The 60948-nt window shown below is 35.9% G+C and overlaps 2 protein-coding genes across 2 annotated transcripts; both read right to left on the bottom strand.

Moving 5' to 3' along the window:
• Positions 1 to 22241: 22241 nt before the first annotated feature.
• Positions 22242 to 23747, bottom strand: LOC132281541 ((S)-N-methylcoclaurine 3'-hydroxylase-like protein). Its single transcript, XM_059783237.1, has 2 exons — positions 22848 to 23747; positions 22242 to 22298 (listed from the first exon to the last, which is right to left on the bottom strand). The coding sequence occupies exons 1-2, from the start codon at positions 23745 to 23747 to the stop codon at positions 22242 to 22244; spliced, it is 957 nt and encodes a 318-aa protein (XP_059639220.1).
• Positions 23748 to 24598: 851 nt separating this feature from the next.
• LOC132281542 (probable (S)-N-methylcoclaurine 3'-hydroxylase isozyme 2) lies at positions 24599 to 52874 on the bottom strand. The gene is made up of 4 exons (XM_059783238.1): positions 52638 to 52874; positions 25298 to 25672; positions 25085 to 25198; positions 24599 to 24796 (listed from the first exon to the last, which is right to left on the bottom strand). The coding sequence occupies exons 1-4, from the start codon at positions 52872 to 52874 to the stop codon at positions 24599 to 24601; spliced, it is 924 nt and encodes a 307-aa protein (XP_059639221.1).
• Positions 52875 to 60948: the final 8074 nt, after the last annotated feature.

A 60948-nucleotide genomic window follows, 5' to 3' on the forward strand; every position in this document is an offset into this window, starting at 1 on the left:
CAAAAAAGTCATTCTCTCTTAAATGTTTATGAGTTTTTTCTCATACCTCGTTGATTGTCACACGATGTATTTATTGTCATCCTCGGGATCAAGTTAGTTATGTAAACTATAATTAATTCGTGTTAAGCCATTCATCACAAATAAACATGAATCTCACAATCTTAGAACTTCATTATTCTCACATATCTATAATGCATAAATAAGTATAGTTAGATATAAATACCTCGATCTGTGATTGCAAATATCGTAGAGATCAAGTCCAACGTCGAAATCATTTATGCAGAAGGAACAACGTGCTAAACTGTAATAGTCAAAACGTGGAAACCGATTTCTCTCTCTTGACCTTTTGTACACATAAATATTATACGTGTTGTTTTCATTAGCATACATAATTGATGTGATATATGCATTTTTATAAAGGCAATTAGGGGACCATTTTTCCTTTTTAATAACCTTAATTTCACTTACCATCAAAGTAAGGAATAAATAGGAAAACACTTCTACAATAATTAATTACCATAAAGATAATTTATAAGTTGACCAAATAATATAATATTAATCCGATACCTATTTACTTAACCACTAATTAATGAAATATATCACATGTCCAAAACATATAGGCCACATAATTAATAAATAATCTTACATTCTCCCACTTGGCCCATATAATAACTTCAGTAGTGGTTTAGTAAAATAGTCATTAGTGTGCACCATAAATCAGATTGAGTCCTTAAGTTGGTAATTATAAATACCATGGTAAATAAATTACCAATGCGAGTCATGGCGGTTATATATTACTAAATGACACAGTCCCTTCCATGTACCACAATACTAGTAACCTATTTAGCATAGTCTATAAATGAGAAGTATCAATAATGATCTAACAATAATTTCTTTTCCAAAACTGTTCCTATTACCACTTATTAAAGCAATACGTACATGTATATTAATTAATATGAAATATTATAAACACATTTAATGTGCGCAAAATGTCAAATATATATAAGCACGGTTAAGCAATCCACAATTCAAAAATAATCATCATTGACTACATTTAAGACCCATTCTTTCAATATGAGACATTCGTTATTTCTAAATATCTTCTTTAATGATAAATTATTTCAACTTTAGAATACCCTATCATTTTTCATACAAGAAGATCAACAATTGCAGCATAAATTTTCAGCAATCTGAAAATGGTACCCATAACTCCAAGTCCTGAAATAAATTCTGCAACCATAAATTGTAGCCTTAAAGCATGCTACAAATTAAAAATTCACAATAGGCAAAGTAATAATAAATTACTTTACATTTTTTTTTTATAATATTATTCATCTAGCCAAAAGAAACAGATAACCAATTAAAAAATATTTTCTTAAGTGTGAGCATATAATCTTTTATCCCATACCAATTTGTATATACATCAAACCCCACAATATATACATAAGGAATATTTTTCATTTATTTACCTTCTAACTAACTCATTCTTTGGAATTGCATTAAGCTAAATTTATCCCCTTTTATGTATAGAACAATACCGGTTGAATAATGTTTCATACTAAATCTTTCTAAAACTCTTTCAATATATGCTTTCTGAGACAATCCTAAAAATCTACATGATCTATCATGAAATATTTTTATTCCTATCACGTAGGATGCCTCATCCATACCTTTCATTTCAAAGTTCTTAGAGATAACTTTTAGTTTCATATAATAAACTAAGATCACTACTAGCAAATAAAATATCATCAATATATAGCATCAGAAATATAAACTTACTCCCACTAACCTTCTAATATATACACTAATCAATAGTGTTTTCCTTAAAACCAAAAGAAATAATGGTATCATTAAACTTAATATACCATTGTTAGGAAGCTTGTTTAAATCTATATATTGACATCTTAAGTTTACAGACCATGAATTATTTACCCTTTAATGTGAAGCCTTCAGGTTGTTCCATATGGACTTCCTCTTATAAACTCTCATTCATAAAAGTTGTATTCACATCCATTTGATGTAACTCTAAATCATAATAAGTTACTAATACCATGATATTTTAAAAGATTCCTTCTTAGATACTGGAGAGAAGGTTTCTTTATAATGTAATAACCCGGTCATTTTCTTCCTTTCCTTTTTTTTTTTCCTCAGAATTTTTTCGGATGAATTTTTTTCGTTGAAATTTCTTTTCTGAGTTCAGTTTCTCGTCAATTAGTGTCATCTCAAGTGCTCGAAAATGGTTTATAACACTCTTTCCTTTGGATTAACAACTTCCTTTGAGGACCGAGTCATTTTCACATTTTTCGTTTTTCGACACTATTCACTTTTCGTCTTTTTCCTTCTTTTGTCATTTTTCCTATTTTGTCTTTTCCCCGTTTGTCACTTTGTTGGCATAATCTCACTCTTTGTGTTCGGAGTTGGTTTTTGACTTCACGTATCATCATTCTAAGTATTTTCCACAAAATACGTATCTTTACTTTTGCAGAAAAGTACCTTAGTTGTTCCCGGTGTCCATAGGGGCATGAATGCATAGTTTTTCAGAATCTTTTTTTTTTCTTGGGATGTTTTTCGTAAATATCTTTTGAAAATATTTTATTTCGGGGGTATCTAAGAAAATATCTTTTGGAAGATATTTTCATTTTTGGGCAGTTTTACAGGTGACCTTTTTTGTAAGAGGCCATTGTGTAATTAACGAAAGTTATTGCAAAATGCCTTGTTTTGAGCCTAGATCCTTGTACTGGATTCATTTTCACATTTCGTTGAGTCACATACCCATAGGATTTCCTTCTGGTCATTTTTCTCCAGTTTCAGGGTTTCTGGCCCTAGTTGCCACCGAACTTGTTTAGGGCATATCTCTCTTCTCGGGACTCAGTTTTTGACGCCGTTTCTTCCGTTGTTCGTATTTTCTCATTTAAAATCTTTTTTTTTTTTTTTTATAGAGTTTTGTCGTTTGAGCTCGTTTGCTCAAAATCTACTTTTTCGGACCTAACGGGACCCTTTCGGGGCACTTTTTGAGATTTTCTATAAATAGGGGACTTAAAGAGAAAATATTAAATTTTCTTCTCTCTCTCATCTCTCTTGGCCGGCAGCCATGGCTGCCAAGGGGCTGCCACCCTTCTTCTTCTTTTTCCGGCCACTTCCCTTGAGTGAAATGTTATCGTGCCTTAATGTTTTATGTTCGCCTTGGCGAGGCCTTCTATTCCACCGATTGGAATCTCGTTTTGACCATTTCTTGTGTTTGGATTTGAAGTCAAGTTGTGATTTTGATGGGGCTTTTGGGGGGTTCATGTAGATCGTGTTGTCCCCGATAAAACTCCAAAGTCTCGTTGAATTCGGAGTGGTTTCATTTTGGTGGCTTTTGAGATTTTCATCTCAAATTGAGGTAGGTGATGTCTTAGGTTTATATTATTGTCATATTGATTATTTTATAAACATATACAACTTGTGAGCATGCCTTGTTCAAGTTTTTAGAATTTAATTTATTTATTTTCTTTGTTTAGGATTTAATTCTAATGATGGTATATAGTTTAGAATTAAATTGTGGCATGCTAGTTAATTAGACATTGGTGAGTTGTGTAACATTTATTAAATTTGGAGCATTTGAATGAGAATTGCAAAACTTATTTAATATTTATCTTTTGTGAAAGATTAAATTACATAGTTGAAACAAGTATGAAATCAACTTATATTATAATATTAAAGTAGGCATTGGTGAGTTCTTTAACATATGTTAAATTGAGGTTATTTGGAGTTACTTGAAAATCTAGAAAAAAAAGTAATTAATTAGCTTAATTAATTTTATTTTAAGTGTTGTAGTCACTTAAATTGATTTAGGGTAGAATATATGTGAAGACCATGTTATGTTTCTTTACATATATTAATATGAGTCTAATTAGAATTTATTGGAAAACTAGAGACTTTTCATGTTAGGGTTGTAATCTCATGAAATGTAGTGCCATAAATTACCTTGTGAGCATATTACTAATTAGATGTAGAATTAGTACTTGGGGTGTCTTAAAATGGTAATTGGACTTAGCATGATATGTGACATCATTGTCTTGAATAGCTTGTTTAAATATATCTTGTGTAGGTATATAGCTTGTTAGAATATTACAATTGTTTACCTTGAAAGCTTGTTGCTAAATTGAAGCTTATTTAGTACTTGTGGTTTAGAATGGTAATGTGGTTCAATTGTTGTAAAATATTCTTACTTTATATATAAATTGCATGTTGAGGATATGACATGTCATATGCTATTTAGACTTGAATTCTAGGACATGGTTTGTGTGGATTCAACCTTATTTGTGTATGGAATGTGATAACTTGCATTTGATTTTGTATAAGTTTTGAACTTATTGATTTTTGGAAAGTTTGTGAGGACATAATTTATGTGATGGCTAGGGTTTGGCTCTAGTACGTGGACAAGTGTTCTCTAAGTCATAAGTGCACACTAGGTGGTACCTTGTGGGTCGTAATTACCCGAAAATACTTGATTGGTCTAGCGACCACATGTCTTAGTCTTTCTACTATTTGATTTCGCATTTACTTTCAAGTTGTTAATCATGGATTACTTGTAACTTGAGAATTAATACTTGCCTTGGATATTTGATTCCTATTTAGTATACTTGAATTTGTATACTTGCTCTGTGAGTTTAAATTTTATTTAGTATGTTTGTGCCATGTATACTTGTTTTAGGCGTATCTCTTTTAGCTTAGTATACTTGATTTACGAGATTTCCATATAAAATGTATACTTGGGTAATATGCTTAGACATTGTGTGACTTGTCTTGATATGGTTTAGTATACTTAAAAATGTATGCTTGTATGTTGTATAACATGTTTTAACATTGTTTAGTATACTTGAGCATGTATACTTGTATGCCCTTGTTCACTTTAAATTGCATGAATAGCTTAGGATACTCCCTGAGTCTCACTCTGACATAGACGTTAGGTGGCATGAGCCCATTTAACATGTTTCACCTTAAGGTGATGAATTTGTAAAATGCTAGGTCGATGCATACTCATCTCCTACGAGTACCTTTATGTTACTCACCCACGTAGTGAGGACATTTTTCAGGTACAGGAATCAAGATTCAAGATTCTCATATTGCTTGGATGATTTATAGCCTTGAAGGTTTCAATTCTTGTAAAAGTTGGCATGAAATGCCATTTTGTAGCCTTATTTGTCTAAATTCGTATTCTTTGATTCGAATATGTAAGTGTACATACACTTGTTTTGATGTATTTGACATGTATAAGATGAGGCCGGAAGCCAATGACATGTATTTGTATCCTATGCAACTTTTAACCTCATAAAGTAATATGGAAATATTGAGAAATGCGAAGTCATTGCTTCATAAATTTTGCATCGGGTGTGGGAATTTCATTCTGTTTCTTTCATAGGGTTGTGATCATGTATGAGGTGTAGCCAAGGACCAAATACCATTTCGTTCTAGGTTTTGCATTATAGTTCCATTTATGGCATTTTAAGGTATTTTTGGCCGTTTAGAGGTCATATTTTGCATTGGGGTTATTTTGAGGCCGCGGACCATTGAGACGGATTCTAAATGTCTTTTTACGTTTGCGTGCATGTCCTCATTTCACAAAACTCTTAAGTTTCAACTTTGGAACTATTTTTGGGTGATTTAACGCATTTTCATGGGAAATTCATGCATTAAGGTGTCATTTGAATTCATCTAGACATGTTTTAGATGCTTGAATGAGGCTAGGAAATGTTTTGGAACATGTAGAAAGCATGTAGAACCTTGGAAATGGACCAAGCACCATTTCTACACATTGCAGCAGCTTTTCATAGCTGCAGTAGATGTGTCGGTCGGCTAGTGAAGCTCCATCAGCCGGCTGACAAAGCCCTCGAGACTATTCCAGTAGCCTTTTTGGGATTTTTGGCGTTTTGGTCGGCTGACTATGGGGGTTCAGCCGGCTGACAATGGGGTTTCGGCCGGCTGGTGATGTAGTTTCGGTCGACCAATACTCCCTGGAACTTTCCCTTTTCAGTTTTCCTTGAATAGCTTTGTTGTTCCAACTTTGGGAGATCATAGCTCATTAGTTTTAGATCCAAATTGGGTCATTTTTGAGTCCAAGTTCAAGAGCTTGAAGTTAACTTCTCAATGGTACCAACCATTCATCAAAACTCCATCAGTAGTGTGAGTTATTTCAGTTTTAGTTTGATAGGTTCGTGGTAACTCCTAAACGGAGAAGGCCACTTGGTTTTAATTTCATATATTTTCCGTCCGGACTCGGAATCAGGCGATTCTTGAGTCTAACTTCATTCATTTTTTGTTGTCTTTCCAATGGTGTGCACGATGGCACCCATTTCAGTGTGAAATGACCATTTTGCCATTGGATCATTTCTTTTTGCGTTAGGCATTCTTGCTTCATTGTTTGGCACATTTAAGTTCCATGGCTTCATGGGGAGTCATCTTGGTGCTTTAGGGATGATGTATATCTCTTGAGGCCATTTTACTTCTTTAGCTTCCGTATTTCTGGATCCGTTTCGGGTCATCATAGGACACATTGGGTTGTAAAAAAATCCAGGGTCGTTACATATAATCTGTTCATTCATGGCACTAATCTATTTAGTAAAATCATTACTGTTAAAGGTTTGTGAATATGTAACCGGATCCTTATATATCTCACTATCAAAATCAGATTCTTGCAGATATATCACATAGTCATCCGGAATACCAAATCTTTTTTTTTTTTTTTTTTTTTTGAGATCCTCTTAATGTTATTCCTTGTGGTTCTTTTACAATCTATTCATTGATGATAATCTCATCATGGAGTTGTTGATCATTCAATTGTTCTTCGTTGTTATACGGTTCAACAACTGAAGGAACAATTATTTCCTTATAAGTTATCGATAAATGAATTTATACCCTAACTTCTTGAATTATCACATTCTTATTTTTTTATCACTCCCACTGACTTCACCATTATCAATGAATCTGACATTACCGGTTTCAATAATTATTGTACTATGTTTAGGATAGTAAAACTTATACCCTTTAGATTACTTAACATCCATAACATTATGGATAACGAGGAATTACTTAACATACTCCTAACCAATTCCATAAGAGTATGATTACGCTTTACAGCTATATGCTTCTGCTGTGGCATGTATAACAAAGTGTATTGAGCATAAATGCCATATATTTCAAGGAGTTTAGCAAACGGTTAGAGTATTAACTCATTTCATCATACTTTCCATAATATTAACCACCTCTATATGACCTTATGATTTTCACTTTCTATCTAGTTGTTTTTCAACCTCATTTATGTATACTTCAAGAGTACCCACTGAATGAGATTTTTCATACAACAAATAGATATATCCATAATGTGAAAAATCAACTATAAAGGCGATAAAATACTTTTCTCCTCCAAAAGATGGAACATCAAAAGGTCTACAAATGTCTGTATGAATAATTTCAAGAAGCTATGTACTTATTGTAGCTCATTTCTTTGTGTGTTTGGTTTATTTACCCTTAATACAATCCACACACACACCAAAATCAGTAAAGTTTAGATTCAGAAGAATCACATCCTTTACTAATTTTCATAACCTTTCACTAGATATTGACCTAGTCTTTTATGCCACAAGAAAGATAATTTTTTTTATTAATTGAGTTACGCTTAATTATAACATTATGATACAAGATCAAAAGGTTTTTAATAAATAAACAATCAAGTTTGAATTTACAGAAATCATTAACAATAATACCATAATTCAGAAATTAGAATTTCTTAAATAAACATCATTATCAAATTTAAATGAAAACCTATTAACATAAAGTTTTGAAATAAAATCAAATCATAGGAAATTGAATAAACATAAAAAGTTTTAAATAATTTAAATAAAATTCACTGTCTAACATTAAACATAATGTCACAATGGTTTCAACAAAACTTTTTCCCAATTATCATAAATAAAAAATTCTTATTTGAATTTGTGGTTTAGGCCATAAGAAATTCTTGCATTTATTAGAAATATAAACATTAGTACTTAAGTCAACCTATCATGTATTAGAAAGAATTTCAAATAAGTAATTCGAAATATACAAAAGCTAAAAGCTTACCATTCTTTTCCGAATCATTCTTTATATTTCATGTAATTTTTCTAAAAGTGTTCAATACATTAATGACACTTTTTCATTATTACATTCCTTTCTTTTAGTAAATTGACCTAAATCTTTTAATTTTGGATGTTGCTCACTTAATACCTTTTTCAGGCTTATTCCCAAAATTTATTTATAACTTCTTGAATCATCAGATGAACATAATGATTACCATACTACTTAAGTCTTATCTCCTCCTAAATAAACATAATGGTCAATTAAATCACTTTCCACTTGTCTTAATAGTGTTAATTCGAAATGACCCATACTGAATAGATAAGAAATTAAGAATAAATTGAATAAGAAAATTCTCATTCACAATCATCCATAAGGTTCTTAATTTTGCAGCAACATTAGTCATCTAAAAATACGTTCATACATGGTACAAATACCAACAAAAAATGCATAGTAGTTATATCAATTAATAATTTTCATTTTAGATATTTTTCTACAATACGAAAATATTTTTATAATCAAATATTCCTTAGCACTATCACTATGGGGAACAATTATTCACATAACCATAATGCTTAATCTGTTCGATCTTTCCCAAGCTTTATGGAGAATTTTTTCTTCCTCACTGTTTTTATCAGTAATAACACTAGGTTTCTCAATTTAAAATACTAAATCGATTTAGCACACTTAAATTTTGAACTTAACTTACTCATTCCATTATGAAAAGTTAGTCCTATTGAGAACCAAAACAGATGTAGCATGCGTATTAAAGGATGTAATAAAACAAACATAATAAGATAAAATACTCACAACAATAATGCTTTGAGTTAACAACACGTATATATAACTTAAAAATATAAATACAATGTATAACTATAATAACCCTTTGGGTGACAACTATAAAATACTAATAATGATGCTTACATGTATTTATATATATCCCTTCATTGGTGATGCATTATTTAATTAAACAAATAAGTTACCTTTGAATATCCTATATTTACCTAATTAAAAAATACATACAACCCCTTAATTTTTATTTAATCACTTGAGAATCAATTCCCTTTGGAAAATTATTTCTCATGGTCAAATAAACCCAATATTTATGAATATCACAAAAAATTATAAGCATCATAATTCATGAAATATTGCAATTATTTTTTTTTTCCTAATTAGTACTCACACACACATGCCTCCACGGAAGCTCGAACCCCTGACCTCTATTTGAGAAGTAGGAGCTTGATACCGCTAGGCCACAGGCTTGTTGGTAAATATATTGCAATTATGTTTACCACTAAAATTAATATTCATCAACCATTATGATTAGGCCACTTTGGTAACTACCAACCTTTACATAATATGAATATTAAATTAGATAGTAACTAATTTATGATTAATTATGTTTATTACAAAAATTAATATTCATCAATCATTATGATTGGGCCACTTTGGTAGCTACCAATCTTCACATAATATGAATATTAAATTAGACAGTGATTAATTCATCATTAAGTTATATTTACTTCTAAAATTAATATTCATTGACTATTATGATTAGGCCACTTTGATAGCTACTAACCCTCACATAATATGAATATTAAATTAGATAGTAACTAATTAATTATTAATTTACCTATTTAACATTATACACACATACTCATATTGATCAATCCAAATTTAGGTAAGTTCGATCCCAAAAACTTAATAGTCCGAAAATATAACAAAAATATGCTTTTATTTTATATATATAATAAAAAATTATTTTTTATTTCTGAACTTGAAGATAATAATTGAATCAATTTAAAATTGATTCTCCATCATGTATGTATGTTTGGGTACTAAAGAATAATTTATTTGCATGTCCAATAAAGTTAAATTTCTAGACTCACACATTATTCTAGAAATTCTAAATTTTAATAAAATAAATAAAAATATATATTTTATATATTTAATTATTTCTTATTTATTATTTTAAAAATAATTAAAAATAAAATCGTTCATATCATCGGACAATAATTGGTAAAACAGTGAGCTTTTTTTTTTTCAAATAGCTACAAGCTGCCATTAAAACTTTCAGCAATTAAATCAGGCTCGGAAATCAAGATACCCAAGTTATTTTGGTGTCTATAAAAGTCATCCATAATTATATTAGAATTATTATATAATAATACACATATTCCTTTCTAAATCATGTACGAAAAGGAAACTTCTTCATCTTATTATACATGTGCATACATGCATCATTAAGTAATTAAGTTTCATACTATTACATAAAATTCAAAAATCTATATATGGAAACCAAAATCAGCGCACAAAACTTGATCCAAACAAACTCACGAAAAATACTGATCAAAATATATCCACAGTGCCGATTTAAAACAACACATTATTCAATTATGCAATCATCATTATATATTAAATATTATTTATGCAACGTTAAAGAAAAATAATGAGTTCATAAACTATAAGCTCTGATACCACATGTAAACTATAATTAATTCGTGTTAAGCCATTCATCACAAATAAACATGAATCCCATAATCTTAGAACTTCATTATTCTCACATATCTATAATGCATAAATGAGTATAGTTAGATATAAATAACTCAATCTGTGATTGCAAATATCGTAGAGATTAAGTCCAATGTCGAAATCCTTTATGCAGAACGAATAACGTGCTAAATTGCAATAGTCAAAACCTGGAAACCGATTTCTCTCTCTTGGCCTTTTGCGCACATAAATATTATACATGTTATTTTTATTAGCGTACATAATTGATGGGATATATACATTTTTATAAAGACAGAGAGAGGACCAGTTTTCTTTTTTAGTGACCTTAATTTCACTTTCCATCAAAGTAAGGAATAAATAGGAAAACACTTCTCCAATAATTAATTACCATAAAGGTAATTTATAAATTGACCAAATAATATAATATTAATCCGATACCTATTTACTTAACCACTAATTAATGAAATATATCACATGTCCAAAACATGTGGGCCACATAATTAATAAATAATCTTACAGGTTACACAAATGTTGAATAGGAATATTTGAATGAGATGAATCGTGATTTTCATTCACCAATTGAATGACAGAGTCGTCGTCATATTTACCTCGTGCATTCTAAAATTTGAAAAACGGACTCCGCGATTATCTTGGTTAATCAATTTCAAATTATTTTATCCCCATCAACTATAAAAGACCGTTATCTAAAAACATGCATTTTTATAACTAAATTTTCAAAAAATTGTTTTCATAAAATTGAATCAAGAAAAATTTCTATATAATTTTTTGCTTTTAGTTCTTTAAAAATAAAAAAATTATTTTCTGAATTACAAACCATGTGAAAATTCCCATATTTTTCACATGCAATGGAGTTGTCAAATCTTCACTAAACTAAGAAATTAAGAATCATTAATTTGACAAAAATACTTATCTTAGTAGTAGCTCATAGCATGGGATTATGCAAGACTCCAATTATCAAAGAATGTGGGTCTTAATACATGACCAGAGAATGGGCGCAAATCCTCTGCTGTAGATTCCCAAGCTGTCCCTTGCTGTAAGTTCTTATGTGGTTTTTGTTTGGCCACGTCATTCACCACCATTTGACAATTGAGATTGTGTTTGGCAATCACACCACCATTTATAAGTAACATTTCACCACCATTTATAAGTAACATCACAAGATCTAAAAAGTAACATCACAGGAGTCTAAAAGTAACATCATCATTTATGTGCATACCTTTGGCCACGTCATTCACCACCATTTGATAATTGAGACCGTGTTTGGTAATTACACCACCATTTATAAGTAATATCACAGAATCTAAAAAGTAACATCACAGGAGTCTAAAAGTAACATCACCATTTATGTACATACCTTAATTTAAGGGTGAAGATACTTATAAATGGTAGTAAAATGTTACTTATAAATGGTGGTGTAATTGCCAAACATAGTATGTTGAATTGAGTTAAGTTTGTATGTGACATTACTTAGTTTGTATTATGTGCATAACTTATTTTGTGTGTGAAGATACTTATAAATGGTGGTGAAGAAGGATCCAAACGCTACCTCAATTCCACTTAAATGCTGCCTTAAGAGCTATTAAATGAAGAATGATGTGGCAAAATGTAGGCCACTTAAAACTCACAGCAGGAATTGCATAGGAATCTCACAGCAGAGGATTTGTGCCCCCAGAGAATAGTTTTCCTGGTAAACAAACAAATTCCTAGGTTCCGAAAGCAACTTGTACTTCATTGTGGACTCTATAATTACAAATTTGATGGTAGTAATCTCTGAGGCCCATAAATTCCTAGGAGTTTCCAAAAGCAAACTTCTTGTATTTACTGTGGATTGTGGACTCAGAATTACAAATTTGACAGTAATCTATGAGCTCCTCAAACATGAATGATACAAAAGGAACAGAGAATTCTTTATTCACTTCACCTACTCTGCAAGGCAACAAGTAATATGGACCCTTCCTTGGGCTTTGTCAATCGACTTTGTGTTAAGCATTTGTTTTTTTTTTTTTTTTTCTACACATTCATCAATTTTAATGTATGTGATAAAGTTGAACAAGAGAGAGATAGGAATCAGAAAATTTTTTGTATTTTAATAATGGGTAAAGTACAGTCACACCCCCTGAGGTTTGGCAAAAGGACACTTAGAGGAAATTTACCTATTTTTTGGACAAAGACACCCCCTGAAGGTTCAAAAATGGACAAAGACACCCCTCTACATGAAAAATTAACCAAATTACCCTTTAATCGTTTAGGAGACTTTTTTAACTTTACAATTTAATAAATTGGACCAATATGCCCTCATGAATAATTTATGCATAAAAAAAACTTGGGTAAAGTATAATGACACCCCCTGAGGCTTGCTATAATGACAACCAGATACAAGTTCGCTTCTTTTTGGACAATGACACCCCCTATAAAAAAAAATCAGCCAAACAGCTCCTAAAAAGTTGGTAAAAGACGAAGTTGCCCTTCAACATTTAAATAATTTTTTAATATAAAAAACCTGAAGACTTAAATGACAGAATTGCTGCCCCCCCCCCCCCCTCCTCTCTCTCTCATATCTCGTTGCAGACAAATTTTCAATCCAATACCCATAACTTCATCTATCCTCCCTCCTTCCCCTCCTTTTATCCTCCCTCCTCTCCTTCTTGTCTTCATCCGCTATTCTCGTCCACCATCACACACCTTTGCAGTAAATCTAAAACCCATAGTTTGGGTGAGTCTTAGAAATTGCCCATCTCAATCAAAACCCCACCCATCCTCAAACTTACCTATCGAAATCAAATGCTCTGGCGGTCAATCCAGTCTTGAATCTCAGACTTGATAGAGCCAGCGATGTGGGATATCTCATGGGTGGTGATGTGAGGTAAGGATCGTTGGAAAGGATTTTGTCACTCTCGGTTTCGAGCTCGAGCATAGCTTTGTGGCAGAGGAGTAGGTGTTTAGGTTGGTCTGTAACAAATTCGAAGCTCGTAGTGCATATTCCAATGCCTTGCTCGGGCGATCACCGGCGGTGATTATATCACGTGCGAGTTTCAGAATGAACGAGGTTGAGATCGAGGTCGAGAGAGGACTTTGTCGATAATTGGCTTCTTCGATAACTTCTTCTTGACGGAGCTCCTATCCATCGATAGCTTGGCCTATGAAGTCAACAGCAAAGGCGAAGAAGGGACCGACGGTGCTCTACGCTGGCTGGTTGAGCGGCGACTAAGTATTGCGATTGCGGTTGTGGTTGCTGAAGCTACTGCAGTTGAGCATTGAAACTGGTTGGGGAGAATTTTTATGATTAATTTGGGGAAGGTTAGGGCTAGTGTAGGAGTAGATTGGATTGTAATTGCATATGTAATTGTATGTGTATATATGTGTAGTATTTTATGTGTATGTATATATATATAAGAGAATGAAGAAATGAAAGAAGAGGTGGTGGTGGTGGTGGCGGCGGTGCTAAGAGGCGGTGGCGGCTTTGTGGGTATATGATTTAGATGAAGAGGTTATTTTGGACATTTTAGAATGGGTAAACTGGTAATTTTACTATATAAAGGGTCACTTGACAAGTTAAAGGGTATTTAGGTCATTTTATCACATGTCAGAGTATTAAGGGGTGTCTTTGTCAAAGAAAACAAATTTGAGGGGGTGTCATTTTTCAAAAATAGACTAACTTGTATATGAGTGTCTTTATGGCAAACCTGAAGGGGTGTCATTGTACTTTACCCAAAAAACTTTATATTGTTCACTTTTTTTTTTTTTTTTGTTATTTATTTTATAAACGTCCCAACTTCTTAAAAATGTAGACGTTTAAAATAATTTTTTGATTTAATACTTATATTTCAAATATATTATATTTTGTTATTACTTCTTTTCTTTTTCTTTTTTAATTTTTAAATTAAGATGCTTAATTCTTTCATCTAAAAAAATTAAACCAATATCTTTTCCTAAAAAATAAAAAATATGGTACCAGTATAACTTTATGCATCTTAAATTATATATCAAATATTATACATTTCCCAACATAAAAAAAAATAGGTACTAGTATAACTTTATGCATGCCTTTGTTTGTTTTTTTTTTTTTTTTCCCTTTGTTTTATTAATTTTTTTCCCTTTGTTTTATTATTATTATTTTTTCGCTTTTATGTTGGGAAATGCATAATATTTGATATATAATTTAAGATGCTTAAAATTATACTGGTACCATATTTTTTATTTTTAAGGAAAAGAGATTAGTTTAATTTTTTTAGATGAAAAAATTAAGCATCTTAATTTAAAAATAAAAAAGAAAAAGAAAAGAAATAATAACAAAATATAATTTATTTGAAATATATGTATTAGATAAAAAAATCGTCTACATTTTTAAGAAGTTGGGACATTTATAAAGTAAAAAATATATTTTTTTTTTTGTTACTTTTTTTTATGCATAAATTGTTCATGAGGGTAGATTGGTCCAATTTATTAAATTGTAAAGTTAAAAAAGTCTCTTAAACGGTCAAAGGGTAATTTGGTCAATTTTTCATGTAAACGGGTGTCTTTGTCCATTTTTGAACCTTTAGGGAGTGTCTTTGTCCAAAAAACAGGTAAGTTTCATCTAAGTGTCATTTTGCTAAACCTCAGGTGTGGCTGTACTTTACCCTTTAATATATTATAATAAGTTGTACAAAAGGTCTATTAAGTGAAAAAAAAAAAAAAAAAAAAATTTAAAAAAATAACATTATTTAGGAGGGAAAAGAAAAGAAAAGAAAAGAGAGGAGATGATGGTGTTAATTGTTTGTCATGTTTGATTGATTAATAAAGGAAAAGAAAAAAAAATTGATAATGACCATGTTTTGGGAAAAAAATAAAAGGAAACTATTTTAATGAATTTGCAACTACACCCATTTTTATAGTTATACACCCTTTTTCATAGTTTTTCTTTTCTAATAAAAAATGGTAAATTTAGTATTAACAAAGTTTTATAAAAAATATTAGTCTTTCCTTTCCTTTCATCTTTGGGAGGATAACAAAAGTTACTGTTTATTTCTTATTCTCTCTCTCCAAATTTTTCATTTTCCTTTCCTTTCCATCTAACATTTCCTACCAAACACATTTTTTTATTTCCTTCCATTAATATTCTTTTCTCTTTCTTTCATTTCCATTCTATAGAACTGGCCCTAAAGAATGAGTGCTGTAACGACCCGGTCATTTTCCATCTTTTCCTTTTCTCAGATTTTACAGATATTTTTTTCCGTTGTTTTTCCTTTTCTGAGTTCGGTTTTTCATCGCTTAGTGTCATCTTGATTGCTCGGGAATTGTTTCCAAGACTCTTTTCCATGGATTGACGACTTCCTTTGAGGACCGAGTCATTTTCACTTTTGTGACACTATTCACCTTTCGTCTTTTTCTCGGTTGTCACTTTGTTGGCATAACCCCACTTTTCGTGTTCGGATTTTATTCCTGTTTTGCATACATCCGCGATATTTAAATTTCATGCTATGTGTATTTTCACTTTTATAGAAAAATATGCTAAGTGTTTACTTTTCTTGTAAAGGGTATAGGTGCATAACTTTTTTGTAATTTTTTAAACTTTTGGGGTTTTTGTGTAATTACTGTAAAGTAATTATTTTTCGTCTTAGGGACCATTTTGTAATTTAATTTGGAAGATATTTTCAAAAAGGACCATTTTACAATTTTCGAAAAGTGTGATAAGTGTCACACTCTCATTGGTCCACTTGTTGACATGTGTGTGGAAACACTTTAAGGCCTTGGATGAGGACATGTGGAGGGTGGAGATTTAACCACTTGTTGGCCTAAGATTGGTGCACTTGTTGGCTTGGATGGTTGACAAGTGTAGGTTTGAGATTAAGCCTAGGATGGAGCCTAGGATTTGTGACAAGTGTATGCACCAAATTTTGTCTTGCAATCATTTTTGGGCCACTTTGGGATTATGGTTTTAAAGAAGAGTTTTTGTGCAATTGACCATAGTTGTGTGTGTTGACCATGGTGTAGGAACACATAGTGAGTAGAGGATTTCTATTTCCTCCACTCACCCATTTTTCACCTTATGTCATTTTCTTTCTCATCACAAACCCTAGCCTCCATGGATGGAGCTTGATGCTTAAGTCTTGACCTGATTTTTGAGGGCCTTCCACTCACCTTAGACCATGAGGCTTGGAACACTTTTTGTTCCCCTCATCTTCCTCTGTATAAACCTTGAAGGATTTGCCATTTTGTGTTGATTTGCCTTGGATTCTAGAGAGACACTTCTCTAGTGAGGTAGGGGATGTTATAGGGTTATATTTTTGTTTCTTGCATGCTATTGATGCTTATATAAGTTATATGCATGTCTTTTGCTAATTTGAGAAATTAGTGATTTATCATATCTTACATATAAATCATTTTAGACTTGGTAAATGGCATGACCATGAGTTGATCTTTGATATATATTAATTTGGTATGATCTAGATGAGTTTTCAAATCTAGAGATTAAATGGATTTAATTTGATTTAAATTCTAGTAAATTGTATTTTACTTATATTCTATTTTAGACTTGAGATATGATATAACCATGATTTGGTACTTGATATATATTAATGTGAGGTTATTAAGGATTGGATTCAAATCTATAGACTTTTCATGTTAGGTTGAAAATCCCTTGAAATGTAGTGAAATTAATTAACTTGTGAGCATATTACTAATTAGATGTAGAATTAGTACTTGTGGTCTCTTGAAATGGTAATTGGACTTAGCATGATATAGAATATCATTGACTTGTATAACTTGTTTATATATATCTTGTGTAGGTATATAACTTGTTAGAATATTACAATTGATTTCCTTGAAAGCTTGATACTAAATTGAAGCTTATTTAGTACTTGTGGCTTAGGATGGTAATGTGGGTCAATTGTTGTAAAATATTCTTGCTTTGTGTATAAATTGCATATTGAGGACATGACTTGTCATATGCTATTTAGACTTGAATTCTAGGACATGGTTTGTGTGGATTCAACCTTACTTGTGTATTATGCATTATTGGATTTGATATAAGTTTGGCCTAACTTATTGATTTTGGTATAAGTTTTGAACTTATTGATTTTGGTAAGCTTGTAAGGACATATTTCATGTGATGGCTAGGGTTTGGCTCTAGTACGGAGATAAGAGTCTTCTAAGTTATAAGTGTGCACTAGGTAGTACCTTGTGGGTCGTAATTACCCGGAATAACTTATACATGTGCGCACTAGGTAGTGCCTTGTGGGTCGTAATTACCCGAAAACACTTGCTTGGTCTAGTGACCGCATGTCCTAGTCTTTCCACTTTTGATTTCGCATTCCATTCCAAGTTGTTAATCATGGATTACTTGTAGCTTGTGGATTGGTGCTTGCCTTATGTATTTGGATCTCATTTAGTATACTTGAGACTGTATACTTGCTTCATATATTTTGATCTCATGTAGTATACTTGTGCTATGTATACTTGTTTTATGTACAACTCATCTTGTTTAGTATGCTTGTGTTTGTATACTTGATTCATGAGTTTTCCGTATTAATTGTATACTTGTGTAGGTATGTTTAGACATTGCATAAGTTGTTTTAATAGGATTTAGTATACTTGGAGATGTATGCTTGATATTGCTTACCTTGTTTAGCATGACCTAGTGTACTTGTAATTATATGCTTATATGTTGTATAACATGTTTTAACTTTGCTTAGTATACTTGAGCATGTATACTTGTATGCCGTTGTTCATTTCAATTGCATGAGTAGCTTAGGATGATCCCTGAGTCTTACTTTGACATAGACGTTAGGTGGCATGAGCCCCTTTAACATGTTTCACCTTAAGGCGATATAATTGTAAAATGCTAGGTCGATGCATGTTCATTTCCTACGAGTAGCTTTATGTTACTCACTCACGTAGTGGGGACATTTTTCAGGTACAGGAATCAAGGTTCGAGATTCTCATTATGCTTGGATGATTCTAGACTTGAAGGTTTTTAACTCTTGTAAAGGTTGGCTTGGAATGCCAATTATAGTCTTTTATGTCAAAATGTATATATTTGATTCCATATATGTAATGTGTACATGAGTACACTCTTTACAATATATTTGACATGTGTGAGATGAGGCCAGAGGTCAATACCATGTATTTCATATACTATGTAATTTTTAACTTCATGGAATATTATGAAAATATTGAAGATTATTGAGTTTTTGTTTCACCATGTTTGCATTGATTGTGGAAATTCCATTTTGATTCTTTCATAGGATCTCATTAGTCATGTATGAAGTGTAGTCAAGGGCCAAATGGTCATTTGAAGTCATTTGTTGATTTTAGTTTTCAAAGTTTCCATTTTAGGTTCATTTTCGTAATTTTGGCCGTTGGGGGGTCGGATTTTGACTCGACCATTTCCGGGAGCCATGGACCATTCCCGCACGCTCAAAATCACTTATTACGTGTGTGTGCATATTCGTTTCAACTTAAAAGTGCATTTGGGGTCAAATGTATACTTGGTGCAAAGTTGCATTTTCGCCGTTTTGAGCCTAAACTGATCTAAGGGCATTTTGGGGATTTTCTTTCAGAAATAAATTCCATTCTTGACTCTGTCACATAGGAAATATGATTTTAGGGGGAGTTTCTTCTTCGTGTTTTTCCGAAAAATGTCATCTTGACCTCTTAAACCGCCCTCTAAGTCCAATTTTCTGCTAAAATCATTGTTCCTGCATTTTTTGAGGTTCCAGACCATGCCACTACCCCATTTGGTGGGTGCCCGTGACTTTTTGCCGCAATTGGCTGGCCCCCGCCGATTTTGGGCAGGCCCCCGCGGATACTGTTCCTGCACTGGATACTCTTCTTCAACGGGTCATATCTCACTCGTTTGAACTCTGAATTGGTCTGTTCTTAAGTCGAAACTGACCGTGTTGAGCTTTCCAATGGTACCAATTAAAGCTTCAGATTTCATTTGCAGCTCAAGTTATTTATGTTTTAGTGAAGTAGTGTTAGAATTTGGTTCGAACCGGGATAGAGTTTCCCTTCCTTCGACTACGAGACTTGATATCTTTGCCATCCAGACTCTGAATTAGGTTATTCTTGAGTTTAAATTCATTAATTTTTCGTTGTCTTTCCTATGGTATGCTTGGTAGCATCCATTTCTCTATGAAATGACTATTTTGCCCCTGGGGCTTAATTGTTACTTTTCTGATCTCTTGCTTCCACACTTTATCCCTTTGGGTTCTGTGTGTGTCTTAGAGGTGTGTTGTATCTCTAAAGACCATTGTTTGATCTTTCACTTTCGCATCTTGGATCTAGTTCCGGCCATCACAGGACACACTGGTTTGAAAAATCTAGGGTCGTTACAAGTGTAATACAAGGTAGATGTTAGGTCAGAGAAATATAAGAAAGGTGGTAAGTGAATGCAATACAATAAATAAACAGGTGTATCGTATGAATTATATACGTACATTAACAGTGTGTATTAAAATAATGATCGAATAATATTTTTTCGTCTTCTAAATTATATGGTCAAGAGTTTAAGTCTCGTATTCTAAGTAAAACAAATAATAATATTATAAATAATTGTTGTAGTAATGAAATTGTAAAAACAACTCAATTTGGCACTCTCACTAAAAATTATATTGGTTGATCTCAATTTCTAAGTTTGTATCAAGTCATTAGTATGCCTAACCAATCAAGATGCACCTTGATCTCAACCAGTTTAAATGGTATGGTACATTTTAATTAATTGAGCAGCCGCCTACATTATATGTGTTATGTCATTAGGCATGACGGATCCATGAAGGGCCCAGTGGGGGTAACCGCCCCCACTGAAAAAAAATTTATTTACAAAATTATCAATAATTTTGTAAAAAAACTTTAAAATGTTTCTACTTTTTGATAAAAAATTTGAATATGTCCCCACTCAATATCTAATAATACTCCACTATACATTATTGTTGTTCAAAGTTGCCCCATACAAGTTTCTAAGTCCGTCACTGTATATCATAGTTATGAATATTATCAAGACATCAAAATTCTTTAAAAAATAATAACTTAATTTACCTAGAAAAGTAATATTCTAATATTATTGAGAACATAACAATTAACAATAACAACGTAAGAATAATATACCATATAAAATTATCGAACATAGTGTCACTAGTCACTACTGGTGTCACAAGAAAAACATTACACTTGTACTTTTATTTCTTTTAATAAATATGGTGCCAGACCTCTAAAAATATGTTTTGTATAATTTGTATGAGAAAATTGGAAATCTACCGTAATAAATATTATGATTATCTCACTAGATCAATCTGTTGACTGAACTTTTCTTGAACTAAACATTATATCATATTCAAATAGAATTTGGTTAAAACCCTCTCTATTTTTGGGTAAATAATTAACTGAAACCCTCTTGTTAACATATGTAGCATACAAATTAATTGTTTACAATGATCATGCAACACATTTATCAAATAACTAACCTTAATATAATATAAAGTGCAACTTTCTTAGCACATAATTAATGAACTAATTATAAAACTGAGCCCACATCATGAACTTATCCACTAAGAATATCAGTGACGTTTAGGACTCCAAATAATTCCAACAATAATGTTGCGAAATATGTCATGAACACGTGGTTTACTTACGACTAGAAATGTAGTGATAGTTCTTTTTATGCGCTTGTAAATATATACACCACAGTCAACCCTGAATCACTCTAGTCTTATTAATTTGTGAGTGCAATTTTCAATTTTTACAATTTGGTATGTCACGCTAAGTGCATTAGGAGTGAGTTTGAAAAGTGAGTAAAAATCCAAATTAGTCTCGGTTAGTTTTTTTTCATTTTAATTATGCTAATTTAAAATAAAATTCGTTAAGTATTTGTTTATACTTAGATTTGCTAAAAAACTTATTCAAAATATATTTTTTTTTCCTGACAATGCATCATGTGAATGATTGATTTTTAGATTATATGCCAAGCAATTGAAACTGAACCCTCAACAGAACGAAAAACTAATGCAATGCTAATTTTCTCCGTACCAGTGTAATTTGTGGAATCACTGACCATACCACAGCTAAGAATAGTATGGAAAAACTTGAGTCTGAATCAAGCCAAACTAGTCCTGTTCAAGCTTGACAAGGCTAGTTGTGCCTTATTCTAATTAATTGATCTGTATTCTATTCATGTCAAAGACTTAAAATTTGACTCTCATTACATAGTTCTCTAACCTGGCACCAGTCAGTTTACAATTTAGTATTACCTTCTTGCTTTTGACAGCAAAGATGGTTTCCATATGATTTCAGTTGAAAGAAAATTACTTCAAAAATGCCAAACTAACCTCTACTTTTTTATTATTTCTACATTAGAGTTCAAAGCTTGAACATTTCCCTTATGGTGATTTTCTTAGAGGGTTATGTTATCTCAACTGCATCAGCTGATCATGAACAAAAAAAATTGACCTCAAATTTCACAGAATAAGCCCTGATAAAAAGATCGATCAAATGTACTGACCACGCTTTCCTTATGTACTCTAGCTAGTATCTACCCCCAAACTAGGAGCCTTCTGTGGTGGTTTTTTAAGTGTACAAAAAGGATTTGCTAGTTTTGCCAATAGAGTATATAGGTGATGTAGAACTGATTGCTGAAACCTTTATGATCCGTTTGGACAGCCAAGGAGCCAATCGGGCATACTGACAGATTTTCTGGACTGATACAGAAGTGAACCCGAAAAAGAGCCCAGTTTTATCAGAAACGGCCTAACTCGCATATATCTGCAGCTTCGATGCTGTGGTAGGGCGTCTTTCGGTCAAATTCAATAGTTTAGGACTCGGGAATGACGTTTTCTCATTTTTGAATATTTCGAAATTTTTGTTAGAAAACTAAACGGATTCGATTTGCTTTCTTTTTTGGTATTTAGTAGTTTTTAGTAATTAAGTTTCTTTCCTTATTTTTTAAGAACATTCAGAGCAAGTTTGTTTTTGAGCTAGTTTCCTTATGTTTTAGGATTTCCTTTATGCTGTTAGGGTTTTATTTATAAATACATGTATTGCATAGCAGATCAATCATTCAATTATCAAATAATATATCAGATTTCTCTTAATTCTTTTTCTGTTTTGTGGATTCAAAACACCCACCTTGTGGATTCAAAGTAACTTGTACCTCGTGAACAAATTTATTGATTCCGCTTACGTCAATAGGCTTGTATTAATTTGTATATATATATATATATATGCATAGAGAGGAGAGAGAAGCAAACGAGGAGCAGATAGTTGATTTGATCATTGCTACAAGAATTGTCCAAGAGGGCGTCCAAGAAGTCCTCTTGGCTCGAAGCATTGCCTCTTCTTCCTTCTCTTCTGTCTTTGATAATGGGCTCCCACGTAGCACAGATCCTCATAAACGCTTCCTTTGCCTTCTTTTTCAAGCCCTGAAGATCTAATGCACCTAAAATTGGATAAAAATCAGACAGATTTGAAGCTGAAATCAACTCGATATATTTTCTTATAAGACTCTTCATCCCTCCATCCACACCCTCTTTCTCCAAGCTAATTAAATCTCTTGATATCGAAGCATTACTCAACATGTTAAACACAGTTGCAAAAACCAATTCTGCAACTTTCACTTCCTTTCCTTCCTTTGCACACACAAACTTCACCATGTCCGTTGCCTTTGTCTCTCTCAAACATGCTTGACACTCCATTGCCTTGCCCGAGAACAGCTCACTTCTGCATATTGTTCTTAAATTCTTCCATCCATCATTGCACTCCAGTGCCCATCCAAGTGACAAGTGATTGAATTTTGAGCTTTTAGCTGGTACTGCACTAGGAACATACCGCGCAGATAAGCTCCGATCATGGGTCTTGAGAATTTCCTCTGCAGCAGTTGTGGATGATCCGATGATCATGATTTGAGTTCCTAGTCTCAGCGACATGAGAGGGCCATACGACCGAGCAAAGTTTGTTAGAGTGATGTGAGGCTTTTTTCCCATCTGAGGAATATTGCCCAATATTGGCCATGGACTTGGTCCTGGTGGAAGTGGTAGACTAGTTTTTGATAAGAAATAAGATTTGAAATGCTTCAGGATGAAGAAGATGATAGGTAAGAGGAGTATAGGAAAGAAGAGATAGGTTGCTTCTCTTGCAATAGTCTCAGTCATGACTTGCAGTATCAAGATCTGGCTTTTTGCAGTGTGATTGTATTTGTTGTCAACTGATGTATTTCTCTCGAGAGATAACCATGTAAAGAAAATCTAGGTTACGTACCCTATCATCTCTCCCTATGTATATGTTTGTTAAGCCGGCAATCTTGATTGCAATGTTGACTTGCCCAATTTACAAATTGCCCCAACGGCCCCATTTCTTTTTTTTTTTTTTGACAATAAACTCACGCAAGCACCTATTTGTCCGTACGAAGATTTGAAGCACTTTGAGATCGTCATATAGATTCCTCAACATTAATGGTATTGAATTTAAATTGTAGCACACTTAGAATAAAGAATAAATTTAATCGCGCATGTAAGAATTATGATTATTTATTTATTTATTTTTTACTTTTTGAGTCCAATCTTGAGTAAAGAGACCAAATGCGCTTTTGACTATCCAAGCTTGAGTAGAGTTGAGCCCATACAGTTATAGCCGTAAAAATAATGTCGTAAATCACACTAATATTCCAAGTAATTAAAGATGTAAACATCCAATGGATTGGTCACTTTACATCATTTGAGGATTGAGGAGGGAATTAGATCAACCAAGTGCATTCAAATTGACCTTCTAAGACATGATTTTTTTAAACTCACCACTTGAAATTTGAACTAACATATTTGCGCAAAAATATATATGCATTGACACATCTTTTATTGATACGAGTATGAGTTGAAATATAAACGTATGCTTTCATAGTTGAAAACCGATATAATGAGCCATATCCTAAATAAACACAAACAAGTGTGATTATTGTAATAGTAGTATATATGGTAGCTAGGAAGATAAGGTAGCAATAATCCGTTGCTTATTTCTTCTTAAGTGTGGGAATGAGGACCAAGGGTATTTCCTTCATCAATGTTATAGAAGCCTTCTCGTTCATGTCTAGCTCATCGGGATCATTTCCATGTGGAAGTGACCAATCAAAATTATGAATCAATGGAGCAAGTACGAAAGGAACAAACTTTGCTGCCAAGGGTACGTAGGGCAGGGCAGATTCTTCTTCCTGCACCAAAATGTAAGAACTCAAAATTATGCCCTTTGAAATCCAAAGTCGAGTTGAGGAACCTCTTTGGCTTAAATTTCAATGGATCTTCCCAATTAATGGGGTCTCGCCCAATCGCCCAAACATTTACTACTACTTGAGAATTCTTAGGATTGGAGTAATTCATCACTTTGTACGAGTCAGGTGCATGGCAAGGAACCAGAAGTGGTGCTGGAGGGTGCAGCCTCAGAGTTTCTTTGAAAACAGCTTGAGGTAATGTAGCTGAGGTAGATGGGATTCTTTTAGCACATCTTGTTTGATTTCTCTCGTCATTTGTTCGCGGACTTCCTTCATGGATTCTGTACTTTCTATCAGTTCTGCCATCGCCCACTCAATCGTATTGGCACTAGAAGCGAATATCTCCTGTGACAATGACGCATCATACGTGTGAATGATCGATTGTGTATAAATAAATGCATAAATATACAGAGAGAGAGAGAGAAAGGAGAGAAGATAGCAAACCAGGAGCAGATAATTGATTTGTTCATCGGTGCAAGAAATGTCAATGAGGGCGCCCAAGAAGTCCGTTTGGCTTGAAGCATTGCCTCTACTTCCTTGTCTTTTGTCTTTGATAATGGGCTCCCACATGGCACAGATGCTCATAAACACTTCCATTGTCTTCTTGTTTATACCCTGAAGATCTAATGCACCTAAAATTGGATACAAGTCGGATACATTTAGAGCTCCAATCACCTCAACATATTTGTCCAAAAGAGCCTTCATCCCTCCATCCACAATCTCCTTCTCAAAGCTCATAAAATCACTCGATAATAGAAGATTACTCAATATGTTATACACAGTGGCAAAAGCCACTTCGCCAACTTTCACTTCATTTCCCTATTTTGCACTCAAAAACTGCACCATGTCCAACACCTTTTTTTCTCTCGAACATGCTTGAGATTCCATTGTCTTGGCCGAGAAGAGCTCAGTTCAGCATATTGTTCTTAGATTCTTCCATCTAACATTGCACTCCAGTGCCCACCTAACAGATGCATCATTGAATTTTGGGAACGTAGCCGGTACTGAATGAGGAACATGTCGTGCAGACAAGATATGTACGATCATGGGTCTTGAGAATTTCCTCTATAGCAGTTATTGTAATACCCCTAATTTTAAAAAGGATATTCCTGTTATTTAATGGTATTTAATTTATTATTTAAGTGCATTTTATTTAATTATGTGTCATTACTTTTTTATTAGGTGCTTAATTGTTTTCTTTTGGGGTGATTTAATATATTTAAATGATATTTATTTTTAGTTATTTGATTGGAATTACTTGTTAGTGTTTTAATTATTTAATTGGCATTAATGGTTTAAGTGTAATTGATTTAGTTATTTGATTGGAATTACTTGTTAGTGTTTTAATTATTTAATTGGCATTAATGGTTTAAGTGTAATTGGTTTAATTATTCTATGTGTGTTTTATTTTATGTGTGTCTTATTTGATTTAATTGGGTTTACTAATTATTATTTTGTTCAATTAGATTATTTGTTAAGTATTTAATGGTGAATAGGGTAATTAGGTAAATACATCTAACTAGGGTTTTAATTACAGTTTAAATTAGGGTTTTATACTATAGCCGTCGTAGGTTTCTACGTTAATTAGATGTGCCGGTTAGGATTGTGAGTTGGACTTAAATGAATCTAGGGTTTAGGAAAACTCTATAAGTATAAGGTAGATGTCTGTGTAAGGTTTTTTTAAAACAAAGCACACGTTTTGTGGAAGTGGAGAAGGAAAAACGCAGTTTTTCACATTCTGCCAAGGTTTGATCAAAGCTCCGATCCCGCTTCGTCTGTGGTCCGATCGAGCTGAATTTTGGAGGAGAGGTTCACGACTCAGTGACACACAATCTGAACGGTGAAGATCAGAATTTGACCTCGGGAACAGTGATTCGTACTCGTGAACAGTAACCGGGTCGCACAGGTTTTTTCCATACTGCCCAGATTTCATCAAACATCTGATCCCGCTTCGTCCGTGGTCCGATCGAGCTGAATTTTGGAAGAGAGGTTCACAACTCAGTGACACACAATCTGAACGGTGGAGATCAGAGTTTCACCTCGGGAACAGTGATTCGTACTCGTGAACAGTAACCGGGTCTCACAGGTTTTTTCCATTCTGCCCAGATTTCATCAAACATCTGATCCCGCTTCGTCCGTGGTCCGATCGAGCTGAAATTTGGAGGATAGGTTCATGACTCAGTGTCACACAATCTGAACCGTGAAGATCAGATTTTGAGTTCAGGAATAGTGTTTCGTACCCGTGAACAGTAACCGGGTTTTGGAACTCGCCGGGATTTTTTTTAAGAAGACGACGTTGAAACTTTGAACAAAAGTTTCTGAGGCAAGATTCTATCCTTACTCTTTCCCTTAGGCTTCATACTCTTTGCACTCTTAAATGATTTCCAGGATTAATGAAGATTAAACCAAACAAAAATGATATCTGTTTTGCAATGAAACTGGTAGTTACAGTAGTGTTTTATACTTGTTCAACCTAGACTAAGCATGTTTGTGGATGATTGTGGTTCTGTGGTTCACGTTTTTCCTTACCACTGCTAGTATAAATTATTGGAAGGATGGGTTTAGATGATAGCTATCTTAACTTCTGTAATAGCAACTGTTGGAACTTAAATATTAGGAGGATTTGAGTTTAACACTAGATCGGTTTTGTGGAACACTATAATTTGAGCATGTCTACATACATACTGTGAATATTGTTTTGATGCTTACATTATCACAGTTAGTATCAACTGTGGAGGTTAAGATTTTGTGATACATACCCTACATATCTGTATGTCATTTGTAAGGTGTTAAATAGAAGTTTTAATTAATTCTATCTTTATATCAGACTAAAGAGAACAACTTAAACTGGGCAAGTATATGTTGTTGTTGTGACCCTGTTTATCAATGCTTATTTTATCACTGCTAACATTGAATATTGGATGTTGGAATTTAGTTGATATATACTTGATTTATTGGTATTATTGACTACTGGAGGATTGGAAAGTAGGCACCAGTATGGGACGGTGGCATACTAAGGATGGGTTTGGTTTTTAAAACAATACCATTACCCACCTACTTGGAATAAGGATAGGATTAACTAAAAGTTAAGTCCCGTGGATTTGTATTGTCATGGCAACTACTTGTTGAGCGGCAATACCAGGGATTTTGGATGGATTTTATATATGTCCTGTTATGGTGCCTCGGTATGAGCTTGAGCCTCAGGACCGATGGCTAGGGAGCGGATATGCATCGGGATGTGTAGCTGGCTACGATGGTTGGAGGTGTACCCTGTTTAGGTATAGGTACATATGCCCACTTCGTGTGCGTTTTAGCATGTTACCTCTATTCAGGTTGAAACAGGCCTGTAGTCCAATGAGAGTCCTTTAGTGTGACTATATATATATATTTACGGACTATTAGCTATTGTTGAATTGTTTAGGATGTACATGCGTATCGGGCCTCTGTTTGGATTGTAGTATTATAGAACTTGCGCGTGGGCCTGACCCACTTCTATTTTTCAGGTACACGACAGTTCCAGGCTTAGACGTGTTCGTGCTGAGCAGAGGTCTCTATTCACTCTTCCGACGATGTAGGACTCTCTCTATAGTTTTATTTCTGGACGTTTATTACAGTTGTTCTATCTTCCGTATGGATGTTTAATAGGGGTCCACTAGAGATGGATTCCCAAGTTGTAAACTAATGGAGTTTTGGAGTTTGGGTTTGATGGATTTTAATAATTATAATATTTTGCGGATTCTATTTTTAGTTTCTTCCAGCTTTAATTTCATTTCTTAATTTATTTTGTATTCCGTGTTCATTATAAAATATTAATTGTTTGATATTCCCTCGAGTTTGGGTCTGGGCCTGATCAACCCGTGTCTCGGATCCGAGGGGTATCACAGTTGGTATCAGAACACTCCAGGTTCAAGTGTCTCTAGGATGTTTTCGTATTAAGTCTTCCGCGTAGCATTTTCTCTTGAATAGAGCTTAAGTTAGGATTCATTGTATTCCTTATGGTTCGTATAGAAAGGGTACTGACGTCTGTCTTTTCGTGTTAACAGATGGTTAACGCTAGAAATGGACAGAACATGTAAGGAACTGGGTAGGAAAGGAGAACGGCACGTAGGCAACAATATCTCCTACGGCGTCAGCAAATGGAGGAAGAGCAGCAAAGGCTTGGGTTTCAAGATGACATGGATCAGTTTCAGGAGGAACAGGAGAATGTTCAACAGACTCTGGACCAGGTCAGAGATCCAGAGATTCCTCCTCACCTCAATGACCTCGTTGCTCGGGCTATAGAGGCTGGGGTAACAGCTACACTTCGGAATCAGCCTCAGGTACAGCCGGCACCTGTACCAGCACCAGTGGTTCAGACGGATTCTTGGGGGAAAGGCTAGGAGCTCTTTCACAAAGGGGAGTCCACCTGTGTTCTTAGGATCAACCGATGCGAGAGCAGCTCACCAGTGGAAACAGGACATTGAGCGTCATCTTCGTTTGGTTCAGTGCACGGAGGTTCAGAAGCAGATGCTTGCTACTTTCAAGCTAGTTGGGGATGCACTACAGTGGTGGGAGTCAGTTACCAGCTCAGAGGAGAGGATGACATTGTCTTATGATGAGTTCAGTGCTCGCTTTGATGAGAAATATTTTCCCTATGCAGTCAGGGCAGCTATGAAGACCGAGTTTCTAAGTCTGCAGCAGGGAAACATGACAGTGGCGGAGTATGAGCAGCAGTTCACTCGCTTGTCTCTCTTTGCACCGGAGGAGGTGGACACAGAGGAGAAGAAGCGCAACAGTTTTGTCAAGGGACTGATGTGTCTATCAAGAGAGCTATTACTGGTAGTCCAGCCTATACTGCCTACGCTCAGGTGGTAGACGCCGCTCTACAACATTATCAGTTGACTATGGACATCAGACAGGCTCGTGGGGAGAAGCGGGGAGATAAAGACTCTACTAATCAGTCAGCTGAAAAGGGGAATGGCAATGGTCACCGGTAGAATGACAAAGGCAAGTTCCAAGGACAACAGCCTTGGAAGAAGCACAAAGGTGGTTCAGATGCTCACCGGAATGGGGCACCTATTCAGAGGCAACAGAATGGGGGACCACAGGCAAGACAGGGTCAGCCACAGGCTAACCGACAGAGGAGGCCATTTGGTACTTTTCAGGGTAGTTGTTACACTTGTGGAGAGTATGGTCATACCACCAGGCAGTGTCCTAAAGCAGGACAAGGACAGGGACAGAGACAGTATGTGCAGCAGGGACAGAGGGCGCCAGTGCCTCTACCAGCTCCACAGGTTCCACGGATTCAGGGATAGACACATCTGGCTTTACCGGCACCACCGCAGACTCAGGGACAGACACCACAACAGTTGCACTATGGCAGGGTGTATAACCCCATGCCACAGGATGTTCAGGCACCTCAGACTATTGAGGGTAAGTTTCTTATTCATGATTTGCATGGACGTGTTTTATTTGATACGGGTGCTACACACTCATTTGTAGCTAGGACTTTTGTTACTTTGTCTGGGATGAGGACGAGGGTATGCACTAGACCTTAGGGTATTTCTACACCATTGGGTGATACAGCTATTATACATGAGAGTGATGGGCCTGTGACACTAGATATTGGCAGACTCAGATTTCTAGCCAATCTATTGGTCCTGAACATGCACACTTATGATGTGATGCTTGGGATGGATTGGTTGTCTCACTACCATGCCCAAGTTGTTTGTTTTGATAGATCTATTATTTTTACCATACCTGGTCAGGATATGTATGTAGTAGCTATGCCACGTTCTAAAGGGGGCGGTAGTACCTATTTGTTCCATGTGGAGGAGGAAAATGAGGAGGGGATTACTGTGTCATTGGATAACATACCGATTGTACAGGATTTCCCGGATGTATTTCAGGAGATTCCAGGGTTGCCACCTAGTCGCGAGATCGATTTTGTGATAGACTTAGCTCCAGGCACTGCGCATATTGCTAGGGCACCCTATAGGATGGCACCGGTAGAGATGAGAGAGTTGAGGGATCAGATTCAGCAGTTACTCAGCAAGGGTTTTATTCGTAGGAGTACATCACCTTGGGGAGCACCGGTTCTATTTGTGAAGAAGAAGGATGGTTCGCTTCGTCTGTGTATAGATTACAAGGAGTTGAACAAGGTTACGATTCGTACCAAGTATCCTTTGCCCAGGATTGATGACTTGTTTGATCAGTTAAGGGGAGCCACATATTTCTCCAAGATTGATCTGCGTTCTGGGTATCATCAGCTGAGGGTCAGGGAGCAGGATGTTCCTAAGACAGCATTTCTCACGCGATATGGTTCTTATGAGTTTCGAGTTATGCCGTTTGGGACGACTAATGCACCGACAGTATTCATGGACTTAATGAATAGAGTATTCTGGGCTTATTTGGATCAGTTTGTTATTGTCTTTATTGATGACATCTTGATCTATTCTCGGTCGGAGGACGATCATGCTAGACATCTTCGCATAGTCTTGCAGACGCTTCGTGAGCACCAATTATATGCCAAGTTCGAGAAGTGTGAATTTTGGCAGCGGGAGGTGAAATTTCTGGGTCACGTGGTGTCAGAAAAGGGGATAGCAGTGGATCCGGCCAAGGTTTCAACAGTGGTTGAGTGGGGACAGCCTACATCACCTACTGAGATTCGGAGTTTTCTCGGTCTGGCAGGATATTACAGGAGATTCATCCAGGGGTTCTCCAAGATAGCAGGACCACTCACTCATCTGACCAAGAAGGGTGTACAGTTCGTGAGGGATGAACACTGTCAGCGAGCTTTTGATGAGCTGAAAAGGAAGCTGACTTCTGCACCGGTTCTGGCTACTCCGCAGAGCGGGATAGAGTATCTTGTTTACACGGATGCTTCGTTACAGGGTCTTGGATGTGTATTGATGCAGGAGGAGCGACTGATTTCTTATGGATCTCGGAAACTTAAGCCTCATGAGCTTAATTATCCAACACATGATTTGGAGTTGGCAGCAGTGGTCTTTGCCTTGCGTATTTAAAGGCATTATCTGTTGGGTGAGTCTTTCAGATTATTCAGTGATCACAAGAGTCTGCAGTACTTGTTCACTCAGCGGGAGCTAAATATGAGACAGCGCAGGTGGTTGGAGTTTGTAAAAGACTATCATTTTTCTATACAGTACCATCTAGGGAAAGCGAATGTAGTGGCGGATGCACTCAGTCGCTGACCTGTTAGTAATCTTTCTGCTCTATTCACTACTGAGTGGAATGCTTTAAAGAGTGTGGATGAGTTATCGGATGCTTTTATGGCTTGCATGGTGGTTACACCTTCCATCATTCGCAAGGTTTTACAAGCACAACTCACCGATCAGCAGTGTGTCGACAAGGTCGCAGAGATAGCTTCCGGAGAGGTTCCATTCTACTATGTTGGGGCTGATGGAGGTTTAAGGTACAAGGGACGGTTAGTGGTACCTTCTGCTGATAATTTGAGGAAGGATGTGATGACTGAGACTCATCACTCTGAGTTCTCTGTTCATCCAGGAGGCGATAAGATGTATCAAGATATGAAGCGGCAGTTTTGGTTGGCAGGTATGAAGAGGGACATTGCTCTTTTTGTTTCTCAATGTAGTACTTGTCAGATGGTTAAGATTGATCATCAGAGGCCGCCAGGAGCTCTACAGCCACTACCAATTTCAGAGTGGAAATGGGAGAGCATATCTATGGATTTTGTGGAAAGGTTGCCAAATTCTTTCAAGGGGCATAATTCCATATGGGTCATTGAGGATAGGTTGACCAAGTCAGCTCATTTCTTGCCTATTTGCACTGACTACACTTCGGAGCAGTTGGCGAGGCTTTACATTTCAAAGATTGTGAAGCTACATGGCATTCCATTGTCTATTATATCGGACAGGGATTCGAGCTTTGTATCTGGATTTTGGAAGAGTTTTCAGCAGGCTTTAGGTATGGAGTTACACCTTAGTACTGCTTCTCATCCTCAGACTGACGGACAGACTGAGAGGGTGAATCAGATTATGGAAGATATGCTTCGGTCGTGTGTTCTGGATTTCAAAGGCGACTGGGAGGAATATTTGCCACTTGTGGAGTTTGCTTATAACAATAGTTTCCAGAAGACTATTGGTATGGCACCATTTGAGGCATTGTATGGTCGACCGTGTCGATCACCTGTTTGTTGGATGGAGGTTGGAGAGAATCGATTCTTAGGTCCTGAGTTTATCAAGGATACCTCTGAAAAGATTGCTCTTATTCGAGATCGCATGCGTACTGCCCAAAGTAGGCAGAAGAGCTATGCTGATCGTCGTACTCGAGCTTTGGAGTTTCAGGTTGGGGATCAGGTTCTACTCAAAGTGTCTCCTATGAAGGGTGTTATGCGCTTTGGGAAGAAAAGGAAGTTGTCACCACGATTTGTTGGTCCATTCATGATTACGGATCGCATTGGAGCTGTTGCTTATCGGTTGGCACTTCCGGATACTTTGGATCACGTCCACAACGTGTTTCATGTTTCCATGTTGCGGAAATTTCTTCGAGATGAGGATCGGTATCAGCATATCGATGTTGGGGAGATTGAGTTGCAGCCGGATGCAACTTATTTAGAGCCACCGTGTCGTATTGTCAACCGACGAGATCAGATTCTTCGTAATAAGGTTATTCCTTTGGTTCGTGTTCAGTGGAGTCATCACAATGAGTCTGAGTCCACTTGGGAACGAGAGGATGTCATTCGCTCACGGTTTCCTGAAATATTGGAAGAAGGTAAGAGTGAATTCCGAGGACGGAATTCCTTTTGTTAGGGGGGAAGAATGTAATACCCCTAATTTTAAAAAGGATATTCCTGGTATTTAATGGTATTTAATTTATTATTTAAGTGCATTTTATTTGATTATGTATCATTATTTTTTTATTAGGTGCTTAATTGTTTTCTTTTGTGGTGATTTAATATATTTAAATGATATTTATTTTTAGTTATTTGATTGGAATTACTTGTTAGTGTTTTAATTATTTAATTGACATTAATGGTTTAAGTGTAATTAGTTTAGTTATTTGATTAGAATTACTTGTTAGTGTTTTAATTATTTAATTGGCATTAATGGTTTAAGTGTAATTGGTTTAATTATTCTATGTATGTCTTATTTTATGTGTGTCTTATTTGGTTTAATTGGGTTTACTAATTATTATTTTGTTCAATTAGATTATTTGTAAAGTATTTAATGGTGAATAGGGTAATTAGGTAAATACATCTAACTAGGGTTTTAATTACAGTTTAAATTAGGGTTTTATATTATAGCCGTCGGAAATTTCTACGTTAATTGGATGGGCCGGTTAGGATTGTGAGTTGGACTTAAATGAACCTAGGGTTTAGGAAAACTCTATAAGTATAAGGTAGATGTCTGTGTAAGGTTTTTTTAAAACAAAGCACACGTTTTGTGGAAGTGGAGAAGGAAAAACGCAGTTTTTCCCATTCTGCCAAGGTTTGATCAAAGCTCCGATCCTGCTTCGTCCGTGGTCCGATCGAGCTGAATTTTGGAAGAGAGGTTCATGACTTAGTGACACACAATCTGAACGGTGGAGATCAGAGTTTGACCTCGGGAACAGTGATTCGTACTCGTGAACAGTAACCTGGTCGCACAGGTTTTTTCCATACTGTCCAGATTTCATCAAACATCCGATCCCGTTTTGTCCGTGGTCCGATCGAGCTGAATTTTGGAGGAGAGGTTCATGACTCAGTGACGCACAATCTAAACGGTGAAGATCAGAGGTTGACCTCAGGAACAGTGATTCGTACTCGTGAACAGTAACCGGGTCGCATAGGTTTTTTCCATTCTGCCCAGATTTCATCAAACATCCGATTCCGCTTCTTCCGTGGTCCGATCGAGCTGAAATTTGGAGGATAGATTCATGACTCAGTGTCGCACAATCTGAACGGTGAAGATCAGATTTTAAGTTCAGGAATAGTGTTTCGTACCCGTGAACAGTAACCGGGTTTTGGAACTCGCCGGAATTTTTTTTAAGAAGACGACGTTGAAACTTTGAACAAAAGTTTCTGAGGCAAGATTCTATCCTTACTCTTTCCCTTAGGTTTCATACTCTTTGCACTCTTAAATGATTTCCAGGATTAATGAAGATTAAACCAAACAAAAATGATATCTGTTTTGCTATGAAACTGGTAGTTACAGTAGTGTTGTATACTTGTTCAACCTAGACTAAGCATGTTTGTGGATGATTGTGGTTCTGTGGTTCACGTTTTTCCTTACCACTGCTAGTATAAATTATTGGAAGGATGGGTCTAGATTATAGCTATCTTAACTTCTGTAATATCAACTGTTGGAACTTAAATACTAGGAGGATTTGAGTTTAACACTAGATCGGTTTTGTGGAACACTATAATTTGAGCATGTCTACATACATACTGTGAATATTATTTTGATGCTTACATTATCACAGTTAGTATCAACTGTGGAGGTTAAGATTTTGTGATACATACCCTACATATCTGTATGTCATTTGTAAGGTGTTAAATGGAAGTTTTAATTAATTCAGTCTTTATATCAGACTAAAGGGAACAACTTAAACTGGGCAAGTATATGTTGTTGTTGTGACCCTGTTTATCAATGCTTATTTTATCACTGCTAACATTGAATGTTGGATGTTGGAATTTAGTTGATATATACTTGATTTATTGGTATTATTGACTACTGGGGGATTGGAAAGTAGGCACCGGTATGGGACGGTGGCATACTAAGGATGGGTTTGGTTTTTAAAACAATACCATTACCCACTTACTTGGAATAAGGATGGGATTAACTAAAAGTTAAGTCCCGTGGATTTGTATTGTCATGGCAACTACTTGTTGAGCGGTAATACCAGGGATTTTGGATAGATTTTATATATGTCCTGTTATGGTGCCTCGGTATGAGCTTGAGCCTCAGGACCGATGGCTAGGGAGCATATATGCATCGGGATGTGTAGCTAGCTACGATGGTTGGAGGTGTACCCTGTTTAGGTATAGGTACATATGCCCACTTCGTGTGCGTTTTAGCATGTTACCTCTATTCAGGTTGAGACCGGCCTCTAGTCCAGTGAGAGTCCTTTAGTGTGACTATATATATATATTTACGGACTATTAGCTATTGTTGAATTGTTTAGGATGTACATGCGTATCAGGCCTCTATTTGGATTGTAGTAGGATAGAACTTGCGCATGGGCCTGACCCACTTCTATTTTTCAGGTACACGACAGTTCCAGGCTTAGACGTGTTCGTGCTAAGCAGAGGTCTCTATTCACTCTTCCGATGATGTAGGGCTCTCTCTATAGTTTTATTTCTGGACGTTTATTACAGTTGTTCTATCTTCCGTATGGATGTTTAATAGGGGTCCACTAGAGATGGATTCCCAAGTTGTAAACTGATGGAGTTTTGGAGTTTGGGTTTGATAGATTTTAATAATTATAATATTTTGCGGATTCTATTTTTAGTTTCTTCCAGCTTTAATTTCATTTCTTAATTTATTTTGTATTCCGTGTTCATTATAAAATATTAATTGTTTGATATTCCCTCGGGTTTGGGTCTTGGCCTGATCAACCCGTGTCTCGGATCCGACTGGTATCACAGTTATCGATGATCCGATGATCATGGTTTCAGTTCCTAGTCTTAGTGACATGATTGAACCATATGACTAAGCAAGGTTTACTAGAGACATGTGATCGGTTGAGAATTCGATCTATAATAAATCAACCTTCGCAATAGCACGAATCATTGTAAAATAGGGCTATTGGTCGGGTAAGTCGAACTATTGGGACTGCGCTAATCTATGGCAACCTAAGTGTCTAGAGTCTTTTTAGAATGATACGGGGTGTTCATAGAGGATTTGTTGGTTGTCACTTAAGCTATGAAATTAAGATGCATAAAATAAAAGCTTGCAAGGATTTAAAGGAGATGAAATACAAGTAAAGAAGACTAGGGAAGTGAATCCGCCTCCATCCCTATACACATGCTAGATTAGAGCTAAATTGGGGGAAAACAATATATGATGGTCAAGAAACATAGCAACACTTAGTTGCTATAATATCCTCAAGAAGTTCATTAAATCTCAAGCAAGCATGATCCATCAAAGGTGAACATGTTTAGACTACCTAACTAAGGTGTAACTTAACCACATTTACTTGAATGAGAGATTATCTAGCCCTAGATAAAATGATGAAGCACATGAAGGTAAGAAATAAGCATAAACCATCAAAGGCTTCACCTAAGCAATGATCTATCAAAGAACTTATCAACATGCCATTAAACCATTTCATAACCTTGTCTCCATTCTCACCATGAAAACTCAAGTAATATGATTAATATAAGACATCATCTAAGACAAGATAATCAACTTACAGAAATCATCCATACATATATCAACATTCATTACAACAAATGAAGTGCTCTTGGTTATGAAAAGACTATAGGATATACATTGTAATCCCCAAAATATAGCCTAAATTAGAACATGCTTACAAGGGAGGGGCCTCATCACCTCCCTAGATGGAGGTTTAGTTACCCATAGGAGCCTTAGAAGAAGGAAGAAGCTTGGAAGATCCCTCCATTTTCTAGCTCCTTTGTTGTAGCTTCAAGAACTCAATCTTTTCCTCCTCATTCTCTCTCTAGAAATCTTGCAAGATTGAGATATGATATATTGTGTGTGGTTCCCCTCACCTTCTAGACATCCTCTCCACCAAACCCTACCAAACAAGGCTCAACTCCCACCAAAAGACATCTCCAACCAACCCATAAAGATGGAAATCAGAAATGAGGGATTCAAGGAGCAAGTGGGCTGAAGTGATGGAATTTCGAAGAGCATTCTGCCTAAAGTTCGAGCGCTCGAAGTAAGCCCTTTGAGCGCTCGAAGTTCCATCAGAATGCTCCTTTCTCTTGACCTGCTTTGCACTACTTTGGTACAACGGCCATAACTTTCTGCTCCGAACTCCAAATGATGAACCGTTTCAAGATTTGGAAAGCTAATTCAAAGCTCTAAGTATGCCATGTTTTAATGGAAGTCTAGTTCTCAAGTTTGGTAGGTCAAAAATGAAAAGCAAGGTCAAACTCCACTGCTGCCAGAACTTCAGTCTTGAGCACATTGATATTCAAAGAATCAACAAAACGTCATTTTTGCTCCTTTTTGGCCAATGAACCTGAAAATATATAAAAAAATGCAAATGAAGTTAATCTACATAAAATAATCAAATAATGGACTTAACTAATGCAACTAAGGGCGCTTGAATATGCAATATTCGGCGCTTATCAACATGTGAAGCTTTTTTCCCATTTCGAGAATATTGCCTAATATTGGCCATGGACTTGGTCCTGGTGGAAGTGGTAGAGTAGTTTTTGATAGGAAATAAGATTTAAAATGCTTTAGGATGAGAAAGATGATGGGTAAGAGGAGTACTATAGGAAAAAAGATAGAGGTTGCTTCACTTGCAATAGTTTCAGCCATAACTTGCAATACTAACAAGAACTAGCTTTTTGCAGTGTAATTGTATTGTTATGCATTACCTTAATTTCACTGAGTATATATAGAGGATGCATGCATGTTTACAGTCAGCAATTCCTGCTAGGATAGTTGTTACCGCTTGGTGGATCATTTAAAGTACTATTAGAGGGGTCTTGTCGTCCAATCCGAATGGAAAAGTAATTGGGTATATATGGGTTGGTAGTTCGCACTACTTAATAGCTTAACTCTATCATTGATTCGACGTCACGCACCAAGCATCTAGCCTATGAGGTGTTTAGGTTTGTCCGCCCCAAGTAAACAAAGTGGCCTTACTGCAACGTGCCTGGAGGTATTCAAGCATCCCGTCTTAGGTAGGCAAGATAGTCCGACCATAACGAGAGAGTTGCGAGTTCGGTTAGAGAAAGTAATAGGTATAACTGCAAATGAGCAAACTATTTATCAACCGACACGTATTAACGTGTATGATATGGTTTACTTTGTCTACCCAGTTCTGCTCACTGCAAATAGTAAGAAAAGAAAGGAAATGGAAAATGAAAAGAAAAGTGAAGTGAATGACTAAAAAATTGATTTTCTAGTATGTGTTTGGTTAAGATGAAAAATTATCCAAGAAAATTGAAGGAAAATATCATGTTATAGTTTAGATACCTAAATTGTCCTTATTTTATAAAAATGGTAAAATAACAAAAAATTAATTGGTAATATGTATATAAAAAAAATAATGGAGTTTTTAATTAATTTAAACCTTGTAAACTACTATTTATTTAATTCGTATATGATGGAAAGCAATTAAAAATGAAAGTAAAGTAAATAAAAACCCTATCAATGATCAAGTTATTGTTGGACTGCAATTCTTTGAAATCTAATAAATAAATAAAATAAGATAAAGTTGTTATGTAAAATAATGTAATGAAGTTATTGGTTAAAATAGGAATACAAAATAAAAAGGTAATAAAATTTCCCCGTGTTTTATGCAGGAAACATATTGAGAAAAATAGAGGGTTACGAGAATCTTAATTTTCATTTTCTATCTAACCAAACTACTAAAAAGTTTCAAAATTTTCTTTTTCATTTTTTTTCTCGTTGATTCTATCTAACCAAACGAAGTTTAAAAGAAAAAGTTAAATTTTCTGTAATGTTTCCGATTTTCACCATTTTCCATTTTCTAAAATTTTCTAGATTTTTCGAGGGTATTTTCGTTTTTTCTCGTTCTACGCGTCGGATACCATGGGGTATGTTAGTTGTGTCTAAGAGTTGGTTGGGGTATTCCATTGAGTTCAGAACTCTTGAAAATGCAATGGTTGCAATTTTGGCAATTTCCAGTTTTCGGACCAGAAGGTTTCAGGTGGGACTCGTTACGGGGACTGTTGTGTACGGGAATTTTATTTTTGGGTCCATTGCATTTCACACATTATTATTTGATATATTATATGTGGTTATGTGCTTGTACATGTATTATTGTGGGTTTAGTGTATGTACAATTGTATATAATTATACAAAATAATATTATTTTTTGCCGCGGGACCCACCACCACCTTTTTCATTACAAATGGCCTTATGGCCATTAGTTGGCCATCAGTTTCTCTCTCTTCCCTTATTCTCTCGGCAGACCTCTCTTCCTCTCTTCTGTTTTTATTTTTCTTTTCCATTTCAAAGCTTTAAGCTTTGATCTTTCTCTCACCTTTGGGATTTTGCTAGCACCGCTTTAGGCATTGTTGGAGAGCTCGTTGAGCTCTTCGCTTTGATTGGAGCCAATTCCTGATTTGGTTTCCTAAGGATTTCAAATTTGGGGCATGGAATTGAGACTTTTTGCATCCTTTGAGGTAGGGGTTTCTAATACACATATTCTTTGATTTTAGTGAATTAATTTCTCTAAATTTGGTCATAGCATGCCTAAATTGAATAAATTTGTTTATGGTTATGAGGGTTTTGTGTATTTAGTGTGATAATTGTATATTAAATAAAGATTGAATTTATCTATATATTAATTTAAATTATGTGAAAGAACATGTTAGATTTCAATTGTTTTGTGCTTAAAGTGTTTATGTGTCATGAATGTGAGGTTGACTAATTGGAATTTAAATGTGTAAACTTTCTTCCAAAGCATGCCTTGTTTGTCTAAATTGCCATAAATGATAAATTGTTGTATGTGGGAATATTGTATCAATTAGCACAAAGCATGCAAATGTAATTGATGTTGTATATATAGAAATTGTAAATTGTGTTGGCATTGAAAGGCATGGAGCATTCATGCATAGCATTGGGCAAGAAATGGGTATAATGATTTGAAAGAAAATGGAAACTTGTTTTTGGGAAATGATTTTGGAAAAGGGTTTGCGAAAACCCAGACGCCTAGGAGGTGCCTAGTGGTCCATGGTGTTAATGTGATCTAGAGGGAGCTAGAAAGAGACTCTAGTAGGGTTGAGCTACCTAGGCCCAAACGACGCCATGGAGGTGCCATGTCGTCGGGGAAAGCTAGTCAATCCTTCCCTCGGGGCGCTATAGAGGTGCTATGGGCCAGATTGCATTAACGGTTTGTAACGGCAAAAAGGAATTATTTTGGAAAAATAGGGAGCGACATTGGCATGACATTGCACCTCATTAGCATATTTGGTGTATTTGTGTTTTGATGACATTATTATATACTTGTTGTGGTTATTGATGTGTATCCCGTATAGTTTAAAATTGTCTACGTTTTCCCCTATTCTTTGAATAGATTCACGGGGTCATAAGAAGTGTGTCTTAGACACTTCCTACTGAGCGTTTTGTTCACCCCATCATTTTAACATTTTTTTCATGATGCGGAAAGGAAGTGGCGGCCGACGCTCCTCCACAAGTTTTAACGAGTTAGTGGACTGTTTTGACATATTTTGTAGCTATGATCCTATTTTATTATTATTATTATTATTATTTTATATTTATAAACCCTGGGATGACATGTATATTATGTATTGACATAGGAAAGGACGGTAGTGTTCTTAGTTAACCTCAGGTTCGGATAAGGACCCAGTTAGCGGTTCGGACCCTCAGGTTCGGGTTGTTACATTTTCCTTCTTCAATTAAAACTCTTAATTTTTTTCCTTTTAAAGTTCTCTCAATTTTCATTCTTTTTTCTTTTATTTTTCTTTCCTTTTTCTGTTTCTATTTCTACTTCTGCTTCTACTTATTAAAATTCTTCTACGTGCATATTTGAATAATTTTCTTCTTCTTCTTCATTTTTTTATATTTTATATTTGTCATATTATATATATATATATATATTGCATAGGTGCCTCCTAATTCCCACATTATGAGCTGTTCAATTATTACTTTTACTTTTAAATTATAGTTGGTCCATTGGGCTCAAGCAGAAAAGATGCTTTAAAGGCAAAACATCAAAAACAAGCTCTTGCATTGCCAATCCAACCTAGTACACCATCTATTCAATTGCGCATAATTCACATTAATAATATTAATTTGTTTAGAAATTTCTTTTTTTTTTTTTTTTTGAAGGTAAAAAAATAAAAATAAAAATAAAAAATTTTGTTTGGAATGTTAAAACCACGAAAATGGTTCCTTTCACTTGTATTTTTTTTTAAAGTATTTTTTTTCTTCTAACATGTTATACATGATATAAATATTTATTTTTTTCATTCTTAGATCTAATATTAGTATTCATTGATTTAGTAAAAATATATAATTACAAGATATGTGAAATGTGACAAGATATGTGATCTGAGGAAGCCTTTAAGAGAAACATACTAGAGGCAAGAGACTTCAGTAAAACTAAGACATAATATATGGAAAGTATATTTAATAGAGTAACAAGCAATCAAATTATAAATATTACAATTTAGGGCTAAATATTCAAAATAGTTGTTTTTGTTACCTAGGATCAATAGTATAATTGAATACTAAATAAATTGATTAGAAAATTCTATAGAATTATTAGGCCGGTATACCATAAGATGTTGAGCGTTAGGTGGGTTGGCCCATTACTACTAACCATAATCATAAAATAAAATACAATAAAATAAAATAAAACATTTAATCAAACACATCATTTAAGCACATAATCAAATTAAACAAATAATACAAATAATACATAGACAAATAACCAATTAATCAAGTAATACTTAATTCAATCAAACACATAAGCAATTAGTCAAATAATCAATTAAATAATTAAAGTTGTAATTAAAACAAATAAATAAATACCGAGACTATCCTTTTAAAATTAAGGGTATTACATTCTTCCCCTCTAACAAAAGGAATTCTATCCTCGAAATTCGCCCATACTTTCTTCCATTATTTCTGGAAATTGTGAGTGAATAACGTCCTCCTATTCCCAAGTAGACGCAACCTCACTATGATGGCTCCACTTAACTCCAATATACCAAGTAGTATACATGGTTCCTATATTTAAGAAACACAATAATCATACAATTCATATGTTGTATCGAACAACAATGTAATCCTCCCAATTTGACAAGGTAATGAGCTATATTCCACGAAGGTCCATAGAATATACGCACAAAACTCTTATGCACCCAGCGCTAAAGATTTGTCACGCCCCCGAATTTTCTAATAAAATCCTCAATTTATACAAATCCAAATACATCAAAATACACCCAGGATCAAACAAAATGCCCTCTTTTACACAAAAATCAATTTCCTCAAATATATACAAAAATTCTCCAAATAAATAAAATAAATCCTGCAATGCCGACTTTTCATCATAAGCCCGTATCTAGCAATCCCCGTTCATCTTCGATACCTGAAACTGGAGGGTGGTGAGACAAAAATTCCCAGTTGGAAAAACCATAACAAGAATTTCATGGAGGTTTAACAAAACAACTTCACAAGATATACATAGTCAGGTGAATATATAAACAAAATATGCATTTAATTAAAAACATTTAATAAAACAATTTGAAACAAAACCACTCCAAGCCATTCAAGATATAGAGAACCCTACACTGAAAAGAGATTTTCTTCACTGAATCATCAAAACCTCAAGCTCCGACCTCCTCTGCAACTCTCGGCTCCTCTGTCTTTCCTCAAACTCTCTGTCTGACTTCACTCTATTTTTTTCTCTCAAACTTCTCTAATTTCTCTTCTCTGCCTCGTCTTTCTTACTTAGCAATGCACACAACACACTCAATTTATAGGCAAATGCACCAACCTACCCACGTGAATCATTATTTTCCTTTCTTATCATTCTATATACATCACCCAACAAATACAACATCAGCCCATTCCAGCCCACGTGAAGGAAATCAAAACACAAAGAAATTTGGTCTAACAAGTCACTCAGTGGGCCTTGCGAATCATCAATTTTTCAAATACCATTACAGGTGGACCCCGCCATTATTATCTTTTCCTTATCTTTACTTTACATCCTATACATCACTTAATAACAAGACTCTATCATACCTTAGCCACGTGCATGCCCAAGCAAAAAGTATCCTTGGCCATAATTTCTTCTTTATGGTAGACCACTCCTTGCTACACTAAATATATATATATATATATATATATATATATATATATATATATATATATATATATATATCATTTGATGGAATGAAAGGTTGGAAGCAAGGCACATGAGTCAAAAATTGAAAAGAAAGAAAAGTTGGTGAGTTTTGATATTTGTCACATGTTTATATATATATATATATATATATATATATAAACATGACTCACCAACTTTTCTTTCTTTTCAATTTTTGACTCATGTGCCTTGCTTCCAACCTTTCATTCCATCAAATGATATATATATATATATATATATATATATATATATATATATATAATATAATATAAATGATAATTACACCTCCCTTAACACAAATAATAATAAATAAAAAAAAATTAAAATCTAAAAAAAATCGGGTTATCACAGGTGACTTGTAATACCCCTAAAATTAAAAAGGATAAAATTTAAATTTAAATTTCATTCTATGTGCATTTTTGTCTATTGATTTTGTAATTGTTGTATTTTGTTTGTTTTATTTTAAATTGTATTTTAAATGCCTTATTTGGTTAATTATTTAATTGTCTTATTTTCTTTATTTGAATTATGGTTTGTTTAGTTATCTGAGTTATTGTATTGTTTGTTTTATTTTAAATTGTATTTTAAATGCCTTATTTGGTTAATTATTTAATTGTCTTTAATAAGTGCTTAAGTAGAAGTTGAATTAACAGTTTTTAGTTAGGGTTTCTTGGAGCCGTCATACAAGTATTTAACGTGTATGTGACTTAAGTTTATGGGCCGACTCTAGTTTAATTAGGGTTCTGCCTTAGCTCTAGTTTAATTAGGGTTTTCTAAAGGCCTATATATATACGTGTATGAGTTTCACTAAGGGTTTTGGAAGAACCCTATTCACAGCACAGTAAAAATAGAACGTAACAGAAAGAGAGTTGAGAGAACAGAGGCAATGGTAAGAGCTACCAAGGACAAGAACAGAGAGGATCAAAGGAGGGTTGTGGTGGATTAGATCACACCCATAGGAGGCTTGAAGGAAGTTACTAGTTGCTGGAAACTTAGAGACGACGCAGGGATTTCATAACTGAAATCACAGGCAAGTTCTTCTCTTTCTCCTTCCCTTTGGCTTGTGTTCTGTGCACCTAGATAGTCTCTAGGGTTTAATTGAACATTAATTGGAAATTATATGTTTAGTACATGTTATATCAATTATCTGTAGGTGTTGATATCAATTCTGTAAACCAAAATTTATGCATGCTTTCGTTTCAGCATTCTGTTCTTAAAGTATGTTAAGTTAGTTGCAATTTTAGCCTCTGTAATTGTTTCCAACTACTATAGATAGGCCATTGGAATGATACTAGGTATTTATAAGACTAGTAAGTTCAGTATTTAAGAGAAACAGAGGAACTGGAATGACCGGAGGTGGAGCAGATAAGCTGAAACGGAGCAGAACGGGGACGGAGGCTCTCAAAGGAGGTGAGAGCCGGCTCCATGGATGTGGGAGCCAGCTCCCACACTTAAAGAGCCGGCTCTAAGACCTATAGAGCCGGCTCCAGGCTCAAAAGAGCCTGCTCTTTAAAACTTAGAGCAGGCTCTCTTCAATAGTGAATGTTCTGTAAACTTTTCTACGAACTGTTTGTTACTTTGGAGCATGGGAATGTTTCTGTTGATTCTGGGGTTTCATAGAAGGATTAGAAGGTTAATTTTGGGTGTTATTAAGACCTTGAATTAATTAAATTTGATAAGGCTCCTAAGTTCAGTAGAATTGTTGTTGAAAAATAGTTTTAGTTTTGTTCTTAACACATGTTAATTCGGTAGCGAATTTAGTTTCTGTAGTTGATTTTAATTGTTGTTTTCAAATCATTGGGATGATCTTTGGTATTAATAAGACCTTTAGGATTAGTTTTTGAAATCAATTGAATGGTGGAAAAGGGCCAGAGAAGAAGTGGAACGGTCGAAAACGGAGAAGTAACTGAACTGAGGTTCATAGGGGAAGAGAGACGGCTCAATGGAGGGAGGAGCCGCCTCCCCCATGAGTAGAGCCTGCTCTAGAGGAAGTAGAGCAGGCTCTACCTTTAAAAGAGGCTGCTCTACCTCTAAAAGAGCCTGCTTTTTTAGGATTAGAGCAGGCTCCCTTCATTTTGCACATTCAGTTAATGTTTTTACGAACTTTTTGCTACCGTTTGGGCACTTGGGGTTCTTGAAAAATTCTAGAACTTTAATGGGGGTTTAAATAATTAATTTAACATGTAATTAAGATCTTAAATTGCATAAACTACCCTCGTTATAATAATGGAATTAACAGTGCGCTAATTAACAATTTTGCGTACGGTTAACGTCTGGAAGGAAATAAATTGTGTAATTTTAATTTGACAATTTAAGGTGTTATATATGTTCTAAATTAAATTTTAGATGCGTGGGGGAGTCTTTTAATTAATAAATTAGACTCGTAGCATAGTTTGTGGCTGGGTGCTTAAACAACAAAACAATATACAAGTATGCAACCTAGCTTGCTATTGACGGATAAAAGGAACTGAATTGCTAGAATTAATTTTTAGCAAATTCTTGGATAATATTATGATTTTAAATCTTATTTGAATGCATGATAGAATAGTTGATTTAGTAAAACTAATTTATTCATGCTTTGGATGCTTGTTGATGAACCGTTAAATAATACATGGTTTAACTTTTGGATTTAAATTACTGAAATAATAAATATTCTTCTGCAATTGTTTGGAATGATTTCGGATTGTAAATTACTAACATGTATTTATATGTTGTAATTTACATGGTTTTGGATTTTAAATTGCTGAAACTTAAAACACTTTTCTGTAAGGATATGGATATTTGGTTTTGGACTGTAAATTACGTGCTTAGTATTTATATGTTGTAATTTATATGGATATGGAGGATTGTATGCACCGGTATGGGACGGTGACATACTAGGTATGGTTTAGCTCAAAATGTTAATTCATACCTTATGGATTTTAATTGGTGAACAGTTTTATCTGTTTAATCAATTATATGGATTTTGTGGATTGTATGCACCGGTATGGGACGGTGTCATACTAGGGACAGACTGATTCAAAATACTCAGTCCTCCCTATTTTGGAATAAGGGTACGAACTATAAAAACATAATTCTCCTTATATTTAAGTCTGTGCAGTTGAATAAGCTAAACGACTTATTGGATCTCTTATATAAGTCTATGCGGCTGAATAAGCTGAACGACTTATTGAATTTCCTATGGATGGATATGAATGGATTTTAAATATATGTTTATGGTACCACGAGAGGAGCTTGAGTCTCAGACTCGTTGGTTAGGGTGCGTATATGCAGTGGATGCATAGCTGGCTATAGTAGATTGAGGTGTACCCTGTTAGGTTTAGGTACTCATCCCACCTTTGGGTGCGTTTTCGCATGTTGCCTTCTATTCAGGTTAAGACCCCTACTATAGTCCAGTGAATGTCCCTTAGTGTGGATATATCTATATGTATGGACTAGATAGCTATTGTTGAGATATCTAGGGTGTATCTGCATATCGGGTCACTGTTTGGATTGTAGTTAGAGTAGAATTTGCATGTGGGCCTGACCCACTCTTATTTTTACAGGTGTTCGTTAGTTCCAGACTTAGAGCTGGATCGTGCTGAGCAGATACAGTTATTCACTCCACCGATGACCAGGGTTTTATTTCATATTTTAGACTTGGGATTCATTTCCAATCTTTTGAGTTCAGTGAGATATTTTAGGGGTCCACTAGATGGATTCCCGATTTGTAATAGGAATGGAGAAGTAGGATGCATCAGAATCATTCTTTGTTAATTAAATTTTATTTTGAGGTTTTTGGATTATTATTCTAGTTTCTTTTCAGCAATTTATTTATTTATTTATTTATTTTTCTTTTTTTATTTGTATTCTGTGTTTGATTATTGCTAATTGATTTGATATCCTCGGGTTATCGGGCGTGGGCCTAGCCAACCCACATCCGGAAGTTCGGGGGTATCACATGACTGTCTCAATTTATAAACACAATCCCCTAAAAGTGAATGTAATAAGTAAAATTGACCTCCCTCCAAAAATCGCCTTGTTTCCTATATAAAAGATATCACAAGCAAACTTCTTCCTGATAGAAAACTCTAGTATACGAGTTTGACTATTTACGTAAATTTGTTGGCGCCTCCAAACCGTGCGCAAACCATTACAAAAGAGAGTATTGTATCCTTAAATGAAGTTAAGGTCAGATTGTATAACCCTTGCTTCCATTTCAAACCAACAAGTGAAAGGTCTGTATGATATAATATACAAAATCTCAAACGTTGTCACACTAACCTCCTTATGCCAACAATATGACAGACAAAAATCTGAAAAGCAAGTAAACACTTCCAATTATCTACGAAAACCTAGGATATACGCCTCAACATATCCTTTATGGTCTAATTTAATCTCTCTATCAATTCCTTCGTCTAGAGATATGAAGCAAAGCTGTTTGATGGCCGTCGATTTACCATAAGCTTAAGAATGTGCAATTTAGGCGAGGGCCAAGTTTTACATTTATAAAGCCACTACTACCTTTACTAAAAATATAGCTAGGGCAAGTAGGGATCGTCCCAAGGGATTGGAGTCGTACTTGAATGTGGAATCGCAACTAGGGTTAGTAGGTCGAATGATCAAACAAGTGATTGGTTGGTTGTTTAAACTAGAAAGCAACTAAATTAAATTAAGTAAGAATGCAATGCTAAAGAGAGTAAGTAAGGGAGAGAGAGATCTTGAGGTTTAGAGATCACCACCAAGTAATGCACTTCTATATCATTGACAAGTGATTAATGAGGGCAAATAGTGGGTTGCAATAATGGTGTGTATGTATTTGGTTGATTCAATAAGCAAGGATGACTAGTTAAGCATGCATTGTCTAAACATCATGTGAAAGGCACAATATATCTAAGTTATGAAGCATATATTGTCTAAACAACATGTGAAAGGCACAATAAATCAAAACAAGTTATTAATCCTTTCATTAAGCTCACAATCCAAATACAACACAAGGATAGAGACATATGTTAATTGCATTCACAAGCTTGGATCATCAAACAACATGCATAGATTGTCCTCCCATTTAACACTACACTACAACTACACTACATCTACACTACAAGCATGAAAATAAACTAGGGGAGAGGCACAATCCATCAAGAGGTAAGCATGAACCATCAAGAGAATCAGAAAAGCATTCTTTTAAGCACAATGTTTTGACAATCTCTAAATCTATAGCATCAATGCACATAGACATGCATCAATAACACAAAATCTAGAGATAAACACATGAACATCTATTCTAGTATGCATAGACATATGGATAGAATGAAATGACCAATTGGAAGCATTAAACCACATAAATCATTGAATAAATAAGATCTATATATATCAAAGTGTCAAAACATCAATTACAACACTAATCCCTCAATAATACACACGATTAAGATATAGAAAGCATGCTTGGGGCTAACTCTAGCCCCAAGAGGATGTCTAGCCACTCATGGTGATGATGCTCCAACCCTCAAGGGCTAACTCCATGGAAGAGGTTTGCTCCTTGTTGATAAAGATCTCCAATGGTGTCTCTAGCCTCCTCCTCCTCTAAACTTCCTCTCCAAGAGATGATATGAAAGTAATGTTGGCTCTCTATTGAAAAAACAATCCTTATCCTTATATAGGTAGGTCAAAATAACACCCAAAATGAGCTAGGGTCGTGCACACAATATTCCCCAATGATTGGATAAAGGTCTACTTTCAATGAGTTGGAATTTTAACTTTTTCACACTGGAGGAAGTTCGATCGATCGAAAGTAAGTGAGATCGATCGAACTTAGGCTGGATCGATCCAACTGGCTGAGCTTTTTGGAAAAAGACAAATTCGAGATATTTATGGGAAAAGGACAAAAGTGGTTGGTGGGTGGTACAGCCGTGGATAGGATCAACATTTGGATAAGGACAAAGGTGTTCGATCGATCGAAGAATAATGTTGGATCGATCGAACTTTTGGACTTAAGTGCTTTGGGTCAAGGCTTGGATCTATCTTGAAGTGCTGAGATCGATTAATGTTCGATCGATCGAACCTTGGACTTGGATCGATCGAACTTGCTTCTTTGCTTCATTTTGCTTCTTTCTTCCTCCACTTTGTTCATTTCTTTGTTCAATCCCAGAATTGCTTCAATTACGCTCTTATTTGGCTCAGTTTGCTTATTTTCGGGATAAGTGCCTGAAAATGGAAATAATACGAAATCAATCTAAAACGGTGAAGTAAGATAGATAAAGGTACTAGAATGCCTAAGCTTAAGGGGTTTAAATACGCACTTTTCAGTGCTCATCACACCCCCAAACTTAAATATTGCTAGTCCTTAGCAATGAACTAGAAAGTAAAGGAATGAAATGAACAACTATACAACTATAACTAGAAAGCAATAAATGGATAACGCCACTTTCGTAGGGAACACGATTGCATTTAGCATATGCAACAAGCCTTTTAAACCCCTAGGCTACCCCTAGTGGACGAGTGAAGTCTCGTGAGGGTTTCCAGAAATGGTACCCACAAACATTAAGCTCATTTTTGTCAAAAGAGGTACCAATATTGCAAACAAGCATTGGGGGAAAACTACCTCAAGTATGCAATTTTTCAACCCTTTCCAAACAATCTCTCAAAATTTCAATATCAAGCAAGCAAGTATGGTCCTCCACACATTAAGAAAATGATCATGCAAATCAAAACAACTCTAGAATTCTTTTGAGTGGACCGGCATCAATGTGTTACCATCTTAGCCAACTAAAGAATTAATTACATCCTTACCATCAAACTAGCACACAAATCTAGTCCCGATCATCAAGACAAAAAAGTGGACCTTTTATTAAAGCTTTATTGTTCTAGGTGCGCTTATTCTTTTCACTTATTTTTTTTATTTATTTTTTTTTATAGGATCAAAGATGGAAGTATAGTGCAATGTATTGATCTATTAAGCTTTCTAGCGATTCATGAGATCAAACATTAGGTCAACGACTCCCAAACCAGACGACTTTAGGGCATTAGGCATTCAAATACCCATACGGACTTACAAGCTCAAATCAACTAGGCTACAAATCAAGACAACCTCCATCTAATCATTTCCTACTTCTCACCTCTTTGGGAGAAGTCCTCACTTTTTATTACTTTTGTTTTTTTTTTTTGAATAAAGTTCAATTATTAACCTAGAGTTTGGGCCCTCCACCTTTCGGCGCGAGAAGTTCAGTACTTGATGAGGCTAGAATCCCAGCTACTTAGTGAAAAAGGGGTTGTTATCCACCTTTATCAAGAATGAAAGCTTTCAATGCACTACTAGCTCAATTGGGATATAACCAATTCAATAATCAACAAAGCATATACCCCACAAATGAATGCTAGTGTTCGCCTGTGCTAGTGTAGAAGAATAGAGTGAATCTCAAAACAATCACAAAATCAAGATGATGTAGACCACAAGTGCAAACAAGATATCAATCTTTCGAAAAATTTACTCCTAAATGGCATTCATAAGGCATACAAGGAGTATTGGACTCTCAAGTCAAGCAATTTTTAAATTTTAAGCAATATAGTCCTTAGAAGATCAAAATCATAGCTAGGTATGGACCAATCATAAAAATATCCCTCAAATACACGAGTCATGCTAAAAGTTTGAATTTTAAACTATCACTATAGAGTACCATTCCCCCCAAACTTAAATTGCACAATGTCCTCAATGTGCAAAGAGAACAAAGGAAAGAGTATACCAGTGCAACTAAGCAAGAATGATCGGGACTGAAGTATCCGAAGTGGGTGGCATGGCCCCCCCAAACTTGGGATGAACTGTGGTCCTGAAAATTGGCACTTAGATAAACTTATCAGATAACAAAATGGGATAATCAGTGCACAGTGAACATGCAAGTGTAAATGGGATAAACAGAAAATGAAATGAGAAAAGGTATAAGGGTGGTCCTGAAAATTAGGTAGCACTCTCTCACTGAAGTCACTGTGATGCACCTGATGGAGTCAAACATACTGATATGAGAATACAATCAGATGACATCCATAACAAAAATAGATATATAAAATAGAAAAAGTGCAGGTATAACAAAAATATCAAAGCTGACAGACCGGCTGTAGAAATAATACAGTAACAATAATAAAGTATCAAAAGGAAAGAGGGATCATAAGATAGAAAAGAGTGGGAGCTCAGGAAGATGAGGTAGGACGGGCAAGTCTGGCTCTGCGGATGTCTCTAGATAAATCTCTGAACATGGTCGCGACATCCGTGCGGAAGGTAGCAAACTCCGCTCTGTGGGCCATGAGGTCAGCTCTGATGGCAACAACAGTGTCCTCGAGCGTCTGCAGACGCACTCTGAAGCCGGGGGTCAAGTCTGGTATGGAAGAGTCAGAAGACAGCTCCTAGGTCTACTCCTGCTCGTGGATAGGTGACTCGGCTAGAGAATGTTAAACTGCGTCATCCGCTGAGTGCTCCAAGTCAATGTCTATATCAATGTCATCATGCTCGGCAGCTGGATCGACTGGTGCATCGTCCGCTGCGGGAGCTACTGCTGTTGGCTCTACTGGTGCCGGGGCTGCCTATGCTGCTGCCTCCTCTTCTAACTCCAGCTCTGCAGTCGCCAATACGGTATGGGTTTGCAGGTGAGTGATAATAGCTCTATAGCTCTTGTCCTAGTCCTTCTTGAGGAAGTGACAGGAACCTCTCTCGGGGTCCTCCTGCTGGTGGATGGGATAGCGCTGGTCTATGAGAATCTGGGTGATGGCTGAATGGAAGAGACTTGGCCCTTCCGGGCGCCTCCTTGCTGACGTACTCATCGTAGAGCTTCCTCATCACACTCCAGATAAGCGTAGGAATAGACACCCAGTGGCCGATATAGAAGGCGTACAGGGCTTCTAGATAGTCACCCTGCCTCTGAATCTTATGTCCGGCCATGTATATGTTCCGGAAAAGCACAGAATCGATGAACCAAAGGTCGTCTGGAAGATATGTGCGGGTGACGAAAGTCTCGTCACCGGCATGGTGACCTGTAAGAAAAATTGCCATACCGGCGTAAGAAGGCCTGTGGAGCCTAGGACATGTCTCCTGTAGCTCAGCCGGGCACCAATGTGGATAGCGAGTCGAACGAGCCAGAGTATCCACTGTAATGGTGATCTCATGGCTATTAATAAAGGTGATTAGCTCGGCTGTAGTGTGCGGCGACGGTCGGAGGTTCTGGTAGAACAACCGTACTAGTCACGGGTAGATCGGCTCTATGACTGGGGCAAGAATAGCTGAGAGGCCCCGCTGAATGATGTCCTGGTAGGCAGATTGAGTCAGCACCGATCTGGAGAAGAATGCAGTGTCGAATGCTGACTCGTGGTCGATAGTCATGTGTGCATATCGAGGTGCGAGTCTGTCGCGCTGTAAAGGAGCTGGCTGAACAGGTGGAGCTGGCTGAGCTGGATGCTCAGCGCCTCTATGTGGTGGAGATGATGATGGAATGAATGCTGGACAAGTTGGCGACTGGGGTAGAGTAGGGTGCAATGGCTCCTTTGTATGGGAGGGCTGCGCAGTCTCCTCTGTCCGCTATCGGACTCTCCTCTGTGTGTGCTCGAGGCTAAGATCCCAGACATGAGATGGACCGGCCCCATCGTCAAGTCGGCGTCTGGTGCCATGACGGTGTCTACGTGTTACAGTCTTGACGCGAGCCATAGTCTGCAAATAGAATTTCAAGAGTTAGTGCTAGCATATCTAGAATATAAGGCACAACATAAAAACATGTATGTCAGATAAGATAGACAAAACAAGATATCGTATGATTCTATGCAAGTGGCAGAATATGAAACATGCCAAACAATGTGAGTATGAAATGCATCCAATGTGGAATATCACAAGCATTGGGCATATATATGGTAGCATGAACATAAGATAAGATGAATAGAGTGTGTATATGAGATCTGTGAAATTCGATCGATCATAAAAAGAAATCAGATCGATCACAAAAGTTGGATCGATCGAAGGTTGAGTTGGATCGATCGCAAATATTAGATCGATCATAAATTTGTTCGATTGATCGAACAATGCGACAATGAAACTTAACAGTCACAGATCTGTGACTTTTGAAGAACGGGGTCCACACGAACGTGTTCATGGGCCCTATAACACATCAAATTAACAACTCTCATCACCCAAACATGGCCCATACTCCCAAATTAAACAAAAATATCAAAATATATACAACGATATACATATATATATATACATATACATATTTCAAGCATCAACAATGGAGGTTCAATCATATATAAAGCATGAATCAAACATATAAACCATGTATGCACAAGATTGAAGCTTGAAATCGACTAGTAAGGTCTCATATCTTACCCAAATCGAAGGGAGATGTGGATGCAAAGAGGGAGGGATGAAGCCGAGATCTGAGAGAGAGAGAGAGAGAGAAGCTTGGTTCTCGCCGGAGATGGAGGATATGAGCTAGGGGAGATGATTTGTAGTAGAAGGGAATGAGAGGCTAGGGTTTGATGTGTTGAGATCGATTCAAATGATCGATCTCAAGACCCTTGAATCTTTTTTTAAAAACATTTCTCGACTAGTTCGATCGATCGAAGATGAGTTGTGATCGATCAAACTTTGATGAACTCCTTTCAAAGTTTTTTTTTTTTTTAAATTAAATAATTAATTAAAAACTAAATAAATTAAAATATTTTTGAATTTTTGAAAACTTGTTGAAAATTGAAACAAAATAAAATGAGAGTGAAAATAGAATAAAATAAAAATGAAAATATTTTTAGATTTTTGAAAAGTTGAAAAGTCAAACTAAAGTTAAAACAATGAAATGAAGATTTGTGATCGATCGAAACAAGAGTTCGATCGATCATACAGAGAGCAAAAATATGCAGGTTTTTGGTTCAAAAATTTGGCTAAGTGTTGAAACATGAGATCGATCAAACTGGGAAGTTGGATCAATCGAAGAACTTTTAGATCGATCTTGGAATGTTTCGAACGATCAGACAGCGAGCTAAAAATATGCAGGTGGATGCAGGCTCAAAATTTTTCTAAGTGTTGAGGCATGAGATTGATCAAACTTGGAAGTTGGATCGATCGAATGTCTCTTGATCGATTTGAGAATTAGTTCGAACGATGGGACAGAGAGGTGATTTGGATGCAGAATCTGCAGGCTCAAAAATATTCTAAGTGTCAACACTCAAGATCGATCGAATAGGATAGTTGGATCGATCGAAGGTCCTATGATCGATCCAACTGAGAACTAAGATCGCAGATTTTTCTTGGATCGATGGGACAGAGAGCCTATTTGGATGCAGGCTGGAAAATTTTCTAAGTGTTGGATTCAGATGGAAGTTCGATCGATCGAACTCAGGTATGAGATCGATTGAACTTATGCAGAATGCTCAAAAATGACATGAAAGCTTATGCAATTCTCACCAAAGTTCCTTGAAATGCATATGAACCAAAAACAAGTATCTAGACTTCGCAAGAAATGAAATGAAAGATAGAAATGGGGGAGGAATAGGGTTTTGACACCCTACGAATGCTTTTGCTAGTCCTTAACGTCTCTAGCAAGACATTGGGCTCTTTTAGCCCGGATCAAAGATCTTATAATACATCCCCTCCTTGTTGGGGTGATGAATATCTTGAGCCCCACCCAACAAATTGTTCTTGGAAGAACTTGTTGGATCAAACTCAAAAGAAGTTTTTGATCCTTTGTCTATGCAATTACAACCTTTGGGCTTCCACGCCCTTTCAAAACAAGAGTTTGAAACAAGACTTTGAGAATACAAGGTTGAAGATGATCCTTTGGAAGTTTTGGTTTTACACGAAAGTTCATTTCCTTGACATTGGAGATCATGACACTTTTCTACAACATTGACCTCTCCTTCATATTTGTCAAATGAATTGGGTGTGGGATTAAAGATATTCAACTTCACCTTCATGTGGCCAAATGAAATCTTCATTATCCCCATCCTACAATTGATGTTGGCATTTGCGGTTGCCAAGAAAGGACGGCCAAGGATAACGGGAATTTGGCTCTTAGGATTAGAAACCGATTTCGTGTCTATGACAATGAAATCAATGGGGAAGAAGAATTTATCAATCTTAATCAAAACATCTTCAATGACACCTCTAGGCTTTTTAATGGATCGGTCGGCAAGTTACAAAACTATCGATGTCGGTTTCAATTCACCTAAGCCTAGTTTGACATAAACCGAGTAAGGAAGAAGGTTAACACTTGCTCCTAAGTCAAGAAGCGCCCGATTAATGATATGTTCACCAATGATGCATGATGTAGTGGGTGAACCGGGGTCCTTAAACTTTGGAAGAGTGTTATGTTACAAAATTAAGCTTACTTGCTCGGTCAAAACCACTTTTTTTGGTGCTTGGTTTTTGTTCTTTCGCTTTTGGGTGCAAAGATCTTTTAAAAACTTGACATAAGCCGGTATTTGCTTGATTGCATCTAAAAGTGGGAGATTAACTTTTACTTGCCTAAACATTTCCAAAATCTTATTGGTCTTGACTTTTTGCTTTTCTTTTGAAATGGACCCTTTCAAGGCATCCGGAAATGGAACCTTTGGTTCAAATACTTTTCAAAATTTTCTTTTGAACTCTCTTCAACACAAGAAGTTTTCGAATCATTTTGTTTCAAATCATTTTTTAACAAAACTTCTTTCTCAACATCATTTATCAAGACTTCTTTGTCAAACACATTTTTTAAAACTTTCTCATTTGCAAGATCATGTGTATGCAATGAAGGAGGAATATGATGTGAAACGGGACGGGTGACAACTTGAGGTTGCACCGGTTCACTCTCTTTATTGGACATTTCAACTTGATTGTCCACAGCTCTACCACTCCGCAAGGTAGTCACCGCATTGACATGTTCAATAGTATGCCCTTCCGATGAGGAATGGGTTTCCACAACACATTGTTGCTTAGGTAGGGCATTATTAGGCATCTTTCCCTTCTCTCTAGCATTAAGAGTGCTAGCTATTTGCCCTACTTGGGTTTCTAGCTTTGCAATAGATTGAGAGTGAGAATGAATCAATTGTATGTTAGCCTCTAAAGTGTCCAAAGCATTTAAAACTTTCTCTTCAAAAGCGGGACTTCGAGAATTACCTTGGGAATATGATTGGTTGGGAAAATGAGAATTAGAGAATTGATTCCTTGTAATTGGTATGGCCTATAACCTTGGGATCCTTGGTTTTGCATTGGAGGTGGAATATACTTCCCTTGAAAACTACCTTGGGGAGGGTTTGAGCCTTCCCCTTGGTTTTTCCATGAGAAGTTTGGATGATTTCTCCAACTTGGATTGTAATGAGTACCATAAGGATTGTTCCCTTGGTTCACAAAACTTACATTGACTTGCTGATAAGCGCCGAATATTACATATTCAAGCGCCCTTAATTGCATTATTTAAGTCCATTGTTTGTTTAATTATGTAGATTACCTTCATATGCACGTTTTTGCGTATTTTCAGGTTCATTGGCCAAAAAGAAGCAAGAAGGATGCATTGTGGAGTTTTGAACATCAAAGGTCACAATGCTGAATTTTTGGCAGCAGTGGAACCTGGACTATGCTCGCCATTTTGACCTTGAAAACCCGAGAACTGGACTTCCCTCATAACATGACATATTTAGATCTCTGAATCAGCTTTCCAAATATTCAAGCGGTTCATCATTCGGAGTTTGGAGCAGAGAGTTATGATCTTCTTATCATAGGTACTCAGAACTGCCTGGCAGCAATGAATTTCTGTCTTACTCTTCAATTTCGACCAACCATCCTTGAGAATTGGATCTCCACCAAAACATGAAGTTTTTAGAACTCTGAATTAGCTTTCCAAATCTTCAAACAGTTCATCATTTGGAGTTCAGAGCACAAAGTTATGGCCATTTTACCAAAGTAGGTCCGGGCGGAGCAAACCAAGCATAAGGCATTCTGGCCAATTTTCGAGTGCTCGAGGCCTTATTTCGAGTGCTCGAAATTAAGGCAGATTGCTTCACGAGATCAGCAGTGGATTCAGGACTTTGCTCGCCATTTTGACCCAGAAATCTCAAGAATTGGACTTCTATCATAACATGAAAGATTTAGAGCTCTGAATTAGCTTTCTAAATCTTCAAACGGTTCATCATTCGGAGCTCGGAGCAGAGAGTTATGGCCTTGTTACTAGAGGTGCGCAGAACTGCCTGGCAGCACTGAAGTACTGCCTTTCTCCCCGTTTTTGACCAACCAGACTTGAGATTTGGGTCTTCATCAAAACATTAAGTTTTTAAAGCTCTGAATCAGCTCTCCAAATCTTTAAACGGTTTGTCATTTGGAGTTTGGAGAACAAAGTTATGGCCATTTCATCAAAGTAGGTCTGGGCGGAGCAAGTGAAGCATGGAGCTTTTTACACTAAATTCGAGTGCTCGAGGCCCTATTTCGAGCACTCGAAATTTGGGCAGTTTGCTCCACGAGACAGCCCACTTGTGCTCTGAAATTTTCAACTTTGGATTTCCCTATTAATGAGGTGGTTGGGGATATTTTTTTGGAGGAGAGAGAGGGTTTTGTTGGAGGACAAAAGGCAACCAAAGGCCACACGTTTCATATCCTGGAATTTTGGCAAGATAGAGGAGAGAGAAGAGAGCAAGAAAGGTGTGTTCTTGGAGCTAGAAGAGGGGAGCACGAAAATGGAGTCTTGGATGGAGCTTCTTCCTTCTTCTAGCTTAGCAATGGGTAACTAACTCTTTCTCTAGGGAGGTGATGAAGTCCCTCCCTTGTAAGCATGTCCTAGGATAGTCTATTTTGGGGATTTGCCATGTATATTTTATGGTCTTTTCATAACCAAGAGCACCTCATTTGTTGTAATGAATGTTGATACATGTATGGATGATTTCTTTAAGTTGATTATCTTGTCTTAGATGATGTCTTAGAGTAATCATATTGCTTGAGTTTTTCATGGTGAGAGTGGAAGCAAGGTTATGAAATGGTTTCATGGCATGTTGATAGGTGACTTTGATAGACCATTGCTTAGGAAATCCTTTGATGGTGTATGCTTAATCTCTAACTCCATGTGCTTTATCATTTTGTCAAGAACTTGATAGTCTCTCATTTAAGTAAATGTGTATAAGCTACACCTTAGTTAGGTAGTCTAAGCATGTTTATCTTTTGATGGATTATACTTGTTTGAGACCTAATGTACCTCTTGATTACTTATATGGCAACCATGTGTTGCTATGTAAGTCTTGACCATCATATGTTGTGTTTCCCCTAATTTAGGTCTAATCTAGCATATGTATAGGGATGGAGGCGGATTCACTTCCCTAGTCTCCTCTTCTTAATCTTTTCATCCTAAATTCCTTGCAAATTAGTGTTTTATGCACTTTGAATTCCTAATTTAAGTGACAACAAACAAAACCTCTATGAACACCCCTTCATCATCCTAAGAATGACTCTAGACACTTAGGTTGCCTTAGACTAGCGCAGTCCCAGTGGTTCGACTTACCCGACCAATAGCCCTATTTTACAATGATTCGTGCTATTGCGAAGGTTGATGTTAATTGACGAACCGATCAATTTTTGGCGCCGTTGCCGGGGACTGCAAACGGTTTAGCGACCAAAGTTCTAGGGTTAATTTTAGTTTGATTGTGAATATTGTGTCTTGTGAATATTTCTTGTGTGTTTTGACCATCTCAATGTTTTAAGTGTTGTAAGTGAGATCCTAGGGACTCGAATCTCGCCGTGGGAACGCTAGCAAAGCGTAAGTCTAGAGGACCCCAGGTAAGTTTCTTGACCTTTTAGTTTCACATTGTAAGATATTGTGCATGTGTTAAGTTTAGAAGTAGTTAATTTATTTGCAAGCCCTTGTTGAGGCTATATTATTGTTTTAATTCTGTGTATAAGCATCGGTCCTTGTCGTGGCCATTTATTTTCTGTCTTGATAATTAAGGAGAAAGGGAACATCGTATGTGGAGTTGTGGATAATGAATTGCTTTGTTGATTATATGCTGTGCTGTTGATGTTCGGTCGTAGGTCACTCTCTCTACCCACAATCGATTTGCCCATTGATATCAATTCTCTTGAAAGAACTCTTAGAAGAAACCTTAGGGAATTTACTCTTACAAGGGATTTTGAAACTGAATTTAATACAATGGGAGATAATATAGGAAATCCGGGGAATGAAAGGGCTGAAATTCCTAATATCGAGCCAATGACTCTTAGAGATCATTTCATCCCTACCACCTATGCTTCTCCTTCTTGCATAGTAATGCCAAACATCGATGCAGCTCAATATGAGATCAAATCTAGTACCATCCAAATGCTTCCATCTTTTCATGGTTTTGATAATGAAGATCCATATAAGCATCTCGATGAGTTCCTTGAAATCTGTTCGACCATCCGGTTGAGAGGATTTTCTGAAAATGCACTCCACTTACATCTTTTCCCATTCTCCCTAAAGGATAGGGCAAAATATTGGTTGAACTCCCTCGCTCCCAACTCTATTACTTCTTGGGCTCAATTGCAACAAGAATTTCTTAAGAAGTATTATCCGGTGAGTAAAACCAACCAAATGAGGCGTTCCATTCTAAGCTTTTCTCAAGTTGATGGAGAACAACTCCACGAGACTTGGGAAAGGTTACAAGATCTTCTTCGGAAGTGTCCTCATCATTTGATCCCAAAATGGCAATTAGTGCAAGCTTTCTATGCCGGTTTGACCGACACCCATAGATTTATGGTTGACTCTTCTTGTGGTGGGATGTTCATGTCCAAGAATGCGGATAAGGCTTGGACCTTACTTGAGAATTTGAGTGAAAATTCACTTCAACACAATTCTCGTAGGGCTCCGACCTCAACCACTCCAAAGAACACCAATCCTTGTCAACAAAAATCAATAAGGGAGGAATCATCTCAAGTGGATGCCATTGCTTATAAATTATACCAATTGATGGCACCACATCTTCCCCCTTCATTGTCTCAAAATTCGGCAAGTTCGGTTTGTGCTTCATGTACTAGTCCATTCCATCTCTCGGAAGATTGCCCTACACCGGAGCAATTTCCTAATCCCAACCAAGAGCAAGCTAATGCCATGTTCTCAAGGCCCGGGCATAACCCGTATTCCAATACATATAAT

This window comes from Cornus florida, unplaced genomic scaffold (genome assembly GCF_030987335.1).
Source record: "Cornus florida cultivar Cherokee Brave unplaced genomic scaffold, ASM3098733v1 CherokeeBrave_3.0.0_Hap2_Chr11, whole genome shotgun sequence".
Taxonomy (NCBI): domain Eukaryota; kingdom Viridiplantae; phylum Streptophyta; class Magnoliopsida; order Cornales; family Cornaceae; genus Cornus; species Cornus florida.

Bases quoted from the DNA above. Each gene is read 5' to 3' on its own strand.
- LOC132281541 (XM_059783237.1), bottom strand. From the start codon at position 23,747: ATGACTGAGACTATTGCAAGAGAAGCAACCTATCTCTTCTTTCCTATA. The intron at 22,299-22,847 runs GTTTGCTTCTCT...CTTCTGTATCAG, and splicing joins AAATCAACTATCTGCTCCTC to TCCAGAAAATCTGTCAGTAT.
- LOC132281542 (XM_059783238.1), bottom strand. From the start codon at position 52,874: ATGGCAATTTTTCTTACAGGTCACCATGCCGGTGACGAGACTTTCGTC. The intron at 25,673-52,637 runs GTCAGCAAGGAG...AGTGCAAAATAG, and splicing joins GGAAGCTCTACGATGAGTAC to GGAAATGAAGTGAAAGTTGG. The intron at 25,199-25,297 runs GTTTGCTATCTT...TCATTGTCACAG, and splicing joins AAATCAATTATCTGCTCCTG to GAGATATTCGCTTCTAGTGC.